The sequence below is a fragment of the Penaeus monodon genome, chromosome 2 (assembly GCF_015228065.2).
Source record: "Penaeus monodon isolate SGIC_2016 chromosome 2, NSTDA_Pmon_1, whole genome shotgun sequence".
Lineage (NCBI taxonomy): Eukaryota > Metazoa > Arthropoda > Malacostraca > Decapoda > Penaeidae > Penaeus > Penaeus monodon.
In genome coordinates this window covers 19,501,440-19,573,528 of record NC_051387.1, presented here as the reverse complement: position 1 = coordinate 19,573,528, position 72,089 = coordinate 19,501,440, and the positions used below count along the sequence as shown (strand labels likewise).

Here is a 72,089-nt window from a genome sequence, read left to right as displayed (position 1 = left end):
GTGTGTGTGCGTGCGTGCGTGCGCGTGTGCGTGTTCGTGTGTGTGTGTGTGTGTGTGTGTGTGTGTGTGTGTGTGTGTGTGTGTGTGTGTGTGGGTGCGTGTGCGTTTGCAAACACATATACAAGAGAGAAGAGATGTGATCCCATATAATCTCCCTCGGAATGGTTTAACATACGGTGGTGATTTTGTATTTCAACTCAATTAGATAATCACTATAGATCTTTTTACCATGATCTTAAAGTATTTCTCTTTCAGGATAAACATATTGAGACAAGTTGCATTGATAATTCATCCGTGAGGAACGAAACTCCAAACATCAACAAGTGGTTGCCAACAATTGATTGAGCATTACTGTTACTGACTCAGAGCACCAGACTCCAGATGTTTGACGAATCCGTCTAGAACGAAACAGGAGCCATTGAATTTATTCTGCCATATAAATCCACACGAAGCTTACTTGACATGTTCCTTATAGAGAGACTGCTTAACTTCCCTTGGATGCCTATCAGCCTGACGATAACATGTGTGTAACTTTAACTTCACTTCTAACTGCCAAGACTAAACGGCGTCTAAAAATCACAATGTGTGAAGGAATAAAGTGTCTTGCGCCTCAGCCATGTATTCAACCTGACATACAGTACATGCATGTTTGATCGATAAACTGACTAGGGTTTCCAATAATATTCTTTTTGTGCGAACATAACGGGGATCACTATTTCACCTGCATATACCAGTATCTCACATCCCATTGCCCTTTTGCTTCCCTTTGCTCCCTGAACATATCCATCTTCTTCTCTCCCTGCCCTTTTTCGCTTCCTACTTCTCCCTGCTCCTATCTCTTTCTTACTCCGGCCCTCTGCTCCCCTTCTCCCCTCCCCCCTGAAGGACGCTTTCATATCTACCCCCACTCTCTTGAATACAACTACCAGTAATTGCCTGTAACGTGAAAAGTTCGCCAGTACTATGGGAGTGCTACTAAATATCATTCACAAGTGAAAATCTGATTCTCCATGTACACAGACAGACACACTTTTATATTTTCTCCCAGATATCCGCAGACTTATTTTTTTAGAACATGGGAAACCAATAAATCTGAATCCACCAAGGACGATGCACAATATGCATCGATTATTCAAAATTATCTGCTGCGTCAGCAGCTAGGGTCATTAGCAGCGAATAGATTGTGGGATTATAATGTTAAAATATTCAGAATGTTAAAAGATATATAAATAAATAATATCTAAAAATCAAAGCATAAATATTTTCCTTTAAAAGTAGATGTTTGCAAAGATATTTTTCATATTAAGTCCTCCGTAGGAAAATAATAAGACTTTCTAAATCACAATCCTCCCTAATACACTTTTCAGTGTAAATAGGGAGACAAGTACATACGTCTTTGATCTGAGAATGCTGCGCAACTTTCCACTACCTGTTCGAACGTTAAAGCTCTTGGCATCCCTCACAACGTGTTTCACTTTTGGTCATCACCGACCCATGAATCAGTTTTGTGTGCATAATTATAAACCTTGTTAACACAACTTCTATTTGTCGGTTCGGATGGACGCTGGTGTGCAGCAATATGAGTTGATATGCGGTTTGTTTTAGCCCTGCAGTATCAGAACCGGCAGTCTGGACAGGATTTTTTCTTTCTTTCTTTTTTTATTCTTTTTTTAGAGCGTGGTATGCTTCGATCTCAGTAACTTCCCTGCACCAGCAGATATTTTAGCTATTTTATCCATTATCTCTATGTGGAGGATTTCAAGTAACTATTGAAATGATTATTAAGAAATAAAAGAAAAATTCTGGTCACACTGATGTCCAAATTGGAAGGCAAAAAAACATTTAAATGGATTTTAAAGTATTTAACTGCATTTCGAAGTGAGACAGATGTGTTGTAGGATAATCAAATCAGGAGCACCAGTATCATACGAAGCAGAAACGGAACATAGCATGAATTATATTTTTCTATAATAGTTTTTACCTGGGAACAGTCAGGCTGATTGTATGATTTTTACTTAGGTATATTTTTCTTGGCTATTTCTTGTTTTCATATTGTCTAGGTTTAATAACATTTTCTTTGCAAATTTTCCAGATTGTCTTAACTTTTTTTCTTGCATTCCAGGTTTCTTATTTTTCTTTTTACATTATTCAGGTTTTCTTATTTTTCATCTTACATTATCCAGGTTGTTGTCTCTTAAACTATCTGGCTTTTCTTACATATTTCTTGCTAGATTAGGCAGATTTTCTTACATTCACTCCAGGATTTCTAATCTACTCTCATGTTATTCAGGATTTCTAATCTACTCTCAGATTATCCGAGATTTCTAACCTGCTCTCAGGCTATTCAGGATTTCTAACCTGCTTATCCTGTATATCTGTATGCCCCGCCTAGAGTCTGGCCAGCGCTTGGATTAAGCAGATCTAATCTGTGCTGACTACACCCAGTTGTCGCCTGGTAGCAATGCCAACGTTCCTACTTTTCTCAAAGGACATATAGATAGATAGATAGACTGGTAGGTGGGTAGGTTGGTAGGTAGGTAGGTAGGTGAGTAGGTTGGTAGGTAGGTAGGTAGGTGGGTAGGTAGGTGGGTAGGTAGGTGGGTAGGTAGGTGGGTAGGTAGGTGGGTAGGTAGGTAGGTAGGTAGGTAGGTAGGTAGGTAGGTAGGTAGGTAGGTAGGTAGGTAGGTAGGTAGGCAGGCAGGCAGGCAGAAAGAAAGAAAGACAGATAGATATACAGATAAATAGATAGATAGAAAGATATGTGTGTGTGTGTGTGTGTGTGTGTGTGGGGTGTGTGTGTGTTGTGTGTGTGTGTGTGTGTGTTGTGTGTGTGTGTGTGTGTGTGTGTGTGTGTGTGTGTGTGTGTGTGTGTGTGTGTGTGTGTGTGTGTGTGTGTGTGTGTGTGTGTGTGTTTATGGACACTGATTTTAAATAAGATCCTGAAGATCCTGAAATAGTCCCTCTCATGGATTATGACACCCAAACAAAGAGAGCGAGAGAAAACTGAGGCAGTATAATGAACCGAAAACAACCAAAAAATAAAGAAACCGGACGGGGACCCACTGGTCAAACCACAATCGACACCATCCCGGCAGATCAGCGAGAACGACCGGTTACAAGCAGGTTAATCAAAAGAATGTAATACTTGTTAGGTAGAAGGTGAATCACATACTGCAAATCTGAACAATCCTATAACATCAACTGAAAGAATAAAGAATGTTTTCAGAAATACATAATACATAATACATTGTTCATACGGAACTATCTTTCCATTAGAGAGAGATAATCCCATACACCATGAAATAAAAAAAATATATCAAATAATGATAATGATTAGTTTAAACAAATAGATTAATGACAAAAGCAGTAAAGGAAAATCGCCCCCACAAAACCGCTAACGGTAACATTTGTAGTAGCAACATTGTCTCCCTGTAATTTGCCTACTCAAGAACTCTTGATTGACGTTTATTTATTTTTTGTACTATAAATACTATTTAAATGTATAAATTGTGAAAGGTATTATTTAATTAAGATTATATGCCAAATGTTCGTTTATTTACATAACTATGTTGTCAAAATAATTGTAAGTGCTTAGCCCATAGTTATCCTCAGGACATTTAATAAGATAAAGACACTACAATTAGATTACCATTTAAAGCGGCTAAAACCTTATTTTCATTCGAACATCCCCTCTTGTCATCTGCCGATGATAAGCCTTAACGAACTAAACACGGTTGTATAAACAGTTTGGCTACTCTGAAATCAGCCACGCCTTAACGGATTAAATACGGCGGTAGAAATACCGTTTGGCCAATATATAAGGGTCTTATGCCGCCATCAGCCGAGATAGACTGTTTAGCTACGTCTCTATAATAAAAACAACTAGTCTAGTGCTCAACACAACTGATAACAACAACAGCAATGACAACACATTTAAAGGTCCCCATCGACAAAGAGTAGATAATTGGTCAAACTTTATGTAATGTACAGCAGTAAACATTCCCGACGCCTAGGTGTCTAAGTTACCTTAGATATGACTTAGAAACTTTAAAATGTAAAGACAAAAAGACTTGCAGCATTTTCAGACAATTTATTGTTACAAACACTGCACGACTATACATTTCAGACCCTATGAGGCATTGTTTCTTCTAAATATTTTTGCATACCCTTTTTGACACGTCCCCTCAATTATGGCACTACAGTGACTTACTCTTTTGAAGGTGAAGCTGGCAAGACCGTATAGAAAGGTTTTCCGAGACGTGTATCATTCCTACACCTCTCCCTCCACTCACATATCGTGTTTCGCAGGAAAAAAGGAAATGTGATAATACTCGAGCGTGCGGCCGGAGATGTATAGTCATATACTACGGAGGAAAGCGTTTTTCGCCGCTGTAGGTCATGGTCAACATGGTATGATGTCCATGTGAGCGCAAATGAATAATTACGCTTCAACTTTTCCAAGTGTTTTTTTAATCAAGAGAAAAACATTTAGAAAATGAAAATTAAACCTAATAGGTAAGCAATTATTTTATAGTCACAGGTGTCATTATTTTTCACTAATATATATATATATATATATATATATATATATATATATATATATATATATATATATATATATATATATATATATTTTTTTTTTTTTTTTTTTTTTTTTTTTTTTTTTTTTTTTTTTTTTTTTTTAATCCTAATACCATGATCAGATATTAGTAACATTTTGTGTACTCTGCAAATTTTGCTTCCCTACACAGGCCTTTTGATCGTGTTGCAGAAGCCATAGGAATAACCACAAAAGCAGTGTGGTTGATAGTGCAGCGCATCACAGGTTATCGTCTAGATACACCCCCTGGGACAACCCCCATATCACCACCAGACTTAAAGAATCCCCATCACACAATCTGTTGTTGTTAGTTTCATAGTCGGTGTCATTCGTCGCCATTTACAAATTTGCAGCCAAGAAAACCTTTACTATTGGCATCCTAACAAAAGATTTAAAGATGACAGGAATCTGAGATTCCGCTATGTCACGGCGGAAAATGTATGTGCGAAAGAAGTCGGATGTCTTACACCGCAGGTTCGATGCTCTCCGAGCACGAACGATATGTGGTTTACCACCGAATGCAGCACAACAGAGAGTGAGTAGAAACATCCCATTCTGCACATTAGTGTCTATAGTCATCAGGGCCAAACGGCGGAAATGAACAGCATCCTGTTACCTGCTGGCTCACGTCACAGCTGTTACTGACGCTAATTCATCCATTGGTGCTTGTGTTGGATAATGCGCCCTACCACAACTAGCTGGCAGAGGAGTCGCGCTGCTCCACCACCGCCACCATAAATCAGGAGATGGTGATGTCTGGAGAGCAAAAAGATCCCCGTCCCAGCATACGCCGCACCTCTGGCAGATGAACCGACCAGAGCAATTGTAACCGGCTGACAATGATTAGACCCTGTCTGCATCACACTCGACAGAGATGACGAAAATGAGTTGTCTCTCGATAGTGATGAAGTTCAAATATAATATTGCTTTTATCTTTAATCCATCCACCCATCATACATCCGGTTTTTATCTTTGTTTGCAATGATATTTTTAAGATGTCTGCAAGGTCACTGATTTTAGGATACTCATCAGAATTTATTTATCTGTGTGCAGCTATCCAAGATACTATTGGCAGAATATCAAACGAAAATGAATGATAATTAATGTAAAATTCTGATATACTGCCAAAAAATCTGGAAGATGTTGTTACTTCTGTTGATTATGTTTTCAAATGAGTATCTAGTAACCGCTGAAACTTCATAAATTTGCCCCTTTTCAACAGCAAATTCACCAAACCTCTCAGAGACACCATTCAAAATTTATGCAAAACATGATATAGATAAAACAAATCTCTGACGTAGAACAAATTATCTAATGTATGCAAAAGACCCAAGCCTTACCAATATAATTGAAATCTGGCTGAAGGAAAGTGATAATTTAAATTTACAAAATTTCAAAATAATCACGAAAGATAGAAAACATGGATAAGGGTTCTGCTCTTTGCATTAAAAACAAACTTACACTTTAAACAAAAAAAAGAAACAGATGTATTAAACTTAAAATCATTAATGTAAATACCTGAATTGTTATTAAATCTAAGAATAGTTATAATTCTAAAATAAAACCAAAAAAAGAAAAAAAAGTGGAATGCAAAATACAATTAAATACTTAAAGAAAGAGAGCATTAGATGGAGAGAAACATAAATTTTGAAAACTACTGTGCATCACCTGATTTTAAAACAACAATAAGAAAAGCCTGGAATTTTCAGAAAAAAAAATCAAAACCTCTAATAAACATCAATAAGAGAAGTCTTGAATTTTCAGGAAAAAAAAAAATCAAAACTAGTCGACAAAAACACGAGGCATGTTTTACCTGTAATAAACATTACAACACATACAATATACTCAGACACCCTGATATGCTAGATCTAATCAGAAACACACACAAAAAAAAAAGAAAACATATATCCAAGAGAATTTCATAGAAATGTACCCAACAAAATCCTAAGAATAATTCTAAAACAGCAGGACAATATACATGATAATTCAATTCGGTTTTCATAAATCCAAAAGAAATTAGCTCCTACAGATTTACAGACTATCATGTAGAGTAAAAATATATGAAACGTAACGGTTTGCTGTGTTAAATATAAAAGTTGACCCGCCTAAATGTTCTAGTATTTATGCCTTATATGTAACTTTATATATCATAGTTTCCATAATTAACCCAGCAGCTAAGCTTACGAATCAAGAATCATGCTTTCATATTTCTTGACATTTAACATCCTATGCTTAGCTTCATATGTTAGTAACCAAGTCAAGACATGCTCACTAGCACTCCACTGATCAAGTTCACATGGTAGAACCCACACTGAAAAGTATCGCTCGTTCCATTGAAATGCTAAACGAATCCAAGGCAACTATAAAACCAAAATTAGAATACGGTATGGAAGTTTTCGGGTCTGAAAAAATACAAAAAAGGCCCTCTTAAAAAAAAAAATCAAATAGCACCTCATTAGAACAATTTATAACAAACACAACTATAACCCAACCACAGAAAATGGCAGTTCACATTCTTACAAACTCAGAAGACATACAGATAACTTCCACACAAACATTACCCCTAACACAAGCCCCATCCCTCACAATATATCAAGATATCAAGTATATGATACAATTCCACTTCAACATGCTGATAAGGTTCCATTTTTTCTTAAAATACAGCCCAAAGATTCAGACAACTTTATTTTCCTTTCAGCCAATGTCAGAGGTTTCCAAACAAACATTAGCGACCTTACACAGCTGTATCATACCACGTAACACCGAGGATCACTACCTGGCGGGGAAGAGAAACTCTGTCTCGGCAAGTTTTTTTGTCATTTTGCTTTATGCAGAATTATTTCTAATAAATACGAGAGGCAAGCAACCTTTTTTCCTTACCCTTGGAACCACAAGCTATCTAGGCCTGTGCTACAGCAAGTAGCTGCAGCCTCGCCCTTTTTGTTGGAATTTGTTTACTTGAATGAATACTTCAATGGATTCTGGAGAAAAACAATTCTTGTTGCTTCTCCCTTTATTCTCCATAACTGATGAAATACAATTTCTACATATTCATCCATATCTCCCATGTCCGTACTCATACGTAAAACTGCAAACAAAACAACGTGGAATATAACAACTGTGACTATGTGGTCATATATACTATTAAACTTGCAATAATTCATACACTTAATTCAATTAAAGCACATCACTGAATGCTAACAAACTTATGAAACATAAAATTATAATAAAAGGATAAATAAACTAGTACAAAGAATGTAATTTACCTCCAAACCCCTGCAATTGGGCCTGGTGCTGTTAGGCGACCACAGCTGCCGTTGAAGTAAACAACCGCGTTCCAATACCCGTCTATGTATTCATCTTGGAAACAGTCTTTTAAAACATTTTCATTCATCTTTACTTTCTTAATTGGACTGCTACACTTACATTCAGAGTTGGCGAACACGATGGCGAACTGACGTCGAGGAGGTGAGGAAGGTGTAGTTCTGGAGTAGAGAGCTTACAAAATTCACGAAGTGAAATGTATGTGTATGGTGTGTGCCCCGTCAGGAAATGAAATCGCAGAAAGGCGTCATCACACAGTAGCAAGGAGAGGGTGCTCTGTGATAGAAGCAGTGTACCGATACAACATAGTGCTGTGAGACGACCCGAGAGCAGATACCCCGGCAAACAAGCTTTACAGATATATAGTTCGGGTATGCAGTGTCGATTACGAGGCGGTGCAAGAGGAGCAGGTTCTAGTTTGGTGACACTGTGAGTGAGGGCAAGTCATGTGCAGTGTGATCAGTGCATGGTGTCAGTGTCGTGACACGGGTAATATCAGACGAGACTACAGAGGTGGATGGGATACAGTGCCAGGGCAGACAGAGAAACTATCCATTGCATGGTTCCCTGAAGTAAAGAGGGTGTATTTAGAATAATTTTTTTTTTCTGTTTTTGCATCCATAATGTTCAGTCACGTCGCGCCGAGGCAGAGCTCAATAAGTCAAACGACCGCTTTGGGCGAACTGCTGGTTCGATTATTGAGCGCTAGATTGGGAGGGCAGGCAAGACGACTGTTGCAGGGAGAGGGTCGCTAGTTAGTGGGGAAGACCGGTAGCTCTGCCACGGCAAGCTATTTGTTCATTTTGCTCTATGCAGAATGATTTCTAATAAATACGAGAGGCAAGCATCCTTTTTTCCTTCGCCTTCGAACCACATAACCTTTGCAATCTGAGTGATACTAAGCTCACCATTACACTGCCTAACAAGCAATTTACGGTTCCCTCTGCCACCACAAGTGATCTCTCTTGCCTACAGCCTCTCTCATGTTCCTGATAGCATTGTGGCTATATGAAATGTTCACTCGCTGTGCCCAATCAATGGATTTATGATTCCTTCAGTGTTATAATGCCCTTATAAACTTGACGCGGTTTTGTTCCTCTGCAGTGCTCAGTGGTGTAATCGTGCCCACCATTGCCTGCATTTTTTACCGGTAATTGTTTAGTCTTTTATCAATATCACTGATAAATTTACTCACTCTATTCAAAATTTTGCTAAACTCAAAAACGATCTTACTCAAAGTAAAAACTCTGATTCAGCTTCATGTTCTCACAGTAAAGATTCAAAGCCCAAAGATGTTTTTTTTTTTCTCAAAGCAAAACCTCTGATTCAGCTTCATGTTCTCACAGTAAAGATTCAAAGTCTGAAGATGCTTTTCTCTCTGTGCCCTTCCCACACATACATACACTCAGGTCTGACTTGGATGTTACTGGCACCCAGCACAGTTGTATGTTTACATGCTGATATTACTATAAGCCAATCTCAATATATTATAACAGAATGGTTCCTATGATCTCTAGTCACTTTGCCTGCTGCAAGGATGGCATGTAACTTTTGTCCTGCTCACTAAAACCAACACCATTTTCAGATTTTGAAACATCTGTATATGCTGCATCTGATCCTTGGTGCTTAGAAGTGTGCTGAAGAATCTCCTCCCCTTCCCTATTCAGACCAAATCCAACTTGATCAAAGGGGGAATAGCTAGAACCATGAAGATTCAAATTGAGATCTTCACAAGATTCCTCATTCTCTTACCACAGACTTGGTGTCCTATGTAGATCCTAGAATCCTTTGTAGTCTCGTGTAGTATATCAGGTTCATGTAGCCTCTGTGTACTGAAAGAGCTGGTTCTCCACCCTCGGCATAAAGGGACTCTACAGGTGAAGATTTGAAAGCCTGTGTACAGATTCTTAGAACTTCATTATGAACTGAGTCCAAAATCCAGAAAACAGTGGGAGTTGCAGATGAATAAGCCTTACATGCATAGTCAAGTTTGCTATGAAAGAACCAACAAAATATTATGGAATTTTTGTAGTATTCACCTTTAACTGTTCGATGTGAGGCACCCACATAAGCTTTGAGTCAAAAATTAGACCCTAGTACTTCACCTCTTGGACAAAATGCAATAAGTTTGCTAATGAATAGAGAGAGGGATGAAACTTTCTTCTTTTGTGGAAATGTATAGCCTTGGTGTTGCTTGGAGAGAATTTGAATCTATGGTATGTTGCCCACTGTACAACCTGATTTACTGCAGTCTGCAGGTGTACTTCGACATCTTGTAAGTTTCCTCCTGAGCAGTACGTACGTACAGACTACATGAGACAACACTTGGAACGACCTCTACGATGTCAATTATAGCAATGGCAAACAGGATCACACTTACAACACTCTTCTGAGACCTTCCAGCTTGTCTTCCAGGTTAGAACTTTGTATGATTGACTGAATATTTCAAATTATCTGCTGTGTCAACAGCTAAGGTCATTAGCGGCGAATACCTTCACAGATGGAAATATTAAAATATTTAAAACTTTAAAAATCTATCAATAAATATCTTACAAACAACAATAAATATTATGTTAAAAATCAAAGCATAAATATGCATAATTAAATTTTATTGAAAATATTACTCTCCCTAATGAAACTAATAAGATATTCAATGTCACGATCCTCCCCCAATACATTTTTCAGTGTATATGGGGGAGGCGAGTACATACGTCTTTGGTCCGAGAATGTTGCACATCTTTCCACTACATGTGGGACCGCTATTGCCTCTTGGCATCCCTCACAAAGTTCCCGATTCTTAGTCTTGTTAATACAACTTCTACTTTTCGGTTGGGATGGATGCAAGTCACTCAACTGCCAAGGTCATCTCTAATCTCTTGCAGTTTGTTTCTAGAGGTATGCCTAGAGGTATTGTTCCCTCCATTTATCGTGAAGACAATTCCTGATGCTGGGTTTCAAGTCGGTGTGTGGGAGAGGAAAACAAGCATCACAGGGATGAGCGGCAGCTGCATTGGGCTTCCGATCAGCTCGCTCATTCCCACTGATACCAACATGTGCTGGCACCCAACATAAGACTCATCTTTTTGTGTTGACATCAGTGCAAGCCAATCTAGAACCTCCCTCACCACTGGATGTGATGAGTTTAAGTAAGAGTTACAATATATTATAATAGAATGGTTCATAAGATCTCTAGTCATCTTGACTGCTGCAAGGATGGCATGTAACTCTGCAGTGAAGATCGAGGTTGCTAAAGAAAGACTGCCAAATGCAGTCTTCCTTCTGCTTACTACTGCAAAGCTCACACCATTTTCAGATTTCGAACCATCTGTATATATTGCATCTGATCCTTGGTACTTAGAAGTGTGTTGAAGAAATCTGTCTCTGACTTCTGCTTCGGATCTCTCCCAATTCCAACCAAATCCAGCTCGACTTGATTAGTCCAAGAGGGGAATTGGGGGATTCCAACAGCCAGAGCCTTAGTGAGATTTAAATTAAGATCTTCCACAAGATTCCTCATTCTCCTACCATAGGATTGGCTATCCTCAATGGGGTTGAAAACCAATCTGGATATAGGAGATTCCGGAATCCTTTGTTGTCCCATGTAGTAAATCAGATTCATGTAGTCCTGGTGTAATGAAAGAGGTGGTTCTCCACTCTCAGCATACAGGGACTCCACAGGTGAAGACCTGAAAGCCCCTGTAGAGATTCTGAGAGCTTCATTATGAACCGAGTCTAACATCCAGAGAACAGTGGGAGTTGCAGATGAATAAGCCTTACATCCATTGTCAAGTTTACTACGAATAAGCAATCGATAAAGCTATAGAAGCATTGTGTGGTCTGCACCCCAAGATAGATGTGAAAGAACCCGCAAAATGCTAAGTGCTTTTGTAGATTTCACCTTTAACTGTTTGATGTGTGGTACCCATGCAAGCCTGGAGTCAAAAATTAGACCCAAGCACTTCACCTCTTGGACAAATTGCAGTGGGTTTGCTCCTAAATAGAGGGAAGGATGTAACTTTCCTCGTTTGTGGAAATGTATAGCCATGGTCTTGCTTGAAGAAAATTTGAATCCATGGTATGTTGCCCACTGTACAACCTGATTTATTGCATTCTGCATGTGTCCTTGCACATCCTGTAAGTTTCCTCCTGAGCAGTACAATGCAAAGTCATCCACATACAGATTACATGAGATAGCACATGGAACGAAATTTACGAGGTCATTTATAGCAATGGCAAACAGGTCACACTTTAGACACTCCCTTGTCGAACCCCTTCTCGCTGATCTTCCAGGTTTGAGAAACTGTTTCCCACCTGAACTCTAACCTTCCTGTCAGCAAGGAAGCTCTTAAACCGATCTCAATTTTCTAAACCCAAAATGACATGGGGTCAACACATTTTCCTTTTCTAGCAGCCATGTCAACCTGAAGTTTACCATTTTCTCCATCAACATGCAGATGCAGTTGGTGAAAGAAATTGGTCTGTAATTCCCTGGTATGGAAGCATCCTTGTTAGCTTTAGGGACAGGAATGATTATAGCATCTTTCCATGTGGATGGCACTGTGTCCTCCTATAGATCCTTTTGAATAGGTCCAACAAGAACTTTTGGGAGCTCTCTGGTAAGTGAGATATCATTTGGTATGGAATATCGTCACCTCCTGGAGCAGTCTTATGGCAGAACTGCAAAGCAGAGTCCATCTCCTTGGGCAAAAATAACAAGTTGTATGGAAGTTCTGCTGCAGTCCTACTGAAGAACGACATTGGGTGTTGTTCATGTTAAGCCTTGTAGCAGCACGACCCCACAACCTGAAGTTCAGCATAGTTTCCCAGGTTGGGTCACCTCAGGTCCACAGCCATGCCCGCGCTCATTGGATAGTGGGCTCCCCTCGTTCCCTGCGCTTGTGTACTTAAGCCGCAGAATCCGAACCAAGATCAGCATTCTCCGATCCTCCAGCAGAACACGACAACAGCAGCAGCACCACAAGGACTGCCTAGTCCTTAGCCGACTGGGGAGCCTACCGTCTCCCCCATTGATCTGCGACCTTCAGCACCCAGCCATACCTGTGGGCACTCACACCCACAACAAACACTCCCCAAAAAGGTAAGACCCAGTAATACAAGATTGTAGATGCACAACCATCCATCTACTATACTGGTGACACCTCATGGTATTTCGGTCGCTCGCTTTGCTCACTCTCTGGAGGGGGAGTACCTGTAGCAGCACGACCCCGCAACCTGAAGTTCAGTGTAGTTTCCCAGGTTGGGTCAGGTCCACAGCCATGTCCACGCTCATTGGACAGAGGGCTCCCCTCGTTCCCTGCGTGCTTACACAGCGTTTGTGTACTTAAGCTGCAGAATCCGAACCAAGATCAGCATTCTCCGATCCTCCAGCAGAACACGACAACAGCACCACAAGGACTATCCAGTCCTTAGCCGACTGGGGAGCCTACCGGCTCCCCTGTTGATCTCCAACTTCACTTTCAGCAGCCAGCCATACCTGTGGGCACTCACACCCACAACAAACACTCCCCAAAGAGATAAGACACCAGTAGTACAAGATCTGCCATGCCATGGATTTTGGACGAAATTAGACGATTTTCCCAAGTCATAATATCTTGTAGACATACACAAACTGGATTATATGAGCCTGTAAGATGTAACAATTCCTCCCATTTTGCAAGAATTCAGGGTATCCTTCTTTAGGAGTCTTCTTAATAGACCCCTCACTTCTCACTTTCTGGTGAAACAACCAGAGGCAGTTTTTTTGAGGACTGAGGTCGAACTGTAGTGGTAGAGTGAGTGGTGCAAGAAGTATAGGAGGTAAAGGAATGACAGGAAGGAGGTCTGGCTAAAACCAAGGCAAAGGACTTACCTAGCTGTACAAACAGCACAACGCTTTGCCTCAGGAAAACATAGGGTGTCTTCTCTTTAATCCAGATCTCTAATGCACATGCGCAATTTTAAATTTACCTCCAGACCAGGATTTACCTTTAAGCCTGAACATGGACACCAATCATGTTTTGATATGTAATGAAGATTTCAAACTGCAGATATAACTCTCAGTATTGAAAAGAAAATCCCACAGACAATTCCAGAGTTTACAGACACAGAAAAGGCAATGCTATTTCCTTGTTGGAAAAAACATTCTTCTGCAATATGTTGACCAGATAAAAATGTACGTTCTTAATAACATCCCGATTGAGTTTCAATTTCAAGTACTGATTCTTTAATGGTTAATGGTTAAAAGCAAAATAAATGTGATAGACATCTATGGTCATATAGGAAGGTACAGTAAAGGGTAGTGAAGAGCAGCTAAGTTGTTAGTTAGTTGCTAAACTTCAACTATCTAAATTAATATTTAAAGAGGTTAAAGATGGATAAAAGAGTTGATGAGTGAATGGGTTAAGGTAGGGTTAGGTAAGGGGGATTAGATCATGTGAAGGATAAGTATGAACAGGCTGTCACAGCAGAAAGTGTGAGATTCTGTAAGGATGTCTGTTTGTTGGGAGGTCGGTGGAGGAAGGGTAGGTGGGGAAAAGCATGGGTACAGGCTGTTTCAAAGCATGGACAGGACAGGATAGGAGTGTGTTCGACTGGTTTGTTCAGTACGCAAGCAGGCGAGAGCAACGTTTGTTCCGATGAAATAGAGCTGACCAAGAGGAGATTGATAGTTTTACAGCATGTGGTTTATTAGTGCAGAGACTTGACCAGAAAGATTGCCATTGGGTATACAGCGAGGTCTTAAACTAGGGGTAATAATCTGTGGCTGGAATACGTGAGAAATATAGTTGGTGTGGTGTGGACATAGCAGCGTAGTATGCTAGAGTATCTGCCTCTTCATTGCCGGGGCCCCCAACATGGCTAGTCACCCAGCAAAATCTAGTAGTTTTATGGCATGCAGACAGGTAGAACAATCAGTTCTGGATCTTACAGACAAGAGGGATGCTCGAGTGCATTGACATTGTGTACTTAAGCCGCAGAATCCGAACCAAGACCAGCATTCTCCGATCCTCCAGCAGAACAGGACAACAGCAGCAGCACCACAAGGACTGCCTAGTCCTTAGCCGACTGGGGAGCCTCAGTTTATATGGGTAGTGAAGAGCAGCTAAGTTGTTAGTTAGTTGCTAAACTTCAACTATCTAGATTAATATTTAAAGAGGTTAAAGATGGATAAAAGAGTTGATGAGTGAATGGGTTAAGGTAGGGTTAGGTAAGGGGGATTAGATCATGTGAAGGATAAGTATGAACAGGCTGTCACAGCAGAAAGTGTGAGATTCCATAATAGAGAGTGAGAGGATCAAGGTAACATGAAGATGGAGCAGAGTTTTGTGATCTGAGCCCCAGGATGGGAAAGAGTTTGTAAGATTCAGAGGCGGAGGCAAGCTTTTTCTTTAATGTAAATGATATGGTCTGGCCAGGACAATTTGGAGTCAAAAATAACGCTAAGGAATTTGCCAAAAGGTCGGTATTGGAGTGGAGTGCAATATAAGAAGAGTGGAGGTTGGGGACCTACATGTGTCCGAAGGAAAGGAAGATGGAGAAACATTTGGAGATAGAAAAGCAGAAGCCATGGTTAGTGGCCCAGGAAGATACTGATGATATTGCAGACTGAAGGAATTGACGGAAATTTGGTATGGATGTGGCAGAGGTGAAGATGGTTAAATGATGTGGAAGAGGCAATTTTGACCTGGAAAGTACATCTGAAGAGAAAAGACTTTATAAAGACACCCATGTTTCCGCGTATACCTAGGAAGGACAATTGTTGGAGAACACGGTACCGCCATGTATTATCATATGTTTTTTCAGGAATACATTTTCATGGCCTGCAAATGTAGATGTAATATATTTCTCAAAATGAGTGAGAGGATCAGTTATACTTCAGGCTCGGCGGAAACCAAACTGGGAAGGAGAGAGAAGGTTGAGAGATTTAAGATACCACATTAAGCGGAAGTTAACCGTTCGCTCTAGTACCCAATTTATTGGGTTTCAAGAAGGGGAGGATAAGAGCTTCTCGTCAATGAGAAGGAAATTTCCTGACGTCCATATGTGGTTGAAAATAGTAGAAAGGATAGAGAGGAAGAGAGAAGGTGTCGGAGCAGACGCTAGTGAACACCGCCAGAGCTTTCATGAGTGTTGCGGCACAACTATAAGGCAGCATCGAGTTCAGAGGAAGAAAAAGGAGCATTATGGGACTCAGGAGAGGATAGGGTGAAGATGATGGTCTTAATAGAAGAGAAGTGTGGAGCAAGTTGAGAACCACTAGTAACCTGGCTGAAATAGTCACCTACTTCATTAGCTATATGGAGAGGATAAGAGATGAGAGTATCTCGAATATGGAGAACAGGAGCTGGATGGGGGGATGTTTGCCTGATAGTTTAAGAATCCTCACCAAACAGCTGAAACAGACGTATATTGTAACATTCATTAATCAGGGAATCCGTCTGGGCAGCTGTGCAACATCCATTAATCAGTGGAAACCGCCTGGGACATGACCTCACCTTGCAGATCACCACACATCACCAGCCTCCTGGCCGAATAGTCGAACATCAATCCCGCTCAGCGCTTACCCTAAGACATCGTCTCGTGTCTTCTCTTATTGTGTAGAGCTCTTCATTAATAGTCAGGCCGTTACAACCACTATCACTGCCAATCAGTCACAACCATTGTTTAGAGGCACCATAATCTTTTACAAACTGACGTGGTAGTTGCATCTTTTTGGCTCGCAACACGGACACACAGGCTCCGAAATTCATTCGTCCTTCACTTCCATGGTACGACAATGTCTATAAAACTGGCGCAAGCATGGTAGTGGCATCCTTTTGGCTTACAACACGGACACAGTCTCCAAAATTCACTCAACCTTCGCTCCACGGTAAGACCATGTCTACAAAACACCTGTTTTGGGCCTCTTTATTTTTCCCTTCCTTCTCCCATAAATGTGTTAAGCCATATGTGCAGTCACTTTCACGTTGCTTTGTTGAGTAAAAGTGCTTAGTGACAGCAACCTTAGATCGAAATACAGTGTGATCGCGGTATATGGTCAGCAAAAATGAATATTATTCATTAATCATGTAGTTAATTAATTTCTCTTGTTATTAGATATTTATGTTGTTTCAAATACAACGAATTTAATGCGTTCGTGATTTTATCTCTATCACGAATATAATATTTATTTCTCTTCTCGTAGCGCGTTTTCCCGTCTTGACCTGGCCTCACTTTCACTTCCGGTCAGTCGGCACATGAGATGCTTGAGAGACAGCTCACTGTTCCCATTAATTGGTTGTTTGTAATTGTTTGCACACAAGAATATGTGTAGCTTTGTTACATTGCTCAATGGTAACACGTTCTTTGGCGCTAGAGCAGAACTTGTAACGCGATTTTTATATGAATTTATTATTTCGAGTATAGCATTAGAATCTTCCCCACATCATAGTGCATTGGGATGCCTGATATAAGACCCGGGTTGCGTAAATCGCCTTAAAAACCTACTCTCTGACGTTACGATAGTAGGTGCAAGTAATACCGAAGTTATTCGTTCGATCAGCAACTTTCGAGTTGGTGTGACCCGCAGTGACGTCCGTTCATTAATATAGGACTAGGGTTTAAGCTGGAATCGTTATTCGCTTATTAATCACGCCCTTCTCAACCTCTAGAAGTCACTTGCATGTTTTTTGGTAAATCCCATGCGATCGTGTCGTTCGTGATAGATACCCCTAGGGAATTCTCACAGATATGCAGAAGAGAGCAGGTAATTTATAGATTTTCCCGGATCAGTTTGCTTCATTGTACAGCATTTTGGGTATAGGACCCCCCCCCCAACCCACCCATGAAGTTCAACTTGCACAGTTAGACCATGGCTACCTCGGCAGTTCAGAATTTCTGACCCCGAGATTTGCTTGCGAGAAAGCTTACGAATATTTGACCGTTCATTAATACGTACATTCTGTCGCATATCATTAAATGTTGAATTCAATGTAGTAGAAATAATTTTGTATTAATAGCAATACTAAATCAATTGCAGTTTTTTTTTATATTAAACGTTAATGTTCGTGTTTGTGATTCATTCTCTGTGTGAGGTCACTCACTTTCATTCTCATTCACGCTCACTGTTGCTCACACACGCACGCACTCACTAATCCACGCAGAACAAAAGACTATGAAACCTTCTCATTAATAGGGTTTGTTGCTGTCGTAGTTGCTGGCATAAAGTGTATGATGTATCTCTTCTGCCCGCGATTTTATCAGTCGTGACGAGTGCCTCGTGCATGATGTACAATTTCTTATTTTACATTTATTTCTTCTCTGTGTGATGACAACTGGTTCAAGTAAATCCTTGCAAATTGCCGTTGTCGTTTCCCTTACCTACTTTCATAACTATCAGAGACGATTGGTAGTTCAAGGCAGATCGCTACTGATGTCAGGGAGGGATTCTCCACCAATGTAAACATTAAAGGGAAGGTCATGTGTACGGAAAGTAATTTGGGCAATGTTGGTGGGGTTTTTACAATACTCTTTAGGAGGAATGGAGTAGCACTATACCGATATCACATCATAGTCAGTGAGGTAGGCGAGTAAGTCTTCTCCACATTCTGACCAATTTTTGTTATAAATAGGGCAGTTTGCTGGGGATATACAGTCCCGGTACAAGTATTCAGGGTTGGATGAGGTTCTGTAGGAATGGGATTACCAGAGAGATCAGTTAGATTGATAATGATATAGCTTGGTTTTCAGATGTAACTGACGAGACGAGAACGATCAGGTCGGCTACAGAATGAGACTTTGACTAATTGTTTTTGGAGACATTGCTAGAAGAGTAGTGTGTTGTAGGGGGGGTCACGAAAAATCGGTCCTGGGCTAAAGAGTATTTAAGATATTTGTAGAGATTGGGGTGGTGGAAGGACGGGGCCGTGTGGAAGAGTGTGCAGTGGTGAGGGAGGTAGTATTACAGAGAGGTGGAAAATAAGGCTGTAAAGTAGTAATAAGGGAGGATAGGGTTGTGGGGGGTAGAGATTATGAAGTTGAAAATGTTGAAGAGTAGGAATGTCTCTTAGAGTATCGACTTGGGTGGATAATGTATTACTAGGCATTGAGGAGGGGGTACAGTTGCAGTGTTTAGAGTCGTGGTCAAAGGAGAGCCTGGGGTCGGGGAACCGGGAGAGTTTGAGTTGGTGGGGTAATTTGATGAAGGTGCAAGCTTTATTGCCCGTAACAAGGGTATAACATCATCATTATTGGCCATGGTAAGGCTAGAATATATTGGGGTGAGAAACAGTCCCCCCCTCAGGGTCCCCTTGAGGGGTAAGGGCTACACAACTATAACGGGAATAACGTGCCCATGGCTCCCTCAGGCCATTCAGGACTGTCACAGTCAGCCTTTCATCCTTCAAAACAGCTCTCACACCTTAGGAAGTGAGTAGTAGAATGGTTGGAGAAGGGAAGGAAACTAAAAGTAGGAGGGGAAAAAGACCATGCAAAATTAGTTGAGTCGAGGCCTGAGGCTCAAGGCAGGGGAGATCCCTAGCATTGGGTACCAGTCCTCGCCTCCTAAAACCCCGCCACGACGACAACAACGGGCAAGGGATTGGGGGGGGGTGCATACAGCCAACAAGAAAGGTGAGTAAGCCTTCTCCATTCTGATTAATCCTTGTTGTAGACAGGGCAGTCTGCTGGGGAGATGAAGACAGTCCCGTACAAGTATTCAGGGAAAGAAGAAGTTGGGCATGAATGGGTTTGCAGTGAAATCAGTCAGCGTAGATAATGCTTTAAGTTAGGATTCGGTTTGTAACTGTGACAAGGTGGGAGAATAGGGTGGTTGCGGAAGAAATCTTTGCCTGCTTGTTTTTGGAGGGATTGTTGGGAGAGAAGAGTGTTGTCAAAGTAAGAGGCTGTAGAGGGGATCACAGAAAAAATTATCCCTTTTAGTTGAGGTGGGGTAACATTACTTTCCTTTACTGAAAAAAATCTGCCGTGTTAACACATAAGGTCATTAGTGGCATATTCAAAATGCAGCCATAGGGTGATGTTTGGGGGAAGCAGCTTCAGAGTAAGGAAGTTTGTTTTTTTTGTTCATAAGGCATTATAGTATTGTGGCAAAATGGGTAAAAATGAGATTATTACTATTAGGATAAAGTGGACAGAAGGGGATAAAGAAAAGATGGAAAAGGAAAGGAGGAGCAGAAAAGGCCATGCAAAATTGTTGAAGCAAGGGCCGAGGGCTAAGGCAGGGGTGATCCCCTACACTGGGCCTCAGTCCTAGTCTCCTATGCCCTCCCCCTCCCACACGACAACAACAAGCAGAACACTGAAGAGTGGGGGCAGTAGAAGGATGGGGCCTTGTGGAAGAGGGAGTGATGTTGAGTGAATTAGTACTGCAGATACTAGGCATTAAGGGGGGGGGGGGCAATAGGTTTAGAATCGTGTTCATAGGAGACCTTGGGGTCAGGGAACCAGGGGAATTAAAATCAATGGGGCTAGTTGATAAAGGGGCAGGGTGCAATACCCCTAAGAAAACCTTCATTACTGGTCATGGTAAGGTTAGAGTACATTGGGGAGAGAAATGGTCCACCCTCCATGTGGTGAATAACAAACCCATGGCTCCCACAGGCCTTTCATAACTAGCACAAAGTCGGCCTTTCATCCTTTCAACGCGGCTTTCATACCTTAGGAAGGGATAGTAGAAAGGAAGAAGAGAAGGACAAGGAAACGGGAAGAATGGAACATGCAAAATTAGTTGAGTCAAGGGTCAAGTCCCAGGTAGGGGATGATCCCCAGCAAAGGGCCTCAGTCTCCCTCTCTTAGGGCCCCCAGAGTAACAAACATGGGATTTGGGGACAGAGCGAGAGAGAGAATGAGTGCGTGTGAGTGCATGAGTGTGAGTGTAAGAGAGAGAGAGAGAGAGAGAGAGAGAGAGAGAGAGAGAGAGAGAGAGAGAGAGAGAGAGAGTGTGTGTGTGTGTGTGTGTGTGTGTGTGTGTGTGTGTGTGTGTGTGTGTGTGTGTGTGTGTGTGTGTGTGTGTGTGTGTGTGTGTGTGTGTGTGTGTGTGAGTGAGTGAGCGAGCGCATAAATGAGTGAGTTGAGAGTGTGAGTGTGAGTGCATGCAAGTGTGAGTGTGAGTGTGAGTGCATGCGAGTGCAAGTGTGCAAGCGTGAGTGTGTGCGTGTGCATGTGCATGTGTCTGTGTGTGTAACTTACAAATTCTTTGTTACTTCAAAACATGTTTTGAAACAATTCTCATTTGATCAATGTTTTCAGGCAAATTCTGAATCTAGTAGCATTTCCATATGATTACATATATAAATGGGTTGGTATTTGAGTTTGCTTATATCATTATGCTATGGAAAACTACAATAATACCATACAGAGTTACAGGAAGATTTTTTTCTAAAATTAGCTACAAAATATACTGTAATACTTGTAGTTTAACCAAATAGTAGCAGGTTCAGTGGTTTGGTGGTTAATGGTTAATGGTTAAAAGCAAAATAAATGTGTTAGACATCTAAGGTCATGTAGCACTATAGTTAATGTTAGGGAAGGGTGGTTGAGTTAGTGATTAGTTGTCTAAGCTGGGCAAAGGAATTGGTGAGTGAAAGGGTTAGGAGTTAGATTAGATGGAGGATATGTATGCGTTTGAGGAAAGAGAATAGGTTGTTGAAACAGAAAGTGTGGGATTCTGTAAGGATGTCTGATAAGTTGGGAGGTCGGTGAAGGGAGGATAGGTGGGGGAAAGCAGAGGTAAGTATGGACGAGACATAAAGGGAATGTGGGGAAGAGGCAAAATGATAATTGGGGATTGGTATTGGAGGATGTGTAAGAAAGGTCTCTTGAAGGCATACAATAGATGGGTTATAAGAGGAAAGGATATGACAAAGGTCAGGTCTGTGGGAGCGGAAACCGCGAATATTCCAATGAAGGATAGTTATACTTTAGTGATATAGATTGTAGTACGTTTTGGAGATTTTGAGGGGGAAGCAGCTAGAGGGTGGGATAAGGACCGAGAGGTCTGAGATGGGAGAGGTGTGGGAGTTGGTGTTCTACTAGGAGGGATATTAGGAGACAGAGGGTCTGTGGAAGGGGATACTTGTGACATAAGGGATTCACGTGTGTATCTAGGGGGGAATGGAAGGGATAGAGGGGATGGTGGGAGGGTTAATGTGGGCGGGGTTGGGGTCGGGGGGGGCTGTGTTGGGAGGGGTTAGGAGGATAGGGTGTAGAGGGGATATCGTTAGGAGGAGGATGGATATCAGCAGTTACTTGCAGTGTGAAAGGAGCAGTTGTAAGATTTGGAGGCTGAGTGTCAATTTTCATTAAGTAATCTTAAATATTTTCAATAGTTTCTTCTGTGGAGTTGGTTGGGGAGTTTTGGGGGATAAAGGATTTCTTGTGAGGGGGGGAAGAGAGGATTGGTGTCTCAAGCGTAGGGGCAAAGGAAGGTGGAGGTCTTTGTGTGGTAGGGGAAGAGGGGGTGGAACGTTTGTTCTGTCTGTTACGGGTAGTGCGAGGAGGGAGAGGAGAAAGTGTTGGGGTTGTAGTGGTGATTGGAGTATCTGTAGTAGAGATTGGAGTGTCTGGGTTTAGGATGGCAAAAGAGTTTGACTGGGGAAGGTAGGAGGTAGAAGAGGGGGAGTTAGATGTAGGGGGGGGGGGTTAGGAGAATTGGTAGAATGAGCAGTATTACTGGAGTAAGGAGTAAGAGAGAAACCACGTCGACGTGCTTCCTGTCTGGCTTCACGTAGTGTGAGTCCAAGTTTGAATCTGAGAGTTGCTACCTCAGACTCAAACTTGTAGGTGGGACAGCCCCTATAAAATACATTATGGGGGCCGCCACAGTTGGCACATGTGCGTGATTGTGCAGAGCAGTTAGATCGGGTATGGCCAGGTTGGGCACATAGTGGGCATCTGGCTGTGGAACGGCAATGTTTGGCTGGGTGTCCTAGACGCCAACAATTTTGGCACTGACGTGGAGGAGGTTGGTATGGACGAACAGGGAGGGATTCTCCTCCTATGTAGACGTTAAAGGGAAGGTCATGTCTACGGAAGGTAATTTTGGCTATGTTAGTGGGTTTCTTTCGATGACCTCTGGAGGGAATGGAGTAGCATTGTACTGATGTTGCACCATAGTCTGTGAGACAGGCAAGTAGGTCTTCTCCACAGTCTGACCAATCTTTGTCATAGACTGGGCAATTTGCTGGGGAGATTGAAACTGTTCCGGTGCAAGTATTGAGGGTTGGATGGGGTTCTGCAAGGATGGGGTTACCATATAGGTCTGTTAGTTTTGTTAATGCTATAGCTTGGTTTTCGGATGTTACTGTGACAAGACGGGAGCGGTCGGGTCGGCTACGGAAAGAGACTTTATCTACTTGTTTTTGGAGACATTGTTGGAAGGTCAGAGTAGGGAGCTGTGGGAGGGATCACGAAAAATCGGTCCCATTTGGCTGCGCTAAAGAGTATTCAAGATTGTTTTAGAGATAGGGGTAGTAGAAGGTCGGGGGCGTGACGAAGATGGAGTAGTGTTGAGAGAGGTAGTGTTATGAAGAGGTGGGCAATAAGGCTGTAAGGTATTAATAAGGGAGGATGGGGTGGTTGATGTTGGAGGTTGTGGGGATACAGGTGTTGAAGTTGAGCATGCTGGGAGAGTGGAAATGTTCCTTAAGGGTTGATTGTTGGCTACTGTACTAGTAGGCATTGATGAGGGGGTAGTTATTGCAGTGTTCGGAGCCGTGGTCAAAGGAGAGCCTGGGGTCAGGGAATCGGGTGGGTTTACATCGTTGGGGCTATTTGATAAAGGGGCAAGCCTCATTGCCCCTAATAGTGGGGATAGGTTTTCATTACTGGCCATGGTAAGCCTGGATTATGTTGGGGATAAAAACAGTCCACCCCTCAGGGTCCCCTTGAGGGGTAAGGGCTAGGTAACTAAATCAGGGGAATACCGTGCCCATGGCTCCCTCAGGCCGTTCAGGACTGGCACAAAGTCAGCCTTTCATCCTTTCAGCACGGCTCTCACACCTAGGAGGTGGATAGCAGAAGGGTTTGGTGAAGGGACAGAAACGAAAAGTGGGAAGGAAAAAAAAGACCATGCAAAATTAGTTGAGTCGAGGGCTGAGTCCCAAGGTTGGGGAGTTCCCCATCACTGGGTCCTAGTCTCCGCCTCCTAAGCCCCCCCCACAACAACGGGTAAGGGATTGGGGGGGGGGGGGGTGGAGAGACGTGTGTTGTAATTGAATATCCATTATCTGCATAGTAGGCTTTGGCATTTTATGAGGTTAGCAAATGTTTTAAATATTTCTTGGTTATCAGTGTTTGTATAGTTTCTATATCAGACATCGAAATACTGTGTTGTATATTTTGTTAAATCTTTTATTCTCTATGAGCTTCCCAGGCAAATTGTGTGACTGGCCATTTTCATTTTCCAGTAGTACTTTCTTCTATAGTTTTAGCTAAAATTTGACTAAAAAGACAAAATTTGTTTGAATTTCTCTCAATTTTCTTTATTGATACTATTCCACTATCCTTCTGCTTGGTATACTGATCAACAAATTATCATAAGAACGTGGCCACTCACTTAATCTGTAGAAACTTCTACAACTATAGATATGAGTGTAATGTTCACACAAGATGACAATTTCTACACCAAGTACCCTAGGTTGCTACAAAAGGTATTGGTTATAGCTAGATCATCAACTTCAGTACAAGTTCAGTACAATCATCTTTAAATCTCTAAACCATTTATGTACCAGACAAATATTTCTAATAACATAATCAACACAAATTAACAGTCAAAACGATGCCCTTCAAGAAAGTAGCAATGAATAAAGAACTTGGAACAAAGCCTAGCAGTTGGATAAAAATATACATGCAACCTATCCTAAAACTGGTTATACTCTTTGAAAAACATTTCATGGATATAATGCACATATATATGGCCGGAAACAATAAAGAATAGTATCTAAAAAAAAACGCATACAAGGCTGAAGCAGTGCTAAAAGAAAAGGTTTTATGAAAACAGTTTATGCAAGTTTTGCAGTTTTTTAGCTTTACACATTTTTATTTTCATCCATTCTTGTTGCTTATCTTCAAAGAGAATTTTAAAAAAGAAAAGCATCATTAAGCAAAGCAATCTGCACTTCTACCACTTTGGCTAAACAATTTAGCACTACTATGCTAAATCCTCTCTTTTATGATTAGGTGCAAATTCAAATCTTTACAGAACTCTTTTCTACATACTAAAAGGAAGCTATGAAGCATAAAAAATAACAACTATCATTTTCAATGTTTTATGACTACATCTTTCCTAATTTTAACAAAAGAGTTATGCTGCCACATAAAATACAGATTCAAGACTTTTTTTTTATAATTTTAAACATACTACTGGTGCCCTTTGCTTTCCTTTCCTTTTTTTCTTTACTGGGTGTTTCATGCAGAATATGCTGTTTACCATCAAACATCTGTCCATTTGAAAATTACATGCATAATTTAATGAATACAGGAAGTGAACTGGAATACACTTCATACTTCCTTCATTATCAAATCAAGAATCATTGAGCATTCACATCCTTCATTTGTAAACATATATTGGTCTCATAAATACCTTGGAATGAATCTTTATATTGCATTGATGGAGAGATATTCTTGTAACAAACTGAAATATAATATCAGTGCTTGGATATTACTTCTTCATGCATTCAGTGTACAAAATCTTCAATCACAAGAGGTAAAAATGTACAGTAAAGGGTTTTGTTAACCCATTCGGCACAGATGGCAAGAATACATGCCATGCCCACTGTAATATGAGTTTATTTATTGTATTTACACATAGATGGCTATACAAGTGCTTAATCACCAAGAAGTTAGTTATTAGTCCTACCTATCTCACCTGTTTACCCTTTTCCTTGACTTTTTGTATTATTTCTTTGTCTTAAATGTTACCAAGATTTTAATAACAATTAAATAATCATAACATCAATACCAGTAATAACAGTATCAACATCAATTGCATTAAAAAGAAAAAGACATTTTCCCACCAATTCAAGGAATGGGGAACTAGGGTCTACTGATAGGCTTGTTGGCTGAGCACATGTGGAGCCATCTTTATGTAAGAAATTTCACAAGAAACTACAGAGGACAGAACATAAATCTGTGGTGTTTGAGTGAAGGAAGTGTCAAAATAAATGAAGTTCAATTTCCCTAAATATTTTCATGGTCTTATCAGGGATAATATAACTAATTTTACTACTATTTGAAAATGTTATACTGATCTCCTATCTGGATTTTTTTTCTCTTTTTTTTTTTAGAAGACTGATAATGTACAAATAATGTTGTTGTTTTTTCAAACAGTAAACAACAAAGAAGAAATTACCAAGAACGCAAACTCTATCATAAAAAAATACATTACTAATCATCCAACAACAAAAATCTGTAAAACATAACAAAGACCTAGACAAGATGGTGTTCAATTCACCAATAAAAAATGTAAAGAACAATCTAGAACAAAGACAACTCAAAGATAATGTTTCCTACACCCTTCCTTTGTATCAATATTCGGAATGATGTATTGTGTGAGAAAGAATAGGATTCCACACATCATCTCATCTGGTGAGTGTGTTGCCTGCATGGATTATCAACTTGTCCTCTCCCTTGCCCAGAGGACTTAAAAATCATCCTTTGCAAAGACTTGAAGCAAAGAATGTAGAATTGGCTATCACTATATACATTCCCTTGGTCAGTGACTTGATTCACAGGTCAACATAGCTTAAAATGCTCATGCAGACTTACAGCACAAAATAGACCTGAAATGTAAGAGTACACATGCATGCATGTGTCAGTGAAAGGCCTTCAAAGGCAAATAATTTTTTTCCTGAAGTGAAAGCTTCCTGTAAGTGATATGGACCTATTCATAATCTGCAAATGAGTGAGAATGTTATTTCAAAACCTTGAATATGAATGACAATAAACCAATACCTGAAAGGAACATGCATGGAATGAATGAAAATATAACTTCTCACCACTTCTCATCAGTACATATTTCCCACGAGGACAAACAAGCTTTGAAGTCCCACATTCCTCCGGACGGAATATTACCAACTATCCAAGTGCTTGACCCTTTCCAAGGAATAGACACCTATGAATGCAAGACTTGTGGAAAGTTTTAGATGAATATATACAAGGACATTACAGATTCATTTGATGTTCAATGGGAATGATAATGTAGATTCATCAGTATCCCTGGACACTATGATATACACTGTGCTGAAGCAATCATATTATTCAGGTCATCTGTAGGCTTCTTTCTTTTCACTTGCTACTTTGTTACACAACATACATACTGTCATAATAGGAACCATCATACTAGCAAGACTTCAAAAATTGTTAGTGACAGGTTCCTATTCAGTATGATTTCCAAATCAAAAGAATTCCTCTAAATTTTATCTGTTCTAGTTTTCAAGAAATCATCAACTACTCCCATACCAATTCATTTTCACCAAGCCAGTACATAGTATATATAAAAAAAAGCATGATTTGGAATTACTGACATTATTTAACCTTGTGCCGTATACTTTACAAGGTTGGGAACACTTTACTACTAAAATTGCAAAGTAAAATAATTTAATTTATCTTGTATATCAATCTTTGGCACAAAGTTTCTTTTTAATAACTGACATGCCAATGAAAAGGAGAATTTAAAAAATATTTAGAAAAATAATAAATTGCAAACAACCTTCATGTACTGTTATGTGTGTCCCATAGTTTTCAATATCATAGAAACAATGTAACTGTACAATCAATCCTATCATCCAGTACCATAAACTCCAAATCACAAGTAGTAGCACCAGTGGCTCCCTATCTAAAATAACCTTCATATTCATGATGGAATCCATGAAATATATAGCTCTTTTATTATGATTCAGACTACAGACATTCATTTTCAGCTCCGCACACCTTCACAGGCAGCATAAATTGGCCCAGCCTTCTCTTGAGCTAACTCCTTGGCCCTCTTTGCCGTTTCTCGAGCCGCATCTTTCAACCTGTTCATAAAAAAGCAAATAATGAGAACTCTTTCACTATCCAAAGAAAACAACAAAGAAAACATGAATGAGTATGACCAACCTATATAAAAATAATGTACAACTATTAATTATCTATTCTTATTGTTGTTTGAAATATCCATTTCTTATACATAGCACCAAACGAAGCTTTGTAACGTACCTCTGTTTTCTCTCTTCTAACGTAAGGTGATGGATATGGCTGCTTTCCGCTGGAGTATCAATAACAGGGAATAATCTATTCAAGGCAAAGCTGAAACCCAAGTTGGTCTTCTGGATGTTCTTTTTGTAGCGCTCCAGTCCAAATTTCTAGAAGATAAAGATTTTTCAATGTTAATTTTGTTTAATGCCTGCCTCTGCCTCTGCCTCTGCCTCTGCCTCTGCTCTGCCGCTGTCTCTGTCTCTGTCTCTGCCTCTGCCTCTCCCTCTGTCTCGGTCCTCTGTCTCTGCCTCTGCATCTGCCTCTGCCTCTGCCTCTGCCTCTGCCTCTCTGTTCCTATCCCTGTCTGTCCTGTCCCTGTCCCTGTCTCTTGTCCTCTGTCTCTGTCTCTGACTCTGTCTCTGTCTCTGTCTCTGTCTTCTGTCCCCCTCCTGCCTCTCTCGGTTCCTATCCCTGTTCCTGTCCCTTCCTGTCCCTGTCCCTTTCTCTGTCTCTGTCTCTGTTCCTGCTCTGCCTCGCCTCGCCGTCTGCCGCTGCCTCTGCCTCTGCCTCTGCCTCTGCCTCGCTCTGCTCTGCCTCGCATCTGCCTCTTCCTCTGTCTCTGTCTCTGTCTCTTGCTCTGCCTCTGCCTCTGCCTCTGTCTCTGTCTCTGTACCTCTGTCTCTGTCTCTGTCTTGTCCTTCCTGTCCCTGTCCCTGTCCCTGTCCCTGTCTCTGTCCCTTCCTGTCCCCTGTCTCTGTCTCTGCCTCTGCCTCTCTCTGTTCCTATCCCTGTCCCCTGTCCCTTGTCCCTTCCTGTCCCCTGTCTCTGTCTCTTCTCGGATCCTCTGTCTCTGTCTCGGGCTCTGTATCTGCCTCTGCCTCTGCCTCGGCGTGCCTCTGCCTCTGCCTTACTGCCTCTGCCTCGGCCGCTGTCTCTGCTCGGTCTCTGCCCGCTGGCTCGGGCTCTGCTCTGTCCCTGCCTCGGCCTCTGCCTCTGCTCTGCCTCTGCCTCTGCCCGCTGCCTCGCCGCGCCTCTGGCTCGAGCGCTGTCGCGGTCTCGGTCCTCTGGCGCGGGCCCTGCCCGCGGACAGCGGCCTCTGCCGCTGCCGCCTTGCCTCTGCCGCGGCCGCTGGCGCTGGCGCGGTCTCGTCTCTGTCCCTGCCCTGGCCCTGGCCCGGCCTGTCGCGTGGAGCTGCGCGGGCGCGGTCCGGGGCGCGGCGCGGCCCGGGCCCTGGCCCTGGCCCGGGCGCTGCGCTGGCCGCGGCGCGGCCTCGGCCGCAGCCGCGGCCGCGGCGCGGCTCGGTCGCGGTCTCGGGCGCGTCCTTCCCTGTCCCTGCCTCGCCTCTGCCTCGCCTCTGCGCGGCCGCGGCCGCGGCAGCGGCGCAGGCGCGTCCCGGGCCCGGGCTCGTCGCGGGCCGGGCGCTGGCCCGGGACCGGGCCCCCGGGCACGCCCTGGTCCGCGGCTCGGACCGGTCCCGGGCGGGCCGGCGCGGGCGCGGCGCGGCGCGGGCGCGGGCGCTGGCCCGGTCGCGGGCGCAGGCGCGGGCCGCGGCGCTGGCCCTGCCCGGGCCGGCCCGGCCCGGGCCCGGCTAGGGCGCGGGCGCGGGCCCGGGACCGGGCCCCCGGGCCGGCTCGGGCGCTGTCGCGGGGTCGCGGGCGCGAGCCCGGCGCGGCGCGTCGCGGGCGCGAGCGCGGGCGCGGGCCCCGGACCGGACCGGGACGGGGCCCGGGCCCGGGCGCGCGCGGCCCGGCTCGGCCCTGGCCGGGCGCGGGCCAGGGAGTTAAATAGACATATAACATATATGCCACATAGCAGAAGCAGAAAGAGAGCAGAGATACAGATACATGTATATAGACACTGTGTACAGATATACACATTTATTATGTAGTATATATATATAGTATATATATATATATTATATAAGATATATGTATAATAATAGATATATATCTAATAATATATGTATGTGTGTATAGTGGTATATATATGTAATAATATGTGTAGGATATAGAGGTAGATATATGTCTATGTTATCTATATATACTTATGTATATATATATATATATATATGTATATTAGATATGTATATACAAGTTATATGTGTATATATATATGTGTATATATATATATATAGATAATATATATGGTATAATATATATGTTATATATATGTATATTATATACTATGTATATATATATATGTATATAGTATACCTGATCAGATATATGCTGGTATATATATATATGTTATATAATATTGTATATAATCATAATGTGTATATATCTATGTAATATACTATATGTTCTCTAGGTATATTATATCTTATTTGTATATTCTATATATTTGTATCTATATATTATATATATATATGTCTATTTATATGTATATATTATATGTAACTCTCTTCTCTCATGTATACTCTAGCTAGATTAGTTCATATCTATATATTGTATATATACTATCTATGTATATATATCTATATGCTATATTATCTATGTAATTATGCATATGTATATATATATATATGTATGATCTATATTATGCTTCTATATATATTGTAATACTCATTATATGTATATATATATCTTATACTCCTCTCTATATGTATCGTATATATAGATGTATATACTCTATGTATGTCTATCTCTAATATATAGTATATCTTATATATATATATATGTGATGTATATATATATAATATGTATATATATCTCTCTATATCTGTCTATATCTTAGATGTGTATATATATGTATATATATATATCTATTCTACTTGTATATCAGTATATGTATTATATATATGTCTACATATATATGTATACCATGTATAGTCTATATATATGTCTGATCATATATGTCTATATATATATAGATGTATATAGATATGTAATATATATACTGTCTATGTATAATATATATATATCTGTATATATCTATGTATATCTTATAGATTATTTAGATATACTATATCTACTATACTCTATATATCTATATTTATCATCTATATATATATTATTATAATCTCTTTATATATGTGTCTATATACCTATTAATGTATATATATATATATATCATATACTAGATGTATTATATATATGTATATATTCATATATGTATATATCATATATTATATATATATCTGTATATATATATATGTGATATATATATATTATATATAGATATGTGTAGATATATGTATGTATATCTATATTATATATATATATATAATATCTACATATGTGTACAAGCAGAATACTATACATTACACACACCCATTTACATAGATTATATATATATACATATACATCATATCCATAGAAATACATATACACACACACCACCACTACACACACCACCACACACACAACACACACACAACCACACACACAGTGATATGATATATATATTATTATACTATCATATATATAGTAATTTATATATATATATATATGCATAGATATATACATATATATATACATAATATACAAACATAGATATACATAATATATATATACATATAAATATATATAAATACGATATATACACATACATATACATAATAGATATGCACACATATACATATATATACATATACATATAAACATGCATATACATATATTTACATACATATACATATACTATATATATCTATCAATACATATACATATATACTACATATACATATATATACAGATACATAACATTACATAATACATATACATATATATATACATATACATATATATGCATATACACATATATACATATACATACCTATATATATATACATATATATTCATGTAAGGCTTTTTTGTAACATGCTGAAACCCCTAACACTTTGAAACACTGTTTCAATTTGTATCATGGTCACTACAAAACACTTTATCATCATAGTTTGTACTAACTTTGGAAAACAGGAGAATTTTTTTTTTATTTATTTATTTCACATGAAAAAGGCAATAGAAGACCATAGAGTTCTTAGTTTGCTGGTATGATTTTTAATTATGAGCAAAATCTTGTAGAAGGGTTCAAATAAAATTAACTAGTAGCCGGTCGCTATATTGTCACCTTATGTTGTTTATACACACCAATCTTCTCTTCGTAAAGCTGTGGAAAGCTTAAATGTATTTCTCAGATTCAGTCAAAATATTTTTTCTTATTACATACATTGTTATTCATATGAAAAATGGAAGTTGCATAAGGTTTTGGATCTTATCTTATTCACCACGAGTGAGTTCCACGTCCAAATCAGACACAGGGTAATTCAAATCACAGACCTTTACTTATTTACTGAGGTAAGTACGATCAATCAACAAATCAGATAGAAAGGAGTTTCTTTGATAGTTTTTGAGCTTGTAAGGTTTACACCATAGCTTACCATATATATATACATTATATCTTATATATAGTATATATATATATATATATATATATATGATATGTTAATATATGTATTATATATATAATATATATATATATAAATAATTGTATATATATATATTATAGATATAATATGTATATATATTATATATATAATGTTATATATATATATATATTATATATTATATATATTATATATCTTTTATATGTATTTATATATTATATATATCTATATATAGAGTTATGTCTATGCATAATATATCTCTTCTATAGATATATAGATATATATGCTTATATATTTTATAATATATGCACTATATATACTCATTATGTATATATGTAGTATATCTATATATATGCCTAATATATATATATCTATATAATGTATATATATATCTATATAATATATAATATCTTTATATATATATCTATATATATAACATATATATATATATCATATAATATATAATATGATATATCTATATTGCATAATATCTACTATTGATATCTATATCTCCTATATCTCTATATCTATAGTCTTTATGTATATATACTGTATATATATATATATTTATATTATATATATAATATATGTATTCTTGGTAATAATATTATATATATATATATTATATATCTATGTAATATAGATATCTATACTGTCTATATCGCTATATAGTTTATAAATATATATATATATTATTCTGTCTCATGTATATATATATTTGATACTATTTATTGTATCATAGTATCGATATACTGTTAACATCTATCTATATATATGTATAATATATGTATATAGCTATGTCTACTATATATCTATCTGTATAATATATTATCTATGTTTAATATATATGATAATATGTATAATGTAATATTATATGTATTTATTTATCTTTGTCTAATATTATATACATATAAGTATAATGTATAATACTCATGGATAATCTATATTATATACGATGTATAAATATATATATATATATGTCTATAATATATATCTAGATAGTATAATATAATATATACTATGTATAGTATATAGTAATATGTATAATATATTCTATATCTGTATAATATATATATTTCTGTTAATATATATATATACTGTCTAATATATATATCTCTCTCATATATTATCATTATCTTATATCTCTATGTATACTATATATATATATGTATACTATCTATCGTATACTGTGCCTCTACTCTTCTATAATATGTCGACTCTATATTATATATTCCTAATATATATCTCTTGTATAATCATTTATATATGTCTGCATCTGTATAGTATCTCTGTATATTCATATCTCTATACTATATCTATAATATATATTGCTATATATATGTATATACTATGTTACGGTTATCGTATTTAGTTATCTATTATATATATTTATACCTATTATATCTCTCTATATATATATATCATATAGTATATATTATTCATATAATATCTAGGATATTCTATGTATATTCTATATCCCTTCTATAGCGTGACCTCTATATCTCTCTTGTATATATATATATATCTTCGATCTGTATATCTATCTATATATAATATATATAGTATCTACGCTATTCTGTATATATACTATCTAGGTATATCATATATCTGTCTGTTATCTATCTACTATGTCTATATCTATCTATATTATATAATACTCTTATATCATATTATATGTATATAAGTCTCTATATCTATATATATTGTATATCTATTCCTATCTATATGTTAATATACTATCTCTATGTATCTTAATATATCTATATATCTCTGTCTATCTATATATATCTATGCTTAGCTACCTCTCTCGATATATTATATATAATGGCTTATCGTTACTATATATTTATACTATATAATATAGATGTATATGATATATATATTATATCGTGCTGTTATACTATGATATATATATGTATGCGGTAGTGTATATGTATATATCTATAGTATATTATATATATATATGTGAGATTATATATGTATTATATAGGTCTAGTATCTTCTAATATATATATTATGCATATATATATATATATATATATATTATGATATTATATATAATTATCTATATATATTATATCTATATATGTATATATCTATATATATATATAATTTACTCCTAATATATATATATTCTTCAGTCATATCTATATCTCGAGTATAATATATATACTATATTATAGTGTTTATATATATATACTATATATACTGTATACTTTGTATAATATATATATATATATATATCTATATATATATATATAGCTATGCCTAATATATATATATATTATAGAATATGATCTATATATCTTATATTGTACATATATATATACTATATATATGCATAATATATATCTATATTGTATCTATAATATCTATATATATGTATGCCTAATATAATGTATCTCTAGTTATACTATATATATAATATATAATATATGTATATCTCTTCTACATCACTTATGTATCATATTATATATAAGGTATGTCTACTATTCTATTACGCGCTAGTATATTGTATTCTATATACTATCTATATATGTTGTATATTATAGTCTTTTATAATATATCGTATATATCTTATATTATACATATATATATCCTATATATATTATCTTATCTAATTGCTATAATGTATAACTATAATATGTATGTGTATTATATACTATGGTGTATATATATCTATATAGATAGATTATATATTTACGTATACTATATCTCTTATTTTCATATGTATGTCATATCACTATATTAATCTATATATCTATATATATATCTATCTATACCTTCCATTATCTCTGTAGGTGGTGTCTCTACCTCGTTATCTAAATCTATCTCTAGTCTATATCTCCGATATCTCTCTCCCTATATATATATATATTTCGTATCTCTACTCATCTCTATATTGTACATACTATCTCTGTCTTCTCATATCGACTCATAATAATATCTCCTCTTCTATATTATATCGTCTCATCTAGATATTCCTATATCTCTGTATATATATATATATATTCTGATAGTTCTCTATCTCTCTATCTATATATCTACGATCTCTATATTCTATGCATATATATATATATAAATATATATATATATATATATATTAATATGCATAATATATATATATATCTAAATTATATATATTATAGTATGCATAATATATATCTATATACCATCTATATATATATATATATATGGATATATATACATCGATATATATATATGTATAATAGATATATTATATATCTATATATCTGTATAATATTATATATATATAATACATATCTTTTATATATGTATATTTTTCGTCTATGTATATTTGTCATACTCATAATATATCTAATCTCTATGTTATCTATATATATATCTATATATTATACATCATATTATATGTATATTCTATTATATATGATATATATACTTATATATACTAATATGTATATATATATATTCTATATAGTATATATATATATATATGTATCTCTATTATATGATACATATCTATGTGCGTAGTAGTATATATATATATTCGATCTATGTATATTAATCTCTTTATGAATGAGATCTATTATATATATCTATATATTCTAGTTATATATGTATATTCTATCTGTTACATATATATATATATCTATAATATATCTATTCTATCTCTCCTCTATCTATCTGTATAATCTATCTACTATAGCTATTATCTATATATTATATTATCTGTATCCTATGTATGTACCTATCTATATATAGTAATATTGTCTATATATCTATATCTATATATATTGTATACATATCAGTATATATGTATCTATATATATACGCTATCCTATTATGTATACTATATTTATCTATTCCTGATAGTATGTATATATATATATGCTATCTGTATTATATATCATTAATATTATACTCTATTATTATTATCTCCATATCTTCTCTCTACTATATATCATCTAGGTCTCTCTCTATCTCTATATATTATATAATATATCTATATATATACATATATATATTATATATACATATAATGTATATATATAATATATATATGTCCTCCTATATATATATATATATTATATAGACGTTTGTTATTACAAATGTTATATATAGTATATATTCTATAATATATCCTATATATATATATATATCATATCTATATAATATATCTAATACGCTATATATTATATCGATATATATATATATATATAATACGTATATAGATAGATATAATTTTATATATATATATATATATATATTATACTATAAACATTATACATATACGTAAATGATATATACGTTATACTATCCAATTATATTACATTATACATATACTATATATATATACATTATATATATATATATATATATATCTATCATATATTTCTATCTATTATATACATATTATAGCTATATATATATGATTATATTCATCATATATAAATCTATATATCATAGTATCTTATATCTATATAGTATAATATATGTATATCAATATATATTATATATTATAATATCTCTATATATGCTATATAGATATTTGGATAAGCTTATCTATATATATCTCTCATATCTATCTATATATGTTTATATATGTATATCTCTTCTATATATCATTCGTATATATCTATCATCTATGTATATCATATATCCTAATACACTATATCTCTACATATATCTATATATATATATAATCACTATATTATACTATATCATTCTCTATATCTACTGTCTATCTCTATATTATATCCTATCCTGTCTATATTCTATCTATCTTATCACTATTTATCTAATCTTCTCATATCTATTGTCTATATAGTCTGTCTATCCATATCTATATATTATCGCGTACTCTATATACTATGTTCTATACATATGTCTATACTCTAGTGTGTATATATTATATCATATCTATGTGTATTATATATCTCATATATATCTCTGTGTATTTATCTCTATCCTCTATAGGTGTATACTATATATACTTATACTATATATCTATATATATATCTATCTATCTTATCTCTCTGTATACTATATGATATCTCATATATATATATATATATATGTTAGTGTATATTATATATATATATCTATATATTATATCTCTGCCTGCTTTATCTATATCGATCTATTATATGATCTATGAATACATAGCTCTATCTATATATCTATCTAGTGGTGCATATATAATCAATATCTATAGATTATATATATATCACTTTCCATAGTATATGTGTATATATCTATATATATCTACTAGCCTTATATATATAAATCTATATCCGAAATTATATAGCTCTAACTCTATGTATGTCTTCTCTATACTATAACAATTTATCTATTCTTTATAAATAATATATATACATATCTGCTCTCCCTATTCTCTCATTATATCATCTACTTACATCGTATGTATATACTCTATATTATATCTAATCTATGTATATATATATATATCTATATTTATTATATATTACATTATACATATACATCTATATCTATACTTATACATCTAAATTAACTATATATCATATTGATAGAATATATATCATATATATATCATATAATATATATATATATGATATTCCTTTATATCTCCATATATAGATATATCATATATATATGATATCTATATATATTAGATACGAATATGGTATATCTACTAGTGATATATATATATTATATGTGAGAGTGGGTATAGTGGTATGTGGTATATATTCTCTTGTATATATATAATATCGTGTTGGTGTCTAATGGTTCTATCTCTATATCTATCTCTCTATTATATTATATTATATATATATGTATATTATAATCTATATATATATAATATCTGTATAATTTTGTATCTATGTATATACTTCATATGTATATATTATGTATAATCTTTGTGTCTATCATCTGTATCTATATCTCTCTAGCTATCTGATATATATATGCTATATATGGATCTCTTCTATGATGTATACTTTGTAGGTCTACTTATATTATATATATATATATATATCTATATATGCTCTATGTATCTATGTCTCCAATCTCTATATCTATATGTGTCTTGTGTTATATGATGTATATACTATTCTATATCTATACTAATATATATATGCTATATCTATCTATATCCCACTAATACCACACCTACATACCGCCACCAACAGCATAGCGACATTGACAGACTAGGCTAGATAAATATGCATGTATTATTGATTGAATATATGCATTTATGCACAGATGAGGTGTTGTGTTTGAAGTATCTAGCAAGAATAGAACACACTTGGTGATATTCAAATGTTGTGGGTGAAAAATATTTTCAAATGTTGAATAGGCATATATTAATATGCCTATATATAAATTACAATACAAAGGGTAAATCTAAAATCCATCCTGAAATTGTAAAGTATCATCATGAAACGGATTTCCCCAAATAACTTGCTTCATATTTCCTGCTCCCATTTTGTGTGTAATAGTTTCCATATCAATGCTAAAATAAACTATGTTACATGGAAAATTTACAATAACTCATCCAAACATACCTGAATTGCATATCCTAAGCCAAATATTTTTGAGTCAATCCATGCTTTTCTCTCTGCCACAGTCCACTGCGAATTCTCTGGGCTTGGTTTGTAAACTACTTTTTCAACACAGGTCATCACCTTTACTCACAAAGAAGTAAAAAAAGGAAAAACATTATGAATTAAAGTGATGCATTTTTCAGCAATAATAAGGCTATCATTATACAAAATAGGTATTCAACCATGATTTCTTAACATAAAGCTATTACAATGTATTCATAATGGTAGACGAATCATACAACTTACCTTTGTCAGTCCAACATTCCTGGTATAAGTACATATCTCTCTCTTTTCTGGATCCGCATTGATTTCTTCACATGAGCACTTTCACTATTTCTGTGTATTTTTAACACGTTTCTCCCCACTTGGGCATCCGGTTTTGTTTTGGTTAAGACACGTTTGGAATGAAGTTTATTATCAACAACTTTTCTTGCTACTGTATCCTCTGATAACACATGCAAGCTGAAAGAAACAGATGATTAGCACAAAAAATAACCAATATTCAAACAACTATTTAAAAATTCTCAACATCATAACCAGTATCAGCAGACCAATAATGAATATAAATAATCAAGCATTGTACATATAAGTAGTAGTTATAGTATATATAATATATATATAATAATAGTGTATATATAAATATATATATTATATATAATATATATATATATATATATATATATATAGTAATTTATATATATTATATTATATGTATATGTATATATATATATATATATATCTATTATATTATAGGTATTATCTATATATCTTTATATATCTATATATATATTATATATCTATATATATAGATCTTATAATATGTATATATATAATATATAATGTATTATATATATTTTATTAGTATATATAATATATATGATATAAGATAGTCTATCAATCTTATATATTATATATATCTATGTTATTATATCTATATATTTATATGATATATATATATTAATATATATAGATCTATATAATTTATATATTATATCTATATATATATATATATATCTATTCTATCTATTCTCATCTATGTCTATTCGATCTATAAATCATTAATATCTCTCTACTATTATATCTATATTCAGTCTCTCTAATATGCTTCTATACGGTATTATATGTTATATATATATTCGATATTATATTATGGATTCTATATTCTATGCTATAGTATTATATATCTCTCTTATCTCTCTTCTCTATATATCTATATATATATCTTTCTATCTCTCTCTCTATATATCTATATTCTATTAAGATATATATATTATATATATATCTATATATTATATCTTATAGTAATCTATGATATATCTCTATATGGATATTATATAATAGATATATCATCTACATTGATATATCTCTATCTATTTATCTTATCTACTATACTTCAATCTCTATATAATATATATATTATATATCGATCTATATTCTATATATATCTTCTGTTAGCTGTGTTATATATTATATATTCTCTCTTATATATTGTCTATCTCATAGCTACCTATTTATAATATATATATAGCTTATATATAATATCATATTTATATATATTATCCTTACATATATATGTATCTTATATATATATATATACTATTATATATATATTTTATATAATCTATGTATATATATTATACTATATATTATTACTATATGTCTATAATTTTCTACTATTTATTATCTATCTATATAGATATATATATCTATATTTATATCGATGTATTTATGATATATATATCTATTAATAGGAATATATTCTATAGCTATATCTATATATTATTTATTAATATATATATCTATCTTATCTATGCTAGCTTATCTTTATATATATATCTAGTCTATTCTACTATATATATAGAATTATCTATTTCTATATATATATATATATAATACTATTAATCATCTATATATTTATCTATATTATAATCTATATATAATATTTATATATATGTAATATTATATTATATATATATTATATATCTATATATATAACGGTTATATATATATATATTATATTATCTATAACATATATATAATTGTTAGTATATCTATATAGTCTATTTATTATTAGTCTACTATATATTATCTATATAATTAAATATTATATATATATCTATATTATTGATATATTAATATATTTTATCCATATGGCGCTATCTATTATATATATCGATTGAATATATATTCTCTCTATCATAGATATATAGCATCATTATTTATTCTATATATATTATATATCTCTATATAGTTATATATATATATATATTATCATAATTATATAAATAATATATCTGTGTATCTATACTATATATATCTATTTATATCTATCCATAATATGCAATATATTCTCTATATACATTATGATATTATATATATTATGTATATATTCTATCTAATCTTATATCCTATTCTATTATCTATATATAGTTATACTATATAATTCTATATATAGTATATCTAATATCTATTATATATAATTCCACATACTATTATATATATCTAATAGTATATCTATCATAGATCATATGTGATCTCTATACTTATATCTTATCGATAGATATATATATATTATCTACTATATATGTTTTATATATTATTACTAGATATATATACTTATTATATAATATCTATATATCTATATCCTTATATATATTATTATATATAATATATATCATATATTATTTTATTATCTCTATCTGTCTCTAACTCTATATGTATATCTATATAGTAATTATCCCTATTTATATTCTGAATATATATATATATATTATATATATATATGTTATGTATTTATATATTCATTATATATCACATCTATATATGTTATCATATCTATCTCTTTATATCTATGATCTATATCTATCCTATTCTCTCTGTGTTCTATCTATATGTATTTATATATTATAATATTTATATATTATCTATATTGTACATATATATTATAAATATGTATATATATCTTTGTATATATCTCGTATTCTCTATATATATATATTCTATGTATATATACTAAGGTTCTACTATTTATATTATTATATATATTATACTATTATTTTATATATATCTATATATCTATATATATATTGTAGATGTATATAGATATATATATATATATATATATATCTATATCCTATCATGTCTATATATATATTATATATATCTATCTTCTATCTATTCTGTCTTATATATATCCTAATCGTTATATACATACATACCTATAATATTATCTATACTATATTGTATATATATATATATATTATATAATATTATAAAGATAGATATTATATATCTATAGTATATTAAGTGTTTCATATCTTATACTATATTTCGCTATATATATAGATATCTATATATATATATATTTATATATATTTTATATCTAGTATAATAGTATATTACATACTATATTTATAATATATATATCATACAATTATTTTTCCTATATATATTATATATATCTATGATATATATATCTCTATAGATATTGATGTATATATCATACAATGATATTGATATATATATCATCTAATGTATATGATAATGCTAGATCAATATATAGATATTATATATATATTGTCTATATAATTATATAATCGGTATATATATCTTAATAAATATATTATATATAATATAATATTTAGAATATATAATAGTATATATATATCTATATATATATCTATATATTATTAGATATATTATCTATATCTATTATTTATCTATATATATTATATATATCTCTACTATATCTATATATTTAATAGTATATATATCTAATAGTATATTTATCTATGTGGTTTATACCATAATAATATATATATATAGATTGTTAATATATCGCATCTAGTATATATATATATATATATTATATATATCTACTATTCTCTCTCTATACATCTATATATCTATCTCTATTATAGATATATATACTCTATATATATCTAGTAATATATTCTATATATATATATATATAATATATTGTATCTAATCTCTAATATATCTATCTACTATATATATATATATATATATAATTTTATAGTATTGAAGACTAACCTTTCGCCAAAACGTCATTGGACCATTGAGTACAACGTTTCTAGAAGGAACACGAGATGACCAGATGGAGATGCATTACAGTTATATACATAGACATCTATTATTCTCATATAGTACATATACATACATACACATTATACTATACATTTAGATCTACACATAGAGGTATATGTAGAGATAGAGGCGGGACAGAGAAGGAAGTGAGTGGGCATGGGATGAGAAGTAAAGGATTGACAAGAACTGCAGACGGAGGGGAGAGGAAACAAGGAAGAGGCAACCGAAGACGACTGAGCGACATCATCAAAATATTTGCGGGTTGTCGTGTACAGTGGAAGAACGTAAGATCGAGTTAGTGGCGAAGGATGGGGGAGAGGTCCACGGCGGCTGCAACAGGACATACCGTAGTGAGGATGATTATATAGAGATTATATAGATAGGATTAGATAGGAGTAGAGAATATACTATATATTATATATTATATAGATAGATAGTATACAGATTATATATGTATATTATATATATATATGTATATATATATATATATCATATATAATATATTATATACATCATCATAGTATGTAGTAATATTTATATATATATATATGTATCTATATATATTATGTATATATATATATATATTATATTAATTTATATATATATATATATATATATTATTTATATATATATATATATTATACTATATTTTATCTATATATCCATACTATATCATATCTATATTATATATATATATATACTCTCTACATATATATACCATATTATATATATATATATTATATTATATCTATATATCTATATACTGTCTGTATGTATGTATGTATGTATGTACTGTATGTGTGTGTGTGTGTGTCTGTGCATGTGCGTGTGCGTGTGCGTGTGCGTGTGAGTGTGTGTGTATGTATGTGTGTATGTGTGTGTGTGTGTGTGTGTGTGTGTGTGTGTGTGTGTGTGTGTGTGTGTGTGTGTGTGTGTGTGTGTGTGTGTGTGTGTGTGTGTGTGTGTGTGTGTGTGTGTGTACTATAATAATTTTTTTTTTTTTTTTTGGTGTGTGTTTTTTTTTTTACAAATTTTCAAAAATAGATAGTGAGTGTGAATTCCCTTATCTCATTTCCCAGTATATTACAAATTAGATTTCTTGAAGTTAGAGTAAATTACCTCTCTGGATTAGGGTATCGCTGCCATAGGCCCCGTGCAACTTGCTCCCATGGAAATTTGAGGGTACTTGAGCCTTCATAGTATTTCATGGTGAAATTTTTTTTTTGCTGTAAGAAGATATGAAATATAAATAAGATACCATTACAAGATCAAAATTATATGAAAATAATAAATGAAGATCCCCAACTTACCAAACTGGTTAACTGGTTAATGGTTATAAAGCAAAATAAAAGTGCTAAACATACAGTACTATAGAAAGGTGTATTTGTAAAAAGGGAGAGGGGATTGTTGTTGTTGATTTAATGTTCTACACATCAAAAGTCATACGGCAGTTTGGATAGTTTGGTATTGAAAGGGGAAGAGTGGTGAGGGTAGAGAGAATGAGACAATGGGTTAAGATAGGGATTTGCAAAAGGATGATTAGATCAAAGTTGTCAAAGGAAAAAGAGTAGGCTTTTGCAAGGATGTCAGTAGGTTAAGGTAGGTAAGGGTAATTAGATCAAAGAGCAGTTTCAGGAGAAATGACAGGAGGAGGAAGATCCAGGGAAGCATATTGTGACAAGAGGAAATCACGTGTATTCATAAGGGAGCAGTAGGATAACAGGAAAGGAAGGGGGGTTGTGGTTGAAGGGAGTTGGAGGGAGTTGGAGGAAGGCATGTAGGGGGAACAGGAGTAGGAGGATGGATGGATGTTGCAGAGAGCTTGGAGTAAGGATGAGGTACAGGCATGTAATCTTGGAACATGATTACATAGTTTCAAACATTCTTAACCCAACTGGCACAGAGGGCAAGAATACATGTCATGCCCATTGTAATATAAATTTGTTTAATGTATTTACACACAGATGGTTATACACGTGCTTAATCACCAAGGAGTCAGTTATTAGTTCTACCTATCTCATCTGTTTACCCTTTTCCTTAACTTTTGTAAGGGGTCTTTTGTATCATTTCATTGTCTTAAATGTTACCAAGATTTTAATAACAATTTAATAATCATAACATCAATAACAATAATAATAGCATCAATATCAACTGTGCTAAAAAGAAAAACACATTTTTCCACCAATTCAAGGAATGGGGAAATCAGGATTGGTCACTAGGACCTACTAATATACTCCTTGCTGGCTGAGCCATCTGTATGTAACATAATTCACAAAGAAATTCAGGGGACAAAACATAAATCCATGGTGGTTGGGTTGAGAGTTTCTGAAATGGAGTTGATTGTGGAGGTCTGAGAAATGAAAGTTTACTTATGAGGGGGGAAGAGGGGACAGACATTTCGGGGACAGAGGAAGAAGTAGGTGTAGGAGAGGATGCAGTAGAAGATAGGGTTGAAAATTGTCTGATGCAATGAGTAGAGTGAGGATGAGAAGGAGTAGCACCAAGGAAGTAGAGAATGAATATTATAGATGTCCATTTCTGACATTAACGGTCAGACAAGGCAGGGCTTTCCATAAATATAAACTTTATGGGGGAGGTCATGTCTACAGAAGGTAATTTTGGCAATATTGGTGTAGGACTTACTGCAGCCTCTGGGTGAATACTGAAGCACTGTACTGATACTGCATCTGAGCCAGCAAGGCAGGCATGCAGGTCTTTTTCACAGTTTGACCAATCTTTGTCACAGATTGGACAATCAGCCAGGGAGATGGAAACAGTTCCAGTACAAGTATTATGGAAGAAATGAGGCTTGACAGGAATTTCCCAGTGAGGGCAGTCAGTGTAGATAATACATGAGCTTGGGACTTGATGTTACTATAACAAAGCGTGAACGATCGGAACAATTGCGGGAGGACACTTTGCTTACTTATTTTTGAAAACATTCCTGGAAGAAGAGGGTATTGTCAGAGTAAAGGGCTGTAGGGGGAATCACCAAAAAACAATTCCATTTAGCTGGGCTAAAAATAGTACTCAAAAGATTTGAAGAAGTGGAAGTAGTTGAAGGACAAGGACGGGAGAAAGGAGGAGTGGTGTTGAGTGAGGTAGCACTACAAGATATTAGGAGAGAGGAAGGAATGTTTTTTGAAGACTGGGTAATGACCGGGGTAGTTGCTTCAGACTGGACTGAGCTCACAGCAGGTATTCAGTAGGGGGTAGTAGTAGCAGCAGTGTTCAGTCATGATCAAAGGAGAGCCACAGGTTGAGAACCAGAAAAATTAGTGTCTGTGGGGCTAGTTGATAGAGGGGCAAACCTCAATATCCCTAATAAAGGTACAAAATCATTATTGGCCATGGTTAGCCTTGAGTACATGGGAAAGAGAAATGATTCATCTCTCGGGGTCCTCATGAGGGGAAAGGGCTAAATAAACTGGAATACCATGCCCATGGCTCCCTTTAAATAAAGAACCCCCTAAAAAAATGTATGACTTTACAAGTCACATTGTCATATTAACTTAATCTTATCCTCTCCAATCCTGCCATACTGACTAATGCACAAGATTTATAGTAAGCTGTGTAGATTTAAACTTTACTAGATAGTGATGGCACAATATCTAGTAAAAATTGAATGGTAAAGTTTCATTAATCAAAAATTACAAAATCTACTTAGAATACTGACAATTTCTTTATCTTGAAACCACAATTTTGAGTTTCCATATCACTATTTTTAAATAATTCACAAAAACTTCTTATATATGGACAGAATATGATTCTTAGTGATTCTTATGATTACTTTCCATCCTATAATACACTATGCAGATGGAGATTACAAGTATGAGAGAGATCTATAAAGGCAAAAACTAAAAAATAGAAAAAAAGAAAAAAAAATGTGGGGACAATGCCCCCTATTAAGGATCCCCACAAGTTTCAAACAGGATGCACAATATTGATACATATGATAAATTTTGGAGAAAATCAGTAAGGCAATCTTCTAATCATTTACCAATTTTACCCCCATTACTTCCCTTAGGTATGGTCCCATAAAATGACTATCAATGTCATCCCATTGTTCCAAATATGTATTATGTTTTTGTAGCATGAAACATAAGCCATTGTTGGCTAATCACCTCAGTTTCCATGCCTGCTGGATCTGTCACAGGCCAACATACTTACATCACATATACTCTGGTAAAGGCACAGTTATATGAGGAAAATTCTTTGTGCACTGCAGTTACAGCCCATGCACAAGCCTACTATTTCCACACACATGCTGGTCACATTGTTTCAAAAGTGTCCACTGATACTATAGCTGTTGAATTAAACATGTTCCTAATCACATTTTGTATAAATGATATATATGTTACATATTATATTTTTGTCAATAATCTTTATTACATTTAAATGTTTCTATCTGAACACAAATTTATACAAGTGTGAAAAAAAAAAACAGAATGTAGGGCAAGTGAACACAGAGAGAGTCAGGTCTCAGTTGATTTGACAATTTTGTAGGCAGCAATATCATCACACCCACAGCGTACGTACGTATGGAGCTCCATCTCGCAAGATTTTTTTGGTAGAGATGTGTTGGCCTTTGTCTGTGGACAAAGCACAGAGGACACAGTAATTGCTTGACGATGCACCACCATCAAGCCAACCATAACAGATCAAAATGAGTTTCAAGCAAATTTTGAGAGCCAATATATATAACTTTTAAAAAATCCTGATTTGAAGCCTACACTTACTGAAGAGCAAAAAGAAACTGCACAAAACTGTTCACTGTGTGATGACAACTTTGGCTTTTAGCAAGGGCCACATACTATGCCACTGAACGTGTTCATGAAATTAACCCCTGTGGACAGGAAAATTCAGAGCTTTGTGATGCCATAAGATGATATGAGGAGAAATGAGTGTCTGCAATAAAGAAATGAAGATATCAACATGTAAAATCCTTTGCCAGTTTTTAACTTGTGGACCAAAAAACAGAACTGCCCTGAAGACCGGAAAATAAGGTCAACTCAACAACCGTTCTGACCTTTAAACAATTCTTTCTGTATAACAGTCATACCTAATAACTATAATTGCAGCATGTCATTCTTTGGTAAATGAAACCAAGGACCTTAAAGAAAACATTTTCTCAGAACCTAACATACAGTGCCAAACAAAGTTTTGCACTAATAATTGTTTATCAGTTGCCCAAGAAGAGTCTTAATTACTCGTACTGAGTAACTGCCTCAATTGCTCAACAATGCTTCTTGAGTACTGTGATTGGTTAATGTTACCAAGGGCAATGCAGAGAGATAGAGGGAAATGGGCACCATCATCTTATAGAGCATAAGAAATGGTCATAAACAGGTACAGCTGCTTTGGCCTCATATTTACAGCGAAATGGTGAAAATAGCCGCTGCATATCACCACTCAGAAGACTAAGTTCACAACATCCTCACACAGCTTAAGTTCTTAATGTCAAGTTTTCTGTAAGTCCAATATCTATAAGTTGGTATGAAGTGCTAATAAGGGGGTGGTATGGGGGGTTTGTCCCCCTGACTAGGGAACAAAAAGATAAAAAAAGGTTAGGTTTGATTTTTGGGTCTGCATGATACCCTAATGTTTAAATATACACAAATAAACCATTAGGTAGAGGAAATAAAAAATGAAAAAAATGGTTTTTGCAGGGCACGCCGCTCTCCTTAACAAACACCCTGTGTCCAACACTAATTCTAGTGCAGCCAACACTCAGAACATTTTCATTAGATCCATCAGTTGGGTCATGCGAAATGTCTCTTGAGTCTGGTCCCAAGACCATCAGTCACCATGGCTTTTGTGCTGCTACTGCTTCAGCAAAAGCCAACACACCTCCACAATACACATTTGATGACTGGACAGACCTTGGACTGGTTCTTCCATTCATGGCAAGACACCAGAGGAAGTCTACAAGCTCCATCTTGCCCAAATATACAGAGCGGAGGCTTGTTGTCCTTTTGTTTGAGTAACAGAGACCACAAGGCCACGGCAGGCACTGAGTCCCTTCTGGTGTATCTTTTATGTGCTACTATGGGCTTACCTTAATTTTTTGCATACTGTTTTCTATCATTAATTGGGTATTTCTTGAACCTAGGACCACACTTGGTATAGCTAACACATTATCCCCATGGCCCCTATGCCCTCAGAATTCCTGGAAAAGACAACAAACCTTAATCTCATATCTGACGAGGTGGAAACTTGCTGACTTTTCACCAAACTTCTTTAAATTCCTTATTTCTGGCATTAATAATCTGTCAAAGACCTTACAACTAACTATTTATAGTCTCTACTCAATGCCCTACTCAATTTCTAATAGCTACACAAATGAAAGGTGCTTGCAGATGCAGAACTGCAAGTGCAATTCTTAGATTAACTATTCTAATGCAACAACAAATTGGACAGATATTCTAATTTATATTTTCAAGGCACTACAGGTTCCAGCATCTACATTCTCTGGCCCATTTAAAGTCGCTAAAAATAAACCAATTCCTCAGGCACTGCCTATGATCAGTGCCATCTGGCAAAACTAGTCATGACTGCAAGGTACATAATAATTAACTTTTTAAATGGTCTTACTCTACATGACAATGAAAAAAAAAAGTTCAAGCTTTCATTGCATTATATACTTTCTATTTATGAAATAAAAATACACCTCGATCCTGGCCACGAAAGTTAAAAATAGTCACAGCTATGCAATACTGCCTTGCATCTTAAACAGGCAGCAAAATACACACGCCAATTATCAACGTTTTTTTTCCAAATTTCACGAGGAACATGTACTTTGTTTCTTATAAACGAGAAAATTACAATTACTTGTGATTTATGGGTCACGTTGCAAGGAAACCAATTGTATGACTGACCTCATCGAGACTGATAACACTTATCTTGTATGAGAATGCCAAGCACATACTATCACTTAATCTGAACTTTGATACAAAAATAAACATATTAATAGCTCTTTATCAGGACGTGACTACCAACACGTTTATGCCGGACCTTATCTCGAATTAATTTTCCATGTCTTTTCCGCATCATTTATTAACAACCTGTGTCCCTAAAACGATCATAACATTGTGCCTCACCTCCAAAGCCTTGCGGAAGATCTTAAGGAGAGTAAGCTCTAAAATAAGTCTTAAACGAGGAGTGTTGGACAGACACGGCTTCCCTCCGCCATGATTGTGTGGGCAATAAAGTATAAGGTTAGCGAGTTTTCGCTTCAGCCTTGAATAGACTATTTATATGCTTCATTTAAACATGGGCAGATTAATCGGCTCTCTCCATGTTTCTCACTTATGATGCATTATCAGTTAGATTCTTCTTTTTCATCAAAAAGGCTTTCAAGTCTCTATCTAGCTGTTTGTGCTACCTCTGCTTGTGTTGTTAGCGCCTTCAATGACTGACTGCAAGCAAAATATTTCAGATTTCTAATCACCTCTTAATAATGTCTAATCAGCTAAACATCGATATACTCAATCAATAATATTCACATAACAAACAATAACATGACAAGGTAAACAAACAACCTACACCAAGAAAGATCTAGTTGTAGTTGCTGCCAAGGTAAGCGGATTTCTTTTTATCACAGTTGTGTTTCGGCCTTGAACAAACGCTGGTGCTGCTCTGGGTATTCTTACCTGTATTCTTTGCCTTAAATTGTTATATATCAGTTTTAGTCCATTATTCAAGGGACATACAAATACATAATAAATATTCTTCCCCAAGAGCATATGCGCATAAATATGTATATACATACATCATATATATACTTAAATATACATATATATGCATACTTCTATATACATAGTGATGCATATATCTACCTATCTATTCATATATATATATATATATATATATATATATATATATATATATATATATATATATATATATATGTGTGTGTGTGTGTGTGTGTGTGTGTGTGTGTGTGTGTGTGTGTGTGTGTGTGTGTGTGTGTGTGTGTGTGTGTGTGAGTGAGTGAGTGAGTGAGTGAGTGTGTGAGTGTGTGTGTGTGTGTGTGTGTGAGTGAGTGTGAGTGTGTGTGTGAGTGTGAGTGTGAGTGTGTGTGTGTGTGTGTGTGTGTGTGTGTGTGTGAATATATATATATATATATATATATATATATATATATATATATATATATATATTTATTTATTTATTTATTTATTTATATATATATATATATATATATATATATATATATATATATATATATATATATATATATGATATTGTATATGTATATAGGAACTGACATCTCCAAATGCTCTTGTTGATCGAGTTTATGGCTCCTGTTGCCAGACCAATCCATCTATCGACTTCTTGGTCTGACAGCCCAGATATATGGACTACACTACCAAGGTATGTAAAACTCTCTGTGATTTCAGTGTCCTCGCCGCAAGCATGAATCAACTGAACAGGTTCCCCCAACAGGCCCCCAAAGTCCTGAATCTTGGTCCAGGATACATTTAGGCCTAAGGGCTTCTCATTGCTAAATGTATCAAGAGCCGCCACCAGGGACTCCAGGGACTCAGATAGGATAGCAACATCATCGGCAAAGTCAAGGTCAGATACCTTGATATTGCCTAGGGTTGCTCTACACTGACTTTGGCTAGTAGCTATGCCCATTATCCAGTCCATGCAGGTGTTGATAAGTGTTGGCGCAAGGACACAGCCTAGCCTCACCCCTGAATTAACAGGGAAGAAGTTTGACAGGCCCCCACCACACTTTATAGCACTTTCAGTACTAGTATATAGGCTTGCTATTAGACCAATAATCTGTGTCAGAATTCCCGTGTCTCAAGATCTCCCATAGCGATTCTCGATGCATTGAGTCAAATTCCTTCTTGAGGTCGATGTAGGCTGCGAGCAACCCATGACCAAACTCACGACGGCGTTCCACAATTACTCGAAGCGCTAGTATTCGGTCTATTGTGGACTTGCCAGAAGCGAATCCAGACTGTTCTGGTCTCTGATGCCTTAGTAGATGGTCGCGGATCCATTTCAGAAGAATGTGGACGAAAACTTTGCCTGGTATGCTGAGCAGTGTAATGCCACGGTAGTTGCTACAATCCCCCTTCCAGAGAGGGATAACCATGCCCCTCAACAGGCAGGGGGAATGATACCAGACTGCCAGATGGCAGCCAAGACTGCATGCAAGCCCCGAGCCATAGGTTCATCCCCAGCCTTTAGTAGTTCAGTAGGGATATCACATATGTCTGCAGCTTTCCCACACTTCAGCTTGGAAATCGCCATCCTAACCTCTGTTAGGGTAGGAGGTTCCCTGCTGATGGGTGGGTCCGGCACAGGTATTGTGATATCGCTTGCATCCAAGCTAACTGTTGGAGGGTCTACCTGGTACAGCTGTTCAAAATACTCAGCCCAACGTTCACGAACCCCAACATGATCTGAGATGATCTGTCCATCCACTGAGTGGACTGCAGTCATCTGCGAGGAGGGCTTAGAGTTCAGTTCAGGTACCTTCATTTTCAAACAAGACGTGTAAAAGTCGAAGCTGATAAGCTAGTCTATAGTTTGAACTCTTTTATAATGTTTTCACAATATTAACACACTGAATCAAGCAAATCCTATCGACCAAAAACGTGCTCTCGTAGTTTCACGATGAATTTTGAAACGAGTAAACTTGTATTTTTATCACTGGAAGGGATGCTTTTTAAAGAAAATGAGGATTTGAAAATTATAATTAGCGCACAATAAGCTAATAACTGCTAATATATGGCGATAATCGTACGAAACATATACCACATCCATCGTTCAAAGACTTCGAGAAGTAGTGTGTCGAAAGAAATCATGATATTAAGATTGTGGTAAAACATGCCCCCATGTTTCAGTATGGGCTAAAAACAAATAACACTTTCTGAAACAAAATTATTTAATAAGGTATAAAGAGAATACAGTTGATCATAGTGCGAATGTAGTTAACAAATCTCCTGTAACACTTCATCAATGAGTGACAGTGTGTCAGTTAATTGTGTAAAGGCGTCCTGAGTATTAACATTAACCCCTAACACTGAAACACGAGCTCCAAGTGTATCAACTTTTGGATCCGGAAATTAAATGCATCGAATAGCCTCTCCCTGCCTGCTTTCGTTTGTCAAAAGAAGAGTTTTTAATACGAATATTCTATTACCATGTTATTTCCTTTGCAACCTATTGTAACTCTAAGATTGTTTTGTACAGTATTCAAATATTCAATAAATGCTTTGTGAGTAACATAAAAAATAAAAGTTTGCACTGTACAAATTCTGGTTTTATTTCCGCTGACAAAAAACTGTCTTACGACACTAGAAACTGTCGCAAATTTCATTCGCGACATTCCACAGGCCGGTCGCGACAGCAACGTGCCAATGTTCCTACGCTTTTGCCAAAGGCTCGAGTCCATCCCAATTCCTAAGAATCGTGCTTGAGTTGACTAATCTGAATTTATTTTTTAATTGTATTAAATTATCAACCACTATTTTACTGATCTTAGGAAATAGCAGTATATTCAAGTTCTTCTTTATCAACATCTTAAAATTACAAATAAAACGATTTAGAACTACCGAAATCTGTTCAAAATGAGCGGGCCCTAAGCGCCTCCCATAATGCTTTTTCCTTCGTCTATCAACATCAGTTTCGGACGTCACACTTCTTTAAATATTTTGAATATGTCAAATTTTGTTAATTGATATTAATTAAATTTAAAAGGATACATGATTTCACACCTTCAGATTTAATTATACGTACACAAGAAGTAAATTGATTATGTTGAATATAATATAATTTTCCGTAATACTCTTTTGACCATTCAAACACATTATTTAAACAAAACAGGACTCTGAGATGCTTCCTGTATCTTATTCGTCATGGAACAGTTTTGAAGACCTGAATATGCCCAGGGCTAAAGCATAAATGATATAATAAAAACAATAATGACTATTGTTACCTGTGCATGACATTAAAATGTGTTGATCAAAAGCGCAATATGAAAGATAAACCCTCTGCTCTTCTTAACCATGGCTTTAATAATATAAAAGCATTTTCACTACGATAGTGGTGTAGATTTTCAAGATAATTTGTTGAATAGAGCATGACAATTTTGTGAAATGTTCACATATTTTCCCATATTGCCTAAGTATTGGGAGATACTTCTTAGGATCACATTGTCATAGATGTAGAATAACTTATATCATATCACATTACATATCCCCATAATAAATGAAAATTGAAAAGAAAACATGTGTGTGTATATATATATATATATATATATATATATATATATATATATATGTATATACACCAAACAAAACCCCACCAACACACATATATATATATATATATATATATATATATATATATATATATATATATATATATATGTGTATGTTATGTATATATTTTTATGTATATATATATTATATTATATTATATATGTGTGTGTGTGTGTGTGTGTGTGTGTGTGTGTGTGTGTGTGTGTGTGTGTGTGTGTGTGTGTGTGTGTGTATGTATGTATGTATGTATGTTTATGCACATAGAGCCGCAAATACATTTAGTCTAGCACTAGGTGCAATAATATCGTCATTAATATCCTCATCGTTGCTGAATAATGCATCATAGAGAGGAGCATCAAATTTGAACTTCCCATTTTATTTCGGTTTCAACCCAGGCAGAGGCGCTTCGCACGCTCATCAGCGTTCGTTCGTTTAAGATTTGCCAAGGTCTGGCTTCGCCCGGGCCTTCATATATATGGCCCGGCCTGTGTTAGCTATTTATGGCTATCTCGTATTGTTCTCTGACACTCTGTGCTTACCGTGGTGGTGGGAATGCCAGCAGGCGCTCCTGTCGCCATGGCGTAAGCATGTGGCATAATCTCATCCCAGCGGCTGTTGTGGGTGGTCCTTGTCTCAAAAATTGTGTGTGCTCACAATTCTGTAAGTAATGTACCAACGTGCTGTTCGGCTCATCACAGTGCATGCAACACCCTTCTTCATGGTTAATTGTCTGTATGATCTGCCATGCGCAATGGTAACCCAGTCTGATTCTGTGAAGAATGACTTCGGCACCTCTATTGATTGTTTCAGAGAGTGCCATTGGCTCATAGCCTGTGGCGTCTGAGTACCATCTGGCCGAGGGGGAGGATCTCGTTTTCTCTCTGTGAAGCTGCATGTCATGGGATTTGGGGTATACCCCTGCCAGTGTCAGCTAGTCTGTCAGCAAGCTCATTCCCTCTGATGCCTATGTGGCTAGGGACCCAGTTTATGATTATTATTCTACCCTGAGCAAGAATCCTCTGTGCTATTGTGAAGATAGTAGACAGAAGGTAGATGTTGTCTTTGGGTGAGTTTTGCTGTAGACAGTCAATGGCTGCCCTGGAGTCTGTATGTATGACCACGTGTCCTTCCCTTAGGGATGCGTGGGCTAGGGCTCCCATCATCGCAAACTGCCTCTGCCTGTAGCGATGAGACGTTGTCTGTTACCCTCTTGGATTGTGTGGCATCCCTTGCTGCAAAGCCGGCGCCTGCAGTTTGGTATAAGGGATCGACTGATCCATCTGTGAAGTAGGTTCTACTACTCGGAGGAGTGATGGCTGCAATGACTAGGCATGGTGTATTGATTCTTTCTCCTTGACAAGCTCATAACAGAGAACTCGATCAAGGTTCGCACCCACGGCGGGGCTTCAACAAAGTCAGGGTGGGGGGAGTCCATGCCCTTAGCAAGTAGTTGTTCTTTGAGCTGATAGCATATCAACACCCTGGCTGTGTGAGACAGCCAGGAGTTAATTGCAAACAGCTCGTGGTCTTGTTCTAGGCGTCTGAGTATTTTTTGTCTAATGTTTGTGTTCCCGGGGGCTTGGATGACCTCTGAAAAAAATGAGCTGCCATTAGATCAATTTGTGATTCCAGAAGGAGAAGGTTTGCCTCCATGAGGAGGTTGAGGGCCTTCGTCCACCTTGGGGCACCCAGAATGATGCTGGCAGCTTCATTTTGGACTGTCTCCAATCTTTCTCTTAATTTTGGCTTGGCGGCAATCAGGGAGACGGGAGTGTAAGCGACACGAGAGATGGACTTGGGCGGGTCAGAGAAAGGGTTCTTAGCTTGCTGGTTTATTGGAGAAGGAGAAGTGGTAGCCGGGAGTCCATCATGCTGGGTTTCGGACCAAATCTGAACCCTGGGCCCGTGGCCGTTATCCTGAAGGGACCAGAAAGCCCCTAACTATTGATAATCAACCTAACAGCAATAGTTAAGAGAGTAAGGCAGTTTTCCATCCTCTATTCCCCCAGTGGAAGCCTGGTTGCATTCTCCAGTAGCAAAGAGGGATCGAGTTATGTGGAAGACACCTCCTTACCGCTGAACTTGCCTAAGTGAAGGACGGTAATTTGATGCCCACCCCCAAGGCGAATACGGGAGCCCACAGGGGTACTCCGGTAGGCACAGGGAAGTCATATGAAGAGAGGAAAAGAATTCAGAATAAAAGAAAAAGTGCCCGAAAGGACGCCTCAGACTATTGGGCCTCCCTACCCAAGGGTCAATGCCCATAAGGGCTACCTTGGTGCAGAAGAGTGCTGCGGGTCTGAGGCGGGTGCTGACTACTACTACTGTAGTCTCGTGCGATCTGCAAAATCAAGGCACTGAAGGTGCAGGCAAAGCTCAAAGTGCTTAAAGTTCTGAAAAATCAGAAGCTTACTATAGGAAATCTGCGTTATACAACTCAGAAACAACAATGCCGAGCGTGACGAGAGGCCCTGGGTAGCTCCTGTGGCACACGACTTATAGTTTGTTGTTGCTGCATCTGGTTAAAAGGGGTCAGAGCTTTGCAAAATCTCATACACGAGTCCGGCATGTGTGTGGCTCATCGGCGAGGTGCAGAGGTTTATATGTGACTCCGCCCCCATAAATAGGGGCGTGAAGCATGACAGTTTTTGACAGCAGAAATAAGGCCTTATAATAACTACATTCCTCATACCCTGCCCATCGATCTTATGGCTGATGATATTGTTTATCGTGAATTTTGTGATCACATATTGTGTTACTGTCAGTGAATACCTAATAAAACATTACATATTATATGTAAAGCAAGGAAATTTTGTTTAACGCATAGATTTTTCAATTTTCTTTTCAATGGCTGTTCATGAAAACAACGGAAGTCAGTCAATTGGAAACGGACATACTCAGAAAGTTGAAAGGTCGCTCCGTTGCACCGTGCTTGTTTATCATTATTGTTGGTAATGGTTAATGGTTAAAATAAATGAATGTGCTGGACATCAAAAGTAATAGAGCACTATGGTAAAGTATTATGGCAAAAAGGGTAAGAATTAGTTAACAAAGAAATATGTCAAATGTCAAAGGTTGCATGGTAGTGAAAAGGAATTGTGCACACAAAGAAAGGAAGAATGGGGTGTGTTGGGAAGGAGTTAGAGGAAGAGGAGTAGGGTGAGCCTGAGGAGGAGGTAATTACTTTAAATGTAGAAGGAATAGGAATAGGAGAGATTGGAGGGTGGATGGGAGAGCGGAGCGTTCTCTATTTGTGGTGGGGAACTGAGTTGGAAGTTCTGAGAAACGGTTTCCTTGTGAGGAAGAGAAGAGGGGACATATGTCTGAGGAACAGAGGAAGACGTGGATATAGGAGAGGATGTGGTGGAAGATGGTGTGAAACGTTTAGATCGCCTGGGGCAGGTAAAGTGAGGAGGAGGCGTAGGGGTAGACTGGAAAAGAAATTTGACTGGTAAGAGAGGGAGTAGAGGTATGATGGTTAAGGTAAGAGGAAGAGCTGCCGGGGTAGATGCTGAGACATCTTGAGAAGATGTGAGGGGAGCGGAGCAAAGGACAACGCTGGAATAGGTAGAGAGAAAAACCTCGTCGGCGGCATCCTGCCTAGCCTCGTGTAGAGTGAGGCCTAGTTTGAATCTAAAAACTGCTACCTCAGATTCGAGCTTGTAGGCAGGGCAGCTCCTATAAAATACATTAGGGAAGCCACCACAATAGGCACACGTGCGGGACTGAACAGAGTAATTTGAACGGTCATGACCAGGTTGGGCACATAGATGGCAGCGGGCTGTGGAGCGACAGTGTCGGTAGGGTAGAATAACCAAAACGCCATTTCTAACACTGACGGAGAAAGGGGTCGATGTGATGGGGCAGAGCAGGACACCACTAATATAAAAACTTCATGGGAGAGGTCATGTCTACGGAAGCTAATTTTGGCAATATTGGTGTAGGACTTACGTTGGCCTGTGCCTAATTTCTAGTGTCCATTGATAACTGAGTTGCCGTTAGTGACAGTATTGATGACCTGACGTGCTCCGACAAGGTAGTTACATAATTGGTAATCTGACAGCCCCCACTCCCAATTATGTAACTACCTTGTCGGGTCACGTCAGGTCACCATAACTGTCACTAATGGTAATTCAGTTGTCAATGGACACTAGAAACTAGTTCTAGGCATTCTGCTGTCCCACAGGGAAAACCACATCCCTTTCCCGAGGAGGCCTTTTTACGATGTTAAATAACAAGATGTGTAAAGTAATCAGCTTGGTTTGCCTGTGTTCATGTGCTGATATATAGTTTTGTTTTTATGTGCTTATATATTTTGATGTTTTGCTGTGTTGGACTTGTGACCAATGAATAAACATAAAAGCAGAAACAGTCAATCGGACCATGCTACCATCATTAAGAATTCACTAGAGTTACTATACTATTATCACTATTATTGTTGCTGTTATTACTACTATTATCATTATTGTAACTATTTATCTTTTTGTTATTAGTATCATTGTTATTTGTATTTGAAATCTCATTATTATTGTTATTTAATAGTTACTGCTACTATTGTCTTAATTACTTTTATGGTTAATACATCACTGTTATTATCATCCTTATCACCATTATTAATATATTATTATTTTCATTATCACATATTCTTGTTTTCATTATTATTGTCAAAAGGTTTTTTCCTTCTCTTCTTTTTTCTTGCGAAAAAAATATATATTGTTTTCATAGATACATCTGGCAGTGTTGTTCCTGGGAAAGGTGAACACGATTAGAACACCTTTAATATGTGTACAAAGTGACATAGAGAAATATGGAAAACAACGCCATCAACTAAGTTCATGCTGTGGACTAAAAGGTACGGATAATAGTGAAACAGTAAAATAATAATGAATGAGTATCACCAAAAAGAAAACGAATGACAGTGGCAGGTGTTCTTGTAAATGTATTATTTTGTAGACCAGTGACATACAGAAGTAGACACTTAAATAGAAGGAAGAAATTTTACATAACAGATAATTCGTGTGTTAATAGAATTGTTAAAGGATTTGGTCAACTACACTAATTATTTATTTTTAGGTTCTAATATCTCAGACAGATTTATGTTTTATTTACAGAATGTGTTTGAATGGTCAAAAGAATATTACGGAAATTTATATTATGTTCTAAATAATCAATTTACTTCTTGTGTACGTGTAATATGAAGGCGTAAACCCATGTATCCTTTTAAATGTAATTAACATTAATTAATAACTCCTTCAGAATATATAAAGGAGTGTGACGTCCGAAACCGATGTCGATAGACGAAGGAAAAAGTATGATTGGAGGCGCTTAGGGCCCGCGCATTTTCAACTGATTTTAGTAATTCTAAATCGTTTTATTTGTAATTTTAAGGTGTTGATAACTAAGAATTTGTATATACTGATATATCCTAATGTATTATCAGTAAAACAGTGGTTGATAATTTAATATAATTAAAAAATAAAATCAGATTCGTCAACTTAATTAAACACGATTCTTAGGAAAAGGGGTGGACTCGAGACTTTGGCAACAGTGTAGGAACACTGGCAGTAATGCTGTCGCGACCGTCCTGGGGAAGTGTTGCGAATGAAATGAGCGACAGTTTCTGGTGTCGTAAGACTTTTTTTTTGTTATCGGAAATAAGGCCTTATATTTTGTATTGAAAGAAGCACATTCAAACACAAATAAAGCAAAGGTCCAACTTTCTTCCTTCTCGAATGCAGTAAAGATGACAATCTACCCAATATTTTAATGTCGTTCAACTACAGCGGCGCACTTTGGCCGGTTGTTGAAGCCTCTCTAATTGAGAAGCATTACATCGGGTTGTTGACATTGTAAAGCGAAATTCATCTGTTGTTGCCACAGCATTTTCAACCCAGTGTATTTATCTTTATTTCATATTATAAATACCGTGGATGTAAGGTTGGGTAATGGTTATTTGGTTACAAAACAAAATAAATGTGCTAAACATCAAAGGTCATGTAGCACCATAAAAAGGTAGTTAAAAGGATAAAGTGGGGGGGGGGGGTGATATCATATGTGGTACATCGTATAGCAGTTTAGGATAGTATGACATTGAAAGGGGCGTAGATGGGGCGGACGTTTGTTTTATGTATGAGCCCAGTGATGAGGAGGGTATCGGTAAAGTAGATACTGGAGTGTCTGGATTTATAATAGTAATTGGGGTGTCTGGATTTAGAATGGTAAAAGGATTTGACTGGGAGAGGGAGGGAAGATGTAGAAGTGGGGTAAGTAGAAATGTGGTTACACTATTATATTCTATCCAGGGATCCCTTTACAGAATGGGATACATTTCCCAGCTGTGAAGGGAACCGAGATAAAAATCCCTGCCAGCGCGTCACCGCTGTGTTGATCTTTCGCCCCAGCTAAAGGGGGTAAAAGTAAAAACTATAACATTGCATTACTAAAAAACTCATTACTCATTGTCTAAGAGGTGATTATTACATTATGTTAGGTATAATTTTACTGGATAAATGAGTAGTATATATTATAGCTAACCATGATGCCTCACTAAAATTTATTCAAGGAATACAAACACACCCACTCCGACACCTGAAGACACGGAGCTCACTTCAAACATTATTTACGACCTAGTGGACAAAGTGAGAGCCAAATAACAATTATGGAATACCCATCACAGCAGAAACCTAAATTTCATACAAGAATGTATGAAATTAACAAGAAACTTTTTGCTGTGCACGGGTATAATCGTACGCCTGGCAAGACTATGTGACAATTGGCAATAACTAATATTTTAATAAATTTCAGTTATATAATTTCCTTCCTCCCAACTTAAGTCTTTATTGGTCCATAAGTACTTGTCTTTGGCTACAGTAATAGTGGTATATGCTGTTGGAAAGAAAATAGCATATCATAAACCTTACAATCGCTGGCGCGATTGTATGGCTTATGATAATTATTAAAGGGGGTACATTGTTTCTTTAATTTTAGTTTCTTGATTTTTTAATCGATATCCACTACCATCAACAATCCGTAGTTCATCCAAGAGGTTATTGTAGACACTGGTCTTTTCTGGGACAAAGTTTCACTACGGAGGGACACTGTAGTGTGACCAATCCCCCTCTGTAGCCTCGGCGTGGCTGTCTCGGGATCTCTGGAATGTTGCTTAAGAGATACTTGGGTGTGAGGGTGTAGAAGCATCTTGGGAGGACGGGGGGTGGGAGCAAGGGGAGCACTAGAGTAGAGAGTAAGATTTGATTTGATTTGATAACATTTATTTACAGAACAGTGTACATGCCCTGCAAAAAGCCAGGGTAAGATACCAAAGTATCTATCCATCTGGCTGTGCTCCTATTGTGTAGAAGGCTATTAGTCTAACATTAGTGTTATATACATGCCTGAAGGGCTGTGCTATTAGCACTGTATAAAAATATAATTTCGGCTGGTAAAAAACTTTTATATCACTAATCATGTCATAGACAAGACCAGTGTCTATAATAAAGTTAATATAATCAACAAATGCTAATCAGATTTGATATCGAGCACTAGTTCTGACTTCCTGAAGGCAACACGCATCAACATTTTCGGAGTGAAGGTACTGGGAGAAAGTTGCTTTGCGTTTCTGTAAACTATTTATGTTCCAGGTAATACATTTCAAGAGATTACTTGGAGGCACTTCCAAGGCCCACTACAGGGTGATGCTGTTGTTGATCGAGGAGGAACGCAAACATCCTTTCCTGAAATTGAGATTGTTGGGACATCTGCTGTTGCATCATGAACATCATCTGCTCCATCTGCCGAAGCAGCATCTGTAGCAGATCCTTAATTTCTCCGCTGGACTCTTGTTTGTCCTGCTGCAGTAAGGGCTGAGCTGTAACTGATGCTGAAGCTGGTGCAGCAGATGGCACTATGGTTGGTACTACAGCTGGTGTCGAAGCTGGTGCAGAAGCTGATGCAGCATGTGGTGCTAGGGTTGGTGCTGCAGCTGGTGCTGAAGCTGTTGCTGATACTTGAATTGACGGAGCTGTTACTCCTGTTAGTGCTGGTACTGTGACCGGTGCCATGGCTTCCTCTGCAGGGGCCACCACTGTTGACCTCCGCAGGTGTGGGAATCCCTCCACATCATCAACGCGCGGGGCTGGGAGGAGCTGTTGTGGGGGGGGGGGCTGCCTGTTTTTTTTTTTTTTTTTTTGTTTTTCTTCTGTCCTTTGGGTAGTAAGTGCACAATTGGCATTGTGCTCTAGTCGGCAGTTCACGCATTTGCAAGGGATAATTTTCCTTCAGAAATCTTTTCTGCACATTCCGAGCTTCCGTGTGGGAGAGCGCAGTACCGGCATTGTGGCCCGTCTCGTGGACAGGCACGTGTTCCGTGACCTCACTTTGAGCAGTTAGAGCAAAACGGGGTCAGGGATTTGAAGACGGCACACCTAAAGGGTGCCATGCCCTCAACAATTTTGATACTTTTGAGAATTACCTCCCCCTCCTATGTTATGATGACTCTCTGGGTCATCATTCCATTGATATTCATGCGTCTCGCATGGGTGATATGTTCATTGTATAGAGTCATTTATCCTGTTTCGATTTCCCTTGGGACATCGAACACAATGACGTTAGTGAATTTCCCCTCACCATAAGACCTTGGCTTTTTCAAGCACTTCTCCGCCTGCACCAATAGTTGTTACATGGGCAAGAATTTGTTCGTTCTTGCATCTGACATAAACACTATTTCTTTCCAATTTTCAATTCAACTGATCCGCGTGTCTTATTGTACGGATCCATTTTTAGGGCCTGAGAGACCCAGCGATACTTTTCCCCGTGTGATGCGAAGCCTCTTTGCTTTCCTCTTCATCCTCACCGGGGCCCCACCAATATCCTCCTCACTGAGGACATCGTATCTCCTCAGTTTCCATTTTTTGGTTCGTCGTCAACGTCCCATCAGTGGTCGCGGTCATTCGCCGACCGCGGAGGGGCCGACCTGAGTGCCTGTCCTATGAAAATAAACAGTTACACACACGGGTCGCCTACGGTGCCTCGCAGCACATCTGGGAGTATTCTGTAGGAGCTTTCGCTTTAATTTTAATATTTGTTCTTTCTATCACTTTACAAATTGTTATTATGTGACCATTATCACACACTGGATCAATACACAACTGACAGGTCTGTGAGTTCCTGATTGTCAAGTTATCACAGACCCTCTAGGGCAAGTTCACAAGGTCACGAGAGGACACTGTATACTCTTTTCACTGTGGTGTCGTGATGTTAACTGTAGAGAGTAAGAGAAAATACTCGTCTGCGTGCTTCCTGTCTGGCCTCACTTTACAAGTTTGAATCTGAGAATTGTTACCTCAGACTCAAACGTGTGGGTAGAGCAGACCTTATGAAATACATTATGGGACCCATCACAATTAGTACACGCGCGTGATTTGCAGAGCAGTTTGATTGATCAGGTTGAACACAACGAGCTGTGGAGCAGCAGGCAGGGTGGTCTAGGCACCAACAATTCTGACATTGATGGGGGGGGGGTTGATATGGTCCGACAAGGAGGGTTTCTCCACCAATATAAACATCATAGGGGAGGTCATGTCTACGGAAAGTAATCTTGGCAACATTGGTGGAGGACTTACGGCGAATGAGGTTGGGCATGAATGAGTTTGTCAGTGAAGTCAGTCAGTGTAGATAATGCTTCAATGTAGGATTCGGATGTAACTTGAGACAAGGCGGGAGAGATCTGGGCGGCTGTGGAAGGAAACTTTGCCTGCTTGCTTTTAGAGGCATTGCGGAAGAGTGTCACAGTAAGTGGCTACAGAGGGGATCACAAAAAAATCGATCCCATTTGGCTGGGCTAAACAGAGTACTCCGAAGATTTGGCCAGGAGTATGTTAGGGAGAGAAATCGTCTGCCTCTCAGGGTCCCCTTCAGGGGTGAGGATTAGACCACTAAACAGGAATATCATGACCATGGTTCCTCTAGGCCATTCATGACTGGCATTAAGTCAGCCTTTCAACAACGATTTCACACCTTAGGAAGTAGACTGTAGAAAGGGTTGGGGAAGAGAAGGAAAAAGAAAGGGGAAAAAAGAGAAGACTGCAAAATTAGTTGAATCGACGGCCGAGATCTAAAGCAAAAGTGATCCCCAGCATTGGGCCTCAGTCTTCGTCTCCTAAGCCCCCCCCCCCCCCCCCCGGCAACAATTGTGAATGGATGCAAGGAAATCATTTTATGCAGGAGACACATCATGAACTGATAGCACACACAACCAACAGAATGAATTTTAAGTTTTTCTAAGAAAGTTATATATTTGAATCTACATTTCTTTGTTATTGTGAATTGTTCTTTGGAGTGTAAGATATGGATTTAATAATGGAACAGTTAACAAATCCAAAGTTTGTTAAGATATAAATATAGAAACCAATTACAGGGAAAAGTTCCTCCATCTTCGTGAAAAATTAATGGTCAAAAAGTAAAATTAATGTGCTAAACATCAAACTCCTATTGCACTACAGGAAAGCATAGTGGTAAAAAAGGTAAAAAGAGGGGTTGGGTCAATGATTAGATGTGCTACAGCATTTTAGGATAGTATGGTATTGAAGAGGGGTGACAGTAAAGAGGGTGAGTAAAGGGGGGAAAGCAGGGATTGGTAAAAAGGGAAAGGGGAGGGGTTAAGGGTGATGAGATCAAATGGAAGATACAGGTCTGTGAGAACAAACTGCAAATATTTCAGTGTAGAAGTTATTATGAAACACTCAATCCCTATCTTATGAGGGTTAAAATGGTGTCGGAGAAGTAAGAGGGGAAGAATTGGAAAAAGCGAAAAGGGATCAGTGGGAAGTATTATGAGCTTCAGGACGAGGGAGAAGAGCACTGTTGTGACAAAAGGGAGTCAAGCGTGTATTCAGAAGGGAGCAAGAGACATAAAAGTTTGGGAGCGAGTAGGAGGTAGGGGTGCAAGGGAAATATGAGAAGGAGGATGGATGGGAGTTGGTTGTCACTTTGACTGTGAAGGAATGGGAAATGGAGAGGGTGGATGAGCCATAGGCAAGTTTTTTTGGGGTTATGATTAGAAAGTTTTGAATATCCTCAATAGTTTCTGAAAGGGGGTTGGTTGGGGATGTCTGAGAAATAAGTGTTTTTTTATGCGGGGGATAGTATGTTCAGATTGTTTGGTGCGATGGGTAGAGTGAGGAGGAGGGGTAAGTACTAGGGAAGTAGAGACTGGAGTGTCTGAACTTAGAATGGCTAAAAATTATCTGGGAGAGGGAGAGGGTAGAAGTAGGAATGTAAGGAGTAGTATGATGAGATACTGGGAAAAATGTAGGAACATCTTGGGAAGACGGGGGAGGGGCATAGCAAGAGAAAAACTTTCTTGGCGTGCTTCCTGCCTAGTTTCGCATAAAGGCCAGGTTTGAATCTGAGGACTGCTACCTCAGACTCCAATTTGTAGGCAGGAGTGCCAATATATAATAACATTATGGGACCCATCACAGTTGGCCTACATATGTCATTGCGCATGGCAGTTTGAACGATCATGACCAGGTTTTGGGCACATACAGGGCAGTGGGCTGTGGAGTGACAGTGCTTGGCAGGGTGGCCTAGAAGTCAACTTTTCTGATATTGAAAAGGAAGAGGTCAATATAATCGAACAGGTCAGGACTTTCTAAATACTGTAGTACCATACTTATGCTGAATGCATTATTTTCAATGAGACAGATTGATTTCACATTCTGGCCAATCCTTGTACACAAGGCTAACAGCCAGGGAGAAAGAAACAGTTCCGGCACAAGTATTTTGAGAGAAGTGAGGCTGGGCAGGAATTTACTAGTGAGATCAGTCAAGGTAAATAATGCATGAGCTTGAGACGCAGATGTAACTGTGACAAGGTGTGAATGAAAGTTAACTTTGTGTTGCAGATGAAGATATTAAAAGCGGTCAAATACATCCCTTGCATATTCAAGAGATTCATTCTTTTTCATACCGTTTCTATATTTGTCACAAGGTAGCTTTTATTCTAGATTTTTAGTAATATAGTACATATATTTATTGCTACTAGACCTATTTTTATTACTTGGATAACATTTTACTCAAGTAGAGCACCGATTAAAAAAAAAAACTAGAATATTTACTCTAAGAAGAACTATATCAAACATTACAACAAACTGCATATAGTTTGTTGCAAAAATTATCTCTAATAAATAGATTACTCAGGGCCTCAGAATGACATTTAAAGGCAGAAAATTATTATGAAAATGTGTTTTATTCATTCATCTTCTGTACAAAAGCCACAGTTGTGTCAAAAGTACAACATGTATGGCAGTGTTCCACAGGAGAGTTCCAGATAGCAGATCAGACTTGAAATTGACAACTATTTATCTTATTCATATGCTTATGGTATCTGCTATATATGTCAGAAACCAATACTTAGAAAGCATTTTGTCCATTCATTTCACAAACATTATAAAATAATATATAGTAGAAATATTTACGATGTCAAAATAGAGATACGAATTGCATACTTGACTTTCATGTTGAAATGGCTGACATAATATACCTACTTTACTATTCTGCAAAATGAGTGAGTAATGGAAACATAAAACTTTTAGGAAACTTTCTTCTGCTCAATACTATACACACCTGCAATTGAAAAATAATAAAAAAGGAAGGTATTGTCTTTAATGCCAAGCAAAGTACTTGTAAACAAGGGGATGTAAATGCTCAAAGCTTGATGAGTATAAGAAATGTTGGCATTAGAGGTGTCTCTATTTTGAGCAAAATTAAGGACAATATACTCAAAATGGATGTATATTATATATGTAGCCTGAAATAGTACATATATATATACTTGCTATTTTCATAACAAAAATTCTACGGTAGAATTGAGCTTACAGACATGGGGAATCTTATCTGGAGGTTCATAGTTATTCTTAAAATGCATACTTAAGAAAATGAAACAAAAGTAAAAAATAATACAGAGTAAATGATATGCATGGATTACATAAGAAGAGGAAGAGGAAGAAAAATAAAAATAAAAATAAATGAAGATGCTTCTAAACTCACCTGCATCTTCACTATCCACCAATATAGCAACTGGAGTACAAAAAAAATATCAATAAATATAAATATTACTTTCAAGTATTCCACACTTGGCAATGTTGTTCTACCAAGCTTTTATGTACAAAAGAAAAAAACTGAAATCTCATGGGAACGCTACATTACAGCAGAAATTAAATTGCTTTATCACAGAATGCTGAACTGAAAATTGGAAGCCTTTACAGCAGCACACATTAATATCGCTCCACAAGTAAGTCAATAGATTACCCTCCCTATTGACTATATAAATGCATTTGTAATACATGTTTACCAATCTTGCAACAAACAGCAATGAAATCTTGACAATATGATAAATTCCACAATTCTTAAATGGTATATTCATATTTTTTACCTAAATGATTTTGCTAACTAATTGAATCTGAAACTTGAACTGTCATGTATTACAACAATCTATTACAAATCTAAATCTATGACAGAATCTACCATGAAGAACTCAAGATTTTCTTCATTACAATTACATCACCATCATCAGGTCTCTGAGAAAATAGCAAAAAATCAGATGCTGATAAGATTTAAAACATCTTAAATATGTCATATACAAGCTTTATACAATGGGTAGAGTGGCACGTTAAGAAGACGGTGAGGTGCCATAAGGCTTTGCTTCTTCATGTGATCAACATATGTTGATAACTACAGAAAAAAAGCATTTACAAACATGACTAAATCCATGTTCTATTGCAAACGTGCATAGTCAATTCTGACTGGTACAAACTCATTCTTTCCAAGATATTCCTTTCACTCAAAGAAATTTGAATGTTAAATTCTGGAAGAGAAATAAATTCTCTTCTCAATACTAAGCTTCATCATGGTGAATCATGCTCAGTTTTAAAAGGTAATGTGTATTTAAATTTTCAAAGATCTGATATATTCAAAGTAAAAAAGTGGACTTCCAATTCTGTTCAAAAACACTTAAGTACACAACCATTTCTTGTGTTTTTCTTTTCTCACAAGAGATAAGTAAACAATCATCCCCATGAATCAGCTTATGCAAGCTGATATGAATAATTACATAAAAAAGGGGGAAAAATACATATATATGTGTATATATACTGTTGGGGCCAGGAGGTAAAGGTCAAAAAGTTACCTAAAATTAGGACATCTTCTATCTATACATGTTGTGAATTACTTTCCATGGAGATTGAAACATCAAACTGACACAGTTATTAATTGCAATAATAATGTCACTAGAAACTACAGTAACATAGTCCCAGGGTTGAAGACAGAATGTACAGGTACAAAGACTGCAGAAATTTGCAAGTTTACAAATATGAGCCATAAATAATTTTTGTGCAATTGTTATTCATTTTGCAGTGGAAACTTCACAATTTCAAAAATATCCTTCACATTTATGGCTCAGAAATTACTTACAATGTTATCTTCTTATGGTTGCGAGGTCTACCACATGAACCTTTAGCATTTGTAAGTAATACTAGTCTACATGCGAGTTCATGTTCCCTTGCACAAAAGCAAAACATAAAAAAAGAGAGATAGAGACAGAAAAAAGATAAGTTTTCCTTAGAATAAAGACTTTGTCATTTACAGTTCACATTAGTCCGTAACATGTTGAGAAATGTCCCAACCAATGTTTTGCCTTCATTGCCTGTCAATTAAATAAATAAAATAAAGAGCAGTTTCTCCAACTTACATTATTTCTACAACTGCTGCTCTCTGCTACAGTACTACCATATGCCTAGTTATGATACAATAATCTTTAAATAATGACATTACAGCAGTGAATATGCACAAGCTAATACCAGTTTGGTTTATGCTGTATTCACTGACAATCTTTACAATATTTTTCTTTTTATGTACAATAACACATCAAGTGTAATCCTTCAGTAAATAAATGTGCGTATCTGTGGTAGAGCAACACAATTTGTTCATCAACAGCACCTCTTTTGTATCAACTTGTGAAGTGTGAGGGTTAAGCCTTAGTACTAGATTATGGTATAAAATTATTATTTTCCTACAAAGACACATAAACTAATATATATATAATTCATTCCAATACACATCACAAATAAATACAAAAATATTATTTGGTTTCAAACAATTGTTTCTATACCACAAAACATGCTAATATCTTATTGCATCACAACTGACTCTGTAAGATGCACCCAAAGTCATTGCACCATCATTATCTTATCCTCTTTCTTATCTTTTAAGTGAGTTTGTCATTCTATTAATATTCCTCTTTACAGTTGGAAATAATGAATTTACAATATTACTCATAAATCATGATCATGAAAAAATTCCATAAATATATGAAAAACAAAACCAATAAAAAATATATAAGTAAATAAATAATAACAATAATAATAATAATAAATACTGAATGCCTAAGAATTTTTTTTTTCTAATATTAACATAAAAATAAATTGCTGTTCATTCATTTATACTTAACATCAGATAACACATCACTATAGCATTGTTATAGTATTTATCTACATTAACCCTGTTTCTTCTATATAGTATGCCATTGATTTAATACATATTATGAGTAACTTTCAGTTAAACATTTTTGTAGTTCACCAGTAGTCTCTTGAATATTAAACGAAGATTTGTTCTTTTGATATGTCAATCCCGTATCACATACAGTATTTCTTTCTTTCTTAAATGAAAAAAAAAAAGTAACACCTACAACCCCGTATACTATGTGTGTACCTCATCTTTATCATAAGCAAAAAATAATACAACTTACTATATCAGCATGTGGATAATGTAAATGGCCAAATTTACAAATCTGTTACTTGAAAAATAAAATCACTGAATATAGAATGGATAAAGCTTAAAGTTACAGTGTCTACACTGATTTGAATTAAAACTTATAACAAAGAATCTGAAGTACAACAGTATAAATAGAACAACATTATGAAATTTCCTTTTAGATAATTGCCCTATAATACAATGATCTGGAATTCAGGTAGTAATAATACCATTCAAGAAGTTTAATATCAAATACTCTTGATTATGTACTCAATAACTTATCAATGGTCAATATTAGTATAAAAGAGAAAAAACAACAACTTTTATCTGGAATCCAAGTGATTTAGAAACAATACATTTCTTGATAACAGCTACTATATTCAGTCCAGATTCTTTTTTCCTTTTTAATAATATAATTCAGACATATGGACTAGAGGCTTTAATTACTGATACATTCAAATTGGCATTTATCACCTCACAGTCACATGGCAAATTCAAATATCTGTATGACACAACCATTTGAGGGAAGACATCTTTGGCTCAGGATTCAATTCCATTTTATTTCATGTTAAATACTTTCAAAATGATCAACTCCCAGTAGCATGACTGAAGAAGGATTTTGCACCTCAAAAACTACATACAAAACTACATAATTCATTGCTTTATGAAACATATTGCATTCATAATTCCCCCCTTGCTTGCAGATATCTCTGATTATAAGTATTTCCTAAAATGAATCCTTTGTTTAGTACTGATTGTCCAAAAGAAATATTTCTTATACACACAGATAACGAAAATATACAAGGTTCTCAAAGTATTTTCAATGTTGACAATATACTGCAAATCCTGTAAATACTTCACTGGGTGACTGCCATTCAGTCACACATGTTTACTGTCTTTTGAAAAAGATTTTCAATAATGGAATGTACAAGATAAAAGACACTAAATTGCAACAGACTGTTAGCAATCATTACCTCCAACACTGACTTAGTTTCTTTAAAAACAAGGCAGAACTTTACATGAGGAATGAAAAGAATCAAACCACAACTTGATTACCATCACAGGTTTGAACTACTAGTGCTGCTAACAGAGTCCAGATGTTCCCTGGTTTTTGTTCGTTTGGTGTTGGGCGATGATTTTTTCCCACTCTTGATGTGAATCCGCTCATCCATCTGTTTCAGTGATATATCCAGCTCCGACTTTTCAATTGACAGAAAAAAAGTGTATCAGAATTAGAACATCCTAATAGAGTAACAATTTTTTAAAATTACTGTATAACTAATAGCAAATTTCTAAATAATAACACTTGTCCTATTATAATCACACAAACAAACAAACACACACACACACAAAATCACATAAATAACTCACCAAGCTGTAAGTGTACATAAGCTTGCAGTATTCTAGATGGGTTGGGTTTTGCTTCAAGAAAATGAGGGCATGCTCAAGACAGTACACAGCCTCTTCTTGGGAATTTGTCACCTGTAAAATAAAAGTAAGCTTACTGTCTTTGTAAAAGAAAAGAAAAGAAAAAATAAATTATTAATCCATCAATCAATTAACAATCAAATAATAATAATAATAATAATAATAATAATAATTATCATAATCATAATAATAACAATAATAATAATAATAATAATAATAATAATAATAATAATAATAATAACAAACAATAACAAAAAATAATAATAACAAATAAAAAAAAAATAAATCAACATGAACTACAACAATAACCATAACTAACAACAACAACAACAATAATAATAATAATAAAAATTACAAAAATTATAATAATAATGAAAATAATAAAAAACAACAACAACAACAATAATAAT

The 72,089-nt window shown here is 36.1% G+C and overlaps 1 protein-coding gene and 1 long non-coding RNA gene across 2 annotated transcripts; both read right to left on the bottom strand.

Moving 5' to 3' along the window:
- Nucleotides 1-26,196: 26,196 nt before the first annotated feature.
- LOC119581696 (PRELI domain-containing protein 1, mitochondrial-like) lies at nucleotides 26,197-50,382 on the bottom strand. Its single transcript, XM_037929819.1, is given in 7 exon segments — nucleotides 26,197-27,939; nucleotides 28,121-28,266; nucleotides 39,014-39,133; nucleotides 39,299-39,369; nucleotides 39,372-39,514; nucleotides 44,279-44,385; nucleotides 50,260-50,382. Coding segments are annotated over 6 exon segments (669 nt in total). The 5' UTR covers nucleotides 44,368-44,385; nucleotides 50,260-50,382; the 3' UTR covers nucleotides 26,197-27,839.
- A 16,289-nt stretch (nucleotides 50,383-66,671) lies between these two features.
- LOC119581688 lies at nucleotides 66,672-71,753 on the bottom strand. Its single transcript, XR_005229581.1, has 2 exons — nucleotides 71,623-71,753; nucleotides 66,672-71,450 (listed from the first exon to the last, which is right to left on the bottom strand). It is a non-coding gene; the product is annotated as an uncharacterized LOC119581688 (long non-coding RNA).
- Nucleotides 71,754-72,089: the final 336 nt, after the last annotated feature.